Source organism: Salvelinus namaycush, chromosome 4 (genome assembly GCF_016432855.1).
Source record: "Salvelinus namaycush isolate Seneca chromosome 4, SaNama_1.0, whole genome shotgun sequence".
Lineage (NCBI taxonomy): Eukaryota > Metazoa > Chordata > Actinopteri > Salmoniformes > Salmonidae > Salvelinus > Salvelinus namaycush.
Genome location: NC_052310.1, coordinates 69,253,880 through 69,325,968, shown reverse-complemented (window position 1 = coordinate 69,325,968; position 72,089 = coordinate 69,253,880). Strand labels below are relative to the sequence as shown.

The window sequence follows — 72,089 nt, the reverse complement described above, 5'->3', positions numbered from 1 at the left end:
CGACCTCAGATCAAGCTAGACACCCCATTCCACCTTCCACTGCCTGTTGACATCTAGTGGAAGGCGTATGCAGTGCATGCATACCCATAAATATTAGGCAATTGAATAGGCAGGCCCTGGAACAGAGCATCGTTTTCAGATTTTTCACTTCCTGTCTGGAAGTTTGCTGCAAAATGAGTTCTGTTTTACTCACAGATATAATTCAAACAGTTTTAGAAACTTGAGAGTGTTTTCTATCCAATAGTAATAATAATATGCATATTGTACGATCTAGAATAGAGTACGAGGCCGTTTAAATTGGGCACGATTTTTTCCCAAAGTGAAAACAGCGCCCCCTATTCACAAGAAGTTGCAATAAGGCATGAGGGGTTGTGGTATATGGCCAATATACCACTGCTAAGGGCTGTTCTTTACACGACGCAACGTGGAGTGTCTGGATACAGCCCTTAGCCGTGGTATATTGGCCATATAACATAAACCTCTGATGTGCCTTATTGCTATTATATACTGGTTACAAATGTAATTGGGGTGGTAGGTAGCCTAGTGGTTAGAGCGTTGGGCCAGTAACCGAAAGGTTGCTAGAACAAATCCCCAAGCTGACAAGGTAAAAATCTGTTGTTCTGCCCCTGAACAAGGTAGTTTACCCACTGTTCCTAGGCTGTCATTGGAAACTAGAATTTGTTCTTAACTGACTTGCCTAGTTAAATAAAATAAAAAATTAGTGCAGTAAAAATAAATTATTTGTCATACTGGTGGTATGTCTGATAGACCATGGCTGTCAGCCAATCAGCATTCAGGGCTTGAACCACCCAGTTTATAATATGCTTTAAGACATGTGAACATTCAGATGTTTTCAGCTACAATTGTGGTCTGTACATCCCTCCCTAACTTGTAGGCTTACCCAGTATCGAAGGCTTGGCAATCTTTGAATGTCATTAAACCTTTTGGTGCTTCACAGTTTGGATTGATTAATTGAGTGATTTTATTTGTCAGTAAAAAAATACAGGGCAAAGATGATTTTTTTTTTCACAATAAAGTCAGGGACTTATTTCCATTGTGGTCCTTTTTTTTAAACATAAATACATATACAATTACATAGATACAGACACATTACAGAGATACAGACACAAAAATGTTCACCTGTTCACACATTAGCCAGCTTTTGACATCCTTTTTAAAAGTGGTTATGGTTGGTAAGGCTTTGAGTTGCTGTGGTAGTTCAATCCAACAGCCCCGGTGTATAAAAATGTGTTCTTACCAGATAGACATTTATATATAAAACAGCAAATATTAGAGTCTCTGGCTCTGGTATTATGCTGGTGGACATCTCTAACAAATTAAAAATAGTTGGATAGGTACCTGAGGGCTGAGTCAATCTTTTTCAACTTAAAATGCTCGACCTCCAGATGAGTATGAGGGGGGAGTTGAAGTACAATTCTTACAAGCTTGTTTTGACTGGTCTGTAGCTTATTCTTAGATGTTTTGGGCTGCTGATGAAGCATGATCTGCAGGCATAATCAAAGTGACACTGGACTAGCGCACTTTCCAGAGAATTTAGGGTGTCTATACCTAGGTTTCCATCCAATTGGCGACAGATTTTCATGCGAATATTCAAAAATCTGCATAAAAACAATATGAGCATTTTCCAATAAGAGTTGTGTGTCCATCAAATTGACTTGTTGGAGATAAAAGTCTGTGCGTAAATACATAGAAATTACTTTTGCGGCTAAATTCCCATGTACCGAATGAATAATCCAAGTTTAATGGGTTTCCAAAGCGTTTCCAACTCTAGGCCTACTGATGGTTTTGTCACAAAAAATCTTGTGTAGATATAGCAAATGAATATGCCCATCTGGTACAGTATTGGCAGGTGCGCTCTAAATCAAATCACATTTTATTTGTCACATGCGCCGAATACAACAGTGAAATGCTTACTTACAAGCCCTTAACCAACAATGCGGTTTTAAGGAAAATACAAAAACAAAAAAACAATAGCGAGGCTATATACAGGGGGTACCGTCAGTGGCGGATTTACAGGGGGTACCCTGGGCGGCTGCCCATGTCGCCTATACCTAAATCTGCCACTGACGGTACCCCCTGTATATAGCCTCGCTATTGTTTTTTTGTTTTTGTATTTTCCTTAAAACCGCATCACCGGACACCCGCACAAAAAAAATCGTAATGGTGACGTTTGCGCGATCGGTTTTCTATCGCTCATTTGCACGTCACGTCAATGATATCATGTCACCGTGTGGAACTGTGGGTCAATTAACCTTTTTGGAGTGGGCACCCTGATTCTAGTTTGTGAGCTAGGCAGGCTACTGCCTGGGAAGGTCTCCCAAGTACGAGATGGGGAGGGGGCGGGGGTAGGTTGACCTCAGGTCTCCCCACTGGAAGCCCGAGGTAGGGGGAGCGGGGGAATCTATCAAATAGCGCACCTCTAATTTTGTACAGTACTAATGCAATTAGTAAAATCAGTCACACTACGAAATGCTACCAAATAAACCACAATTCATTCATAATACTGTGAATGAATAGATTCACAGACATATTGTTGCATTGTTTTCTGGTTTGTGGGAAATCGTTAATAATATAAAAGCAGTCTGCACACCACCAAGGGGAATGGGCATTCGTCCAGGGAGCCATACAAGCTAGAACCGCCACTGGGTACGGGTACAGAGTCAATGTGCGGGGGCACCGGTTAGTCGAGGTAATTGAGGTAATATGTACATGTAGGTAGAGTTATTAAAGTGACTATGCATAGATAATAAACAGAGAGTAGCAGCAGCATAAAAGAGGGGGGCAATGCAAATAATCTGGGTAGCCATTTGATTAGATGTTTAGGAATCTCATGGCTTGGGGGTAGAAGCTGTTTAGAAGCCTCTTGGACCTAGACTTGGCACTCCGGTACCGCTTGCCGTGCGGTAGCAGAGAGAACAGTCTATGACTAGAGTGGCTGGAGTGTTTTACAATTTTTAGGTCCTTCCTCTGACACCGCCTGGTATAGAGGTACTGGATGGCAGGAAGTTTGGCCCCAGTGATGTATTGGGCGTACGCACTACCCTCTGTAGTGCCTTACGGTTGGAGGCCGAGCAGTTGCCATACAGGGCAGTGATGCAACCCGTCAGGATTCTCTCAATGGTGCAGCTGTAGAACCTTTTGAGGATCTGAGGACCCATGCCAAATCTTTTCAGTCTCCTGAGGAGGAATAGGTTTTGTCGTGCCCTCTTCACGAAAGTCTTGGTGTGCTTGAATATGTTAGTTTGTTGGTGATGAGGACACCAAGGAACTTGAAGCTCTCAACCTGCTCCACTACAGCACCGTCGATGAGAATGGGAGCGTGCTCAGTCCTCCTTTTCCTCTAGTCCACAATCATTTCCTTAGTCTTGATTACGTTAAGGGAGAGGTTGTTTTCTTGGCACCACACGGCCAGGTCTCTGACCTCCCTATAGGCTGTCTCATCGTTGTCGGTGATCAGGCCTACCACCATTGGGTCATCGCAAACGTAATGATGGTGTTGGAGTCGTGCCTGGCCATGCAGTCGTGGGTGAACAGGGAGTACAGGAGGGGACTGAGCACATACCCCTGAGGGGCCCCCGTGTTGAGGATCAGCGTGGCGGATGTGTTGTTACCTACCCTCACCACCTGGGGGCGGCCCGTCAGGAAGTCCAGGATCCAGTTGCAGAGGGAGGTGTTTAGTCCCAGGGTCCTTAGCTTAGTGATGAGCTTTCTGGGCACTATGGTGCTGAATGCTGAGCTGTAGTCAATTAATAGAATTCTCACGTAGGTGTTCCTTTTGTCCAGATGTGAAAGGGCAGTGTGGAGTGCAATAGAGATTGCATCATCTGTGGATCTTTTGTGGCGGTATGCAAATTGGAGTGGGTTTCTGGGATAATGGTGTTGATGTGAGCCATGACCAGCCTTTCAAAGCACTTCATGGCTACAGACGTGAGTGCTAAGGGTCTGTAGTCATTTAGGCAGATTACCTTAGTGTTCTTGGGCACAGGGAGTATTGTGGTCTGCTTGAAACATGTTGATATTACAGACTATGACAGGGAGAGTTGAAAATGTCAGTGAAGACACTTGCGAGTTGGTCAGTGCATGCTCGGAGTACACGTCCTGGGTATCCGTCTGGCCCTGCAGCCTTGTGAATGTTGACCTGTTTAAAGGTCTTACTCACATCGGCTATGGAGAGCGTGATCACACAGTCGTCCGGAACAGCTGATGCTCTCATACATGTTTCAGTGTTACTTGCCTCAAAGCGAGCATGGAAGTATTTTCGCTCGTCTTGTAGGCTCGTGTCACTGGGCAGCTCTCGGCTGTGCTTCCCTTTGTAGTCTGTAATAGTGTGCAAGCCCTGCCACATCCGACAAGCATCGGATGTGTAGTACAATTCGATTTTAGTCCTGTATTGACACTTTGCCTGTTTCATGGTTCGTCGGAGAGCATAACAGGATTTTTTATAAGCTTCCGGGTTAGAGTCCCGCTCCTTGAAAATGGCAGCTCTACCCTTTAGCCCAGTGCGGATGTTGCCTGTAATCCATGGCTTTTGGTTGGGGTATGTACGTACGGTCACTGTGGGGATGACGTACAGGGCAGTGATGCAACCCGTCAGGATTCTCTCAATGGTGCAGCTGTAGAACCTTTTGAGGATCGGTGATCAGGCCTACCACCATTGGGTCATCGCAAACGCTTATTGATGAAGCCAGTGACTGATATGGTGTACCCCTCAATACCATCGGAAGAATCCCGGAACATATTCCAGTCTGTGCTAGCAAAACAGTCCTGTAGTTTAGCATCTGCTTCATCTGATCACTTTTTTATTGACCGAGTCACTGGTGCTTTCTGCTTTAGTTTGTGCTTGTAAGCAGGTATCAGGAGGATAGATTTATGGTCAGATTTGCCAAATGGAGGGAGAGATTTGTACGCATCTCTGTGTCTGGAGTAAAGGTGGTCTAGAGTTTTTTTCCCTCCGGTTGCCAACAGCTTGCAGATACAGTGCAGGTATAGCCTAATAAACTGCATGGCGTCGTGACAGTTTTTATCCTACATGTACTTTATTCACATATAAAGGTTGGATGGCAACCTGGTTAACGTCAAGCCATTTTGAAGTTGATGAAATTATATTTTGAATGAACGTGTGCATGCCTACAGGAGACATTTGAAGTAACCTAATCAGATTAAAAGATTGTGACTGGTTGTGTTTATGCATCTGTCACAACTTCTGCCGAAGTCGTTGCCTCTCCTAGTTCGGGCGGTGTTCGGCGGTCGACGTCACCGGTCTTCTAGCCATCATCGATCCATTTTTCATTTTCCATTGGTTTTGTCTTGTCTTCCCACACACCTGTTTTCAATCCCATCCATTACCTCTTGTGTATTTAACCCTCTGTTTCCTCTCATGTCTTTGTCAGAGATTGTTTTATGTCAAGTGTTGTTTCTTGGTGTATAGGTGCGCGACGGGTCCTCGTACCCATGTTTATTTTATGTATGTACATTTTTGTGTTTGGAGCATGTTAAGTGGACATTTATTAAAAGTCTCCATTTAAACTCTGTTTAACTCTCCTGCGCCTGACTTCCCTGCCACCTATACACACGACTCTGACAGCATCTTATAAAAAGGTAATACATTTTAAAAGTTAAATGACAAATATTTTGCTTAAATGGAAGCGGTGGGTTATAGGTGTGCGAGGAATAACCGCTCGGATTGGAGAGGAGGCAGAGCCACATTATTATAGGTTGACTTGGTAGAATGATGATCCGCAACAGACAGCGCATCTAAGTCAAATATTAAATAGAAGTAAAAATACAACCAGAATGGCCTGCTTTGTGTGCCTTTCTAGACATCATAAATTGTAGAGAGTAGACCCAAAACTGATCCAACTGGAAAGAAACATTCAAATCACAGGGATTTTGTGCAGTGTCGTTATTAAAAGGACATTTTCACTGCAGCCTAGAGTAGAATTTTGTACTCCCTTAAAAACAAAAAGCATTTATTCATTGCATTGTGGTGTTTGGGTAGTCTAGGTAGGATAATTCTATAGTCCCTAAAACAAGATCCATATGGCAGCTTTTTGAGCTGCATGTCTCATGTCTTCACTGTTTTTTCATGTGCAACGATGAACCTCATTTCTCCTGCTGCCTATCAGTTATTTCTATTTGTTCTTGTGGATTCATATTGAAAATGTATCCAGCTTTGAATGCTTTTATGTGTGGTAGTTAGCCTATTGCAGATCTGGGCAAATGATCCACCTACCACTATTGTCACTATGAATAGTGGACAGAGGGCAGGATAGACCGTTAGACTATATTGACCTGTGGTATCGTAAAAGTTACCGCATGGAAAAGCGTAGGTGTAACGCCCGGGGTGTAGTGGATGAGAAGTCAGGCGCAGGAAGCAGAGTTCAGGGTAGTGCTAATATTTTAATGCACCACAATGGTGAACATACGCCAACCCAAAATAAATGCCCCAAACACGGGAGACTTAAACAGTCCAGCAAAAAAAAAAACACATGGGAAAACCGTGACACACAGACGTGTACACATGTACATCGAAACAATCCCGCACAACCAGCAGGCGGGCCTGCTGGTAAATAAAGCCCAACCAATAAGCCTAAAACAAACACAGGTGAAACCAATAAACAGAAAAGGGGAAAAAAGGATCAGTGGCAGCTAGTAGGCCGGTGACGACGACCACCGAGCACCACCCGAACAGGAAGGGGAGCCACCTTCGGTAGAAGTCGTGACAGTAGGTCATAAAGGAAGTACCAAAACACCTTGATATAGGGGAGGAACATGCAAGCAGATGAGGACATGTGGCTAGGATGGAAGACATTATATAGTAAAACTTGCAGAAGAGCGAATGTAAAACAGGGAGAAAACACACTACCCTCCCCTGTGCCCAATAATATAAAAAAACACAACCCTTCCCAATAAAATTCTAACTGTCCCTTTTCTCAATTTGATTTTGAGATAAAATAAAAAAAATACTTCTGCATTGGACCTTTTAAAGCATACTCATGACAAATTAACTATAAATATGTTTATTCCATATTCTATGCGTGTTTATGTATGATAAAATAGTCTGTTCACTAAATTTGGTCAGAATCGCTGCTTGTACATTTGAAACCCAATACTGTATCTCTGGTACAGAAAGTCACATTCTTAAAAGGTAAAGTTCTCCTGGTTTAGTGGGGTCAAATTTTTTCAAAGGGTCTACATCAGAGAAGGGTCATTTGTGATGCTACAGACCACAAATCTAGCTGAAAACATCAGAATTGTCATATTTTTTGTATATTTGAATGTCTTAAAGCATAATAACTTCACGAAAAGTAACTATTAATGCACCCATTCCATAGTCTGTGTTTGTTTGATAATCTATTCCGTTTGTGTTCAGAGTGTCAGGATTTTTGATCTAAATCTATTATCATTTCCATTATGCTAATATTCACCAATTTGACCTTTAACCCCTTGAAAATTGCCTTGAAAATCAAAATGTAACTTGTTATCCGGCCTATATTTGTGTATCACCCTATCATTGTTTGATCTAGCATGGATGACAGCCTGTAACAAGCAAGCACTTTTTCCAAGTATGCTGGTATGCTATGTCCTGCTTCACGGTGATCTCTCATTAATGCTCCCTCATCCCCCTCTATCTATGGTGTGTTTTTACATGATTACATGAGCTTAGCATGTTGACACTAACAATTAATCTCTCCATGTTATTAATTGAACTTGTAAAAATAGAAGCACGATTACAAAAACAGAAATCCAATCAAATATGTTTCTTTAATGCCGGTCCACAGAAGGTTAATTGTTCAATAATAACATACAACGCATATTTAGAATTAAATCCCTCTCACTGTTTCATGAAACAACCCCCTCAACAATGCTAATTAATAACACTATCTTTTCCCACATTGGATATATCCCCCTTAGCTTTCTCATCCCCTCTTCAATTAGATTTACCTCCATACTGCAATGTTAGTGTTTGGATTAGGTGGAATTACCCAGGAATGCTAATGTTTTAAATTCTCTTTAGCCTTTGACTCCCCGTGTATCAGCCGCTTGACACATGTTGTGTTGTGGGTTTATATGGTACTCAAATATACAGCAGATATTAGCAGGAGCTTCCCTGTTGGGTCAGAACCGTGATCAGTCTGTTCTTTATTCCGACTCAGAGCAGTGGAACGATTCCATCATTCTGGAGATTCATTCCGAGTTCCGTCAGAGGATTTTTCTATCCCTGTATGGTGTCCTTTAGAATCTTGCTCGATGGGTATTAAAACCAAAGATGAGGGGGCAGAAGTGAGATGAGGATGTCTGGGAGAGGAGAAGATGAGAGACGAGATGAAAGGGAGGGGGTGGCAGGGCCATCGTTCTCTACCTTCTCCGTCCTGTCCTACATGATTGGGCTTGATTCTCAAAAGATAGCTTTGTTAGAAAATGGGTCCACTTGGGGCCCATTGGGACCCAAGTTGAAACTTAAGTATCACATTCAACATTTTCCCAGAGCTGGTTGGTTCCTTGCGGGAGGAGAGTGACTGTGGAAATATATCTTCCCTGATACTCTCCCTGAGCGTCTTGCCTCCCCACCACACACTCTCCCTCGTTGTAATGAAGTGTAGTGTGGAAAGTGGCTCCCCTGTCTCCAAAACTTCCCACTCAGTCTCTCTCTCTCCATCCATCTGTCTGTCTCTCCATCTGTTATGGAGATTCATTTGTTTAAGGTAATGGTAAGATAATGACTAAATGATTAATACGTTCCAATTAATGTTAAGGCCATAACTAACAGTAATCCACCCTGTCACTGTATAATGCAGTAAAATGTGTTTGAATCATAAGACTAGAATTCTTATATCTATGTGCATAAAAAAGAGGAACTGTTACCAGACAAGAGACTGTGGCAGACAACTTGTGACAACTGTGAAACTGATAACAGGGAAGGAGGTCTTCCTACCCAGGGAGGGGAGAAACCGTTGGGCTTGCAGTAGATTGTGTAATATATGGCAGGATATGATAAACAATATTGACAGTATTAGGAGAAGAGGAGGGACATTTATGACCAAATGTGAAGTATAAAAGGCTATGTGCATTGTATGATTTTCAGAGCTCTCGTAAATAAACATTCTGACTATTGTAAGCTGGGACTCTGTCTGTTTCATTCAACTAGAATCTTACAAATTCTGGGTTGCAGACTGAGTAGTTTAATTGAAGTTCAGTTTATGAACATTGAGAACAAAATTCTCTTAACACCATCTCACTCTCCATCTGTCTCTCTCCATCTCTTTGTCTGTCTGTCTATCTCCCACCATCTGTATGTCTCTGTGTCTCTGTGTCTCTGTGTCTCTGTGTCTCTGTGTCTCTGTGTCTGTGTGTCTGTGTGTCTGTGTGTCTCTGTGTCTGTGTCTGTGTCTGTGTGTCTGTGTGTCTGTCTCCACCTCTCTGTGTGTCTGTGTGTCTGTCTCCACCTCTCTGTGTGTCTGTGTGTCTGTCTCCACCTCTCTGTGTGTCTGTGTGTCTGTCTCCACCTCTCTGTGTGTCTGTGTGTCTGTCTCCACCTCTCTGTGTGTCTGTGTGTCTGTCTCCACCTCTCTGTGTGTCTGTCTCCACCTCTCTGTGTGTCTGTGTGTCTGTCTCCACCTCTCTGTGTGTCTGTGTGTCTGTCTCCACCTCTCTGTGTGTCTGTCTGTGTGTCTGTCTCCACCTCTCTGTGTGTCTGTCTGTGTGTCTGTCTCCACCTCTCTGTGTGTCTGTCTGTGTGTCTGTCTCCACCTCTCTGTGTGTCTGTCTGTGTGTCTGTCTGTCTCCACCTCTCTGTGTGTCTGTCTGTCTCCACCTCTCTGTGTGTCTGTCTGTGTGTCTGTCTGTCTCCACCTCTCTGTGTGTCTGTCTGTGTGTCTGTCTGTCTCCACCTCTCTGTGTGTCTGTCTGTGTGTCTGTCTGTCTCCACCTCTCTGTGTGTCTGTCTGTGTGTCTGTCTGTCTCCACCTCTCTGTGTGTCTGTCTGTCTGTCTGTCTGTCTCCACCTCGCTGTGTGTCTGTCTGTCTGTCTGTCTCCACCTCGCTGTGTGTCTGTCTGTCTGTCTCCACCTCTCTGTGTGTCTGTCTGTCTCCTAGCTGGCAACCCTTAACTGAATCCAATATGCTTTCTGACGAGTCCGTCACTGCAGTATTTCAACACTCACTATTTGTATATTTTTCTTTTTTCTATCCATTTTTCTTTCTCTCCCCTATGCTATGCCTCCAAACACCATATTTCCTTCTCCTTTTATTGCCATTCACTGTCACACTGATTTGCTAAACTGAATGTGACAGGCAGAGAATCTTGTTCATGCCTCTTATAAAAGCTATACATTTTGTTTCTCTCTCTCTGGTTTTCATGCATTTGTCTTGACCATGAGGTTGCTTCTTTTCTTAAGATGTTTTATTTTAGTTTGTCACAGGGAGATATGCAAATTGGAGCCCTTGAAAAGTAGGTCTCTTGTTTTTTGATAATCAGCTCCTGGTTACGTAAACAAGTGTGTGTCGTTGCTTCCCAGCAGCTACTCTCAGGCTGCCTGACTTGTTTGAGCAACCTAACTCTCTGCCAATACGCTTTTCTCCTCATCTATATTTTAGTGTACAGAGAAAACAATACACTCAATGAATGAATTAAAAGGGGACTCATTTTTGGTTTGTAGGCAACAATGGTTGGACCAGAAAGGTAGAGGCATTGTGCTTGATATGGTATATCCCTTTGCCCTGAAAGTGGGCTGCTTAAAAATTCTAAATCTTCTGTCCTATTTTCTTTTTGAGCTCTCTTCTTCTCTCTAACTCCTTCTCTCTACATAAAACATGTACTATAATTAGCCCAGTATATTTTGGTTCCTTCATTTAACAATGCTCTGCTACTATTCAAGCCCTGCACATCTGTCCTCTGTCGCTCTTATACATCAGATTCCTCTTACTTCCTCCTCCAGCCTGCCTTATATTTCAAGCTGTTCACACAATCCTTAATGATGTCAGGAAACTGCAAGGTACGAGCTGACAAATAGTAATTTTTTTACTCATCTTATAGGGAGAAAAAGATGAGTGGAAAATGGATGCGATGCATGCATTTCAACATGTGGGTCCTCCATGTGACCAAGGGACCTATATGGTCATAAATACCATGTTAATGGATCATTTTATCCCACTTCATGTAACAGGAAGGGAACCCAGATACGATCAGCTGACTAGTTTACCCTAGTCTTTCCTTCTTTTAGAGAGGTTCAGACTGTGAACATCAGATGAGTTCTACAGTACACTGTGGAACAGAGCAGTATAATAGAGAACTATGTTGAGTAGCAGTGAGACAGTGCTGTAGTGCTCTCTAAAGGCCATTCTGGAACAGGGCATGACTTCTCTTACTTATGATTTCTATACATTCTATACACATTGCTTATATTTCCTGCTGCAAGTAGCCTAGCGATTAGAACATTGGGCCAGTAGCCAAAAGGTTGCTGGTTCAAATACTTGAACCAACAAGGTGAAAAATCTGATGTGTCCTTGAGCAAGGCACTTAGCCTTAATTTGCTCCAGGGGCGCTGTACTACCATGACTGACCCTGTAAAACAACACATTTCCCTGCACTTATCTGGTGTATGTGACAATAAAACACATATTTTTTGTATAGCCTGGAATCCACTCTGAATAATGGTGAAATTGAGCAATATTCAGTTTAGATTCCAGGCTGCTGAAATAAAACAAGTGTTTTTTTTTGCATTAATAATTGAATTAACTCAGGGAGTGAGTTGACTGAAGTTCAGTAATGTCATGCTAGAGGAGGATTCCTGCTAGAAGAGTGATGTAACAGACAATGAGACTGATGTTACCTGGTGCGGCAAGTAGCTTAGTGGTTAGAGCATTGGGCCTGTAGTAAAAGGTTGCTAGATCAAATCCCCAAGCTGACAAGGTAAAAATCTGTAGTTCTTCCCCTGAACAAGGTGGTTAACCCACTGTTCCTAGGCCGTCATTTTAAATAAGAATTTGTTCTTAACTGACTTGCCTAGTTAAATAAAGGTAAAAATAAATAGAAAATGTAACAGACAACAACAGTGATGTAACAGACTTTTAGGATGCAGCCACTCAGCAGATAGTTTTGGAGATGAACCTATTGAAACATTGATGCCTGTCTTTCATTCTGGTTTTCCACAAGCACGGTTAAAGCCTCACAACCTACCTAAGTTTCGGCTCTGTGGATAACCAGGCTGCGTCCCTAGGCTATTGGACAGAAGTGTTGGCTACTCTGTGGCTGACCCTGTGCTGTGTCCACAGGCTATTGGACAGAAGTGTTGGCTACTCTGTGGCTGACCCTGTGCTGTGTCCACAGGCTATTGGACAGAAGTGTTGGCTACTCTGTGGCTGACCCTGTGCTGTGTCCCCAGGCTATTGGACAGAAGTGTAGGCTACTCTGTGGCTAACCAGGCTGCGTCTCCAGGCTATCGGACAGAAGTGTTGGCTACTCTGTGGCTAACCAGGCTGCGTCTCTAGGCTATTGGACAAAAGTGTGGGCTACTCTGTGGCTGACCCTGTGCTGCGTCCAGTCTATCTTGTGGGAATTAAGAATAGCCTAACATAAGACAGCAGAAGATACATCTTCATTTCACAATGGGCAATAAAGTGATGCTGCACGATAACTCCTCCTCAACATCATTAATTCATTGTCATGTTTTTTGGTGGAAACACTTCTGTGTCCTCTGTACGCCCAGGGATGGTCTCCCTCAAGCTCCACTTCACTTTAATAACAGCAAGAGAAAGGAACTATCTTTCTGTGTTGTGTTTAGTGGAAGTGCTTCACAGCTATTTTCCCATTTTTTATGGTGACGGTGAAACAAGCAGATTATTCTGTAGATAAATCCTTCTTTGTAAGTCTTATAGTATGCATGGCTCTGGATTGGAAATGCATCAAAATGTGAATACCGGTACGAATGTAAACATTAAAGCATGTAAATGCTGGTCACAGTGTTAAATAGCTACTGAGGTGAGTCATGTCAACAACTTCTCCATCTGACGAGGAGTGCCAGGGTTGGAGGAGTGGGAGCTGTGTGTGTGTGTCTGTGCTGTCAAAAGCAGACAGACACCCCCCTCCTCCAGTGCCATTCACAAGCCTGTTCTATTCTGAGCTACGATTACACACTGCCTCTTCACTGATTATGGAAAAATGTGGGTTGACAGGACATAGCCCAGCTGTGTACACTTTAGCTGGGCTATGTGTGTGTGTATGTACCCAGTTGGGCTATGTTTTGGGCTACTGTAGGTCCTGGGCTATGTTCTGGAGGTTGGTGGTACCTTAATTGGTGAGGACAGCTCATGGTAATGGCTGGAGCAGAATCACTGGAATAGTATCAAACACAATGGATTCAGGGGTTCAGGTATGATGGACCCCCTTGGTTGCAGACCTTTGTTAATCAAACTCTAAAGTTTGTGCATGTCCTTCTATGTATAAAGTTTGTAACAGTAACCAATAACCCATGTTCCTATGTGTGCTCCAATTTCCTCTCCTATAGGAGTACTTGACAGAGGAGCTGCGAGCTGAGGGAGTGAGCCACCTGCCCCAGCCAGTGACCAGTGATGTCCAGAGCACATAGCGCTACAAAGTGTACACACAGGGAGGGGTCCTGTTCGTCACCAGACATATCCTAGTGGTGGACTTCCTCACTGACAGGATACCTGCACACTTCATTTTGGGTCAGTGTATAGCCTCAACCTTCCTCATAACTCTCAGTTCCATTACATTACACAAAAGAGTCATTGGAAGAAGGCGTCTTCTGTATGGGGGAGTTTTGTTAAGAGCCCCGACACTCGGTCTTTATATTAACACACATCGCTTGCGGTACGGTTTTGGAAGCATGAGGACCTTCTCTTTCATATCGGCGAGAAATAATTTTCAAAAAACAAAATGTTAAATTAATACACGTTTTTATAGGGTTCGTATACCCCCACGGCAATATTTCCGTGTTACAGTGCGCTCATTCTTTTTTTCTTTCTTTTTATCCATATTTCTATTTTTCTTTTTCTCTGCCTTTTTATCTATTTTTCCTCCTTTTTTACTTAATTTATCTCTATCTTTTTTACCTTTTTCTTTTTTATTTCTTATTTTCTTTTTTTCCATCTTTCTTTTTTTCTTTTTATCTGCCTTTTTATCTTTTAATCTATATTTTTTTCTATATTTCTATTTATTTCTCTTTTTTTCTTTCTTTTATCATTTTTTACTTTCTTTTTTCCTTTTTACTTTCTATTTTCCTTTTTTTCGATCTTTTTCTCCTTTTCTTTTTTTTCTTTCTTTTTTTATTTCTTTCTTTCTCTTTTTCTTTCTTTATTTCTTTTTTTCTTTCTTTTGTGCTATCTTTCCTTTTTTTTTTTTTCTTTTTTTTTTTTTCTTTCTTTTTTTCTTTCTTTTTTTCTTTTCTTTTCTTTTCTTTTCTTTGTACTCTCTCTCTCTGGTTCCAGGCATCTGTGAACTCTGTTTTGGACAGAGTTCACAGATGTTGTGAGGGCCATCCAGAGCTCTGGACATCATGAACGCCTGTCTGAAGGAGCTGAAGTGATACAACCCCACAATGGTGACAGGAGGAGCTCTCCCTGGAGAACAGCCTTGTGAATGCCTTCAAAAAGGTCAGACTTTTTAGTTACTTAGGAATTAAGCATCAATACCCACTGGAGAAAAATAGCTAGAACTTCACGCAGTTCAGCAATAGCCATTGCATACATAACACTATTCAATATGATTGTAAATGTAGTGTTCTTTAGATTAGCCTTAGTGATATAAAAATACAACTGCAAGCTGCTTGTCTCCAGTGATCTCCACACTTTACACCAAGGTATCCACTGTACTCTATTGACCACTTACAGACTTTCTCTCATATTCTTGCTTGTTGTACCTGTTTGACCCCCAGACCATCCGTCACTACCTGGACCTTGTGTGGCACCAGCTGGGAGCCAAAACCAAGTCTCTGGTCCAGGACCTGATGATCCTACGTACTCTGCTGCTGTACCTCATCCACTATGACTGTGTCACCTTCCTCAGTCTCCTCGAGTCACTCCGTTCCAGCCAGAAAACTTTGGAAGTAACTCTGGTAAGAAGTTGGAAGAACTGTCCTTGGAGAGTGAGATAATAGTAATATTCATTTTACATGATCTTGTCGATTACATATTTGGTTTTCAGATGAAGTCTCTCATGAAGCATTTCCTTCTCCTCTGTCAGGGTGTACTTCCTGATTTTATGGCGGCTCCACAGAGGAACAGAGGTACTTGACTGGTCTTGCTAAAGAGAAACAAGCCTTCGAACAACTCATCAGGTCAGACATCTGCTGCATTACATTATGACCATCCTATAGTTTCCATACCATGTGTTGGTTTGTGAATAGAGCAGACAGACTGGGTGTCTGTGTGTGTGAATACAGGGAGAAGGCCACTATTTTGGTTCCTGTAGAGAAAGGGAAGAGAAGACACCAACCTGGATCTGCTCAGGAGTCAGGAGTCAGCAGTCAGGAGCCTGCTAACACTACCACCAACACATGCTAAGCAGGTAAGTGATGTGATGACAGGCCATACGACTTCCTGCTTCAGATGCCATGGCTCAATGCTAAGAACTACAAGGCTCTGGTTAAACACGAAGATAGCCTGGCACACCTAGCCAAACTGAGCCAGGAGAAGCTAGCACTGATTCTGGAGCATGCTGGCAATGGAAAGTTGTTCTATGACTTCCTGTATAATACTGTGGATTTCCCTGCCCCTGCACAGAAATGTAAGCAGTCATACACTTAAAAGGAACTTAGGCGGACATGTAATCAGCTATGCTCTGGTTTCACATTCATAGAGACTATGGAATGAACTGTGCCTTGTGTGTGTGGACTGAACTCAATTATATTCTGTCATTGTACGTGTTTCTGAATTGACTATTTTTGCAATCCAACTTTGACTTTGTAAATCTTTGAATATGTAAATGTATGTTTTGCTTACACGAGCTGAATTATTTTTAGGTACCAAAGGCTTCATACTGTCGTGCTGCTGTTGGATTTGGTACTTGCGGTACTGCAGTGAAAAACTGCTGACACAGGGAAGTCAGTGAGCAGGACATTTTTTCAAAGTTTATTTGTTGTGTGTACAGGATACACCAGGTGTAAAAACAGTCAATGAAAATGTGTACTTACAAGCGCTTTGTTAACAATGCAGTGTTCAAATACTAGGTTTTATAATGATGAATGAATTGTCTGATAATGTTGGTAACAAAAATATATATATATAAAAAAGTTTGAAACTGTTTGTCAACTAGACTAGAGCTTTATTGAAAGATTTGAGGGTTGAACAATGGCTCTAGATGAGGCCTCATCGTTTGGTCTTATCTCTTGCAAAACATTTTTGTCAGAAAGTGCTTAATGGTTTTGAATTCTTTGTATTCTCGGAGCTATTCAGAGATAAAATTGTTTATTTATGTTCCGTGCTATCCGGGATCTTTGGGACGTGTCTACCCCATTGAAGTTTAAATATTAAATGGTAGGGACGACCCAAGGACACCGGATAGCACTGATAATTTCTTTATACATTTATTTGGAGTGTAGAATGTTTTGCTGTCGAAATTGAAGACTCAAGAGCGCCCTCTGTGTCTCCTTGAATGCAAGTGAGGCAACGCAAAGCTTCTGCTTGACTATTTCTATTACGTCACCAACTTAATCGGAACATATCAGCAGGAGCCATTTTATTCAGCGAATCAAAACTTCGACCCCCTTAAAAAGACAGAAGACATTCTCCTCAACATCAATGGCAGTGTGTCCTACTGCAAGGCGAAGGAATTGGGTAAGGTCTTTGAACTGCGCAGAGCACGTTAAAAACAAGACTGCCATCAGAACTAGCAGCATGGCTAGCTGAGTAAAGTTAATGTGTGCAATTGTTGTTGATGCGGTCATGTTATGTGCAGAATACACCAATAATAGACTGTTTAACTGATTTAAATTACAAGATTACAGATTTGTCCATATTTTATCACCCCCGTTTAATCGGTTTGCCAGCTATCTTGCCTGTCAGATAACCGCAGACCTGCCAACTACAGTGACACTGTCTCTGTGTAGCCTAGGCAGCCGATTGTGCAGATCTAGCGCAGTTTAAGCTAGTGTGTGATGCTAACTAGTTTCTCACAAACGAAAACCAATGTATTGCAGTTAACTGTAGTGCCTGCTAGTGAACTGAACTCGAGGTTTTTATTGTGTTGTCTCTAGACCAGGGTTTTCCAACCCTCTCCTTGGCCCTCCCAGACATTTCGCATTTTTAATTTGACCCTAAACTGGCACACATTTACATTTACATTTAAGTCATTTAGCAGACGCTCTTATCCAGAGCGACTTACAAATTGGTGCATTCACCTTATGATATCCAGTGGAACAACCACTTTACAATAGTGCATCTAACTCTTTTAAGGGGGAGGGGGGGGTTAGAAGGATTACTTTATCCTATCCTAGGTATTCCTTAAAGAGGTGGGGTTTCAGGTGTCTCCGGAAGGTGGTGATTGACTCCGCTGACCTGGCGTCGTGAGGGAGTTTGTTCCACCATTGGGGTGCCAGAGCAGCGAACAGTTTTGACTGGGCTGAGCGGGAACTGTACTTCCTCAGAGGTAGGGAGGCGAGCAGGCCAGAGGTGGATGAACGCAGTGCCCTTGTTTGGGTGTAGGGCCTGATCAGAGCCTGAAGGTACGGAGGTGCCGTTCCCCTCACAGCTCCGTAGGCAAGCACCATGGTCTTGTAGCGGATGCGAGCTTCAACTGGAAGCCAGTGGAGAGAGCGGAGGAGCGGGGTGACGTGAGAGAACTTGGGAAGGTTGAACACCAGACGGGCTGCGGCGTTCTGGATGAGTTGTAGGGGTTTAATAGCACAGGCAGGGAGCCCAGCCAACAGCGAGTTGCAGTAATCCAGACGGGAGATGACAAGTGCCTGGATTAGGACCTGCGCCGCTTCCTGTGTGAGGCAGGGTCGTACTCTGCGAATGTTGTAGAGCATGAACCTACAGGAACGGGTCACCGCCTTGATGTGAGTTGAGAACGACAGGGTGTTGTCCAGGATCACGCCAAGGTTCTTAGCACTCTGGGAGGAGGACACAATGGAGTTGTCAACCGTGATGGCGAGATCATGGAACGGGCAGTCCTTCCCCGGGAGGAAGAGCAGCTCCGTCTTGCCGAGGTTCAGCTTGAGGTGGTGATCCGTCATCCACACTGATATGTCTGCCAGACATGCAGAGATGCGATTCGCCACCTGGTTATCAGAGGGGGGAAAGGAGAAGATTAATTGTGTGTCGTCTGCATAGCAATGATAGGAGAGACCATGTGAGGATATGACAGAGCCAAGTGACTTGGTGTATAGCGAGAATAGGAGAGGGCCTAGAACAGAGCCCTGGGGGACACCAGTGGTGAGAGCACGTGGTGCGGAGACAGATTCTCGCCACGCCACCTGGTAGGAGCGACCTGTCAGGTAGGACGCAATCCAAGCGTGGGCCGCGCCGGAGATGCCCAGCTCGGAGAGGGTGGAGAGGAGGATCTGATGGTTCACAGTATCAAAGGCAGCCGATAGGTCTAGAAGGATGAGAGCAGAGGAGAGAGAGTTAGCTTTAGCAGTGCGGAGCGCCTCCGTGACACAGAGAAGAGCAGTCTCAGTTGAATGACTAGTCTTGAAACCTGACTGATTTGGATCAAGAAGGTCATTCTGAGAGATAGCAGGAGAGCTGGCCAAGGACGGCACGTTCAAGAGTTTTGGAGAGAAAAGAAAGAAGGGATACTGGTCTGTAGTTGTTGACATCGGAGGGATCGAGTGTAGGTTTTTTCAGAAGGGGTGCAACTCTCGCTCTCTTGAAGACGGAAGGGACGTAGCCAGCGGTCAAGGATGAGTTGATGAGCGAGGTGAGGTAAGGGAGAAGGTCTCCGGAAATGGTCTGGAGAAGAGAGGAGGGGATAGGGTCAAGCGGGCAGGTTGTTGGGCGGCCGGCCGTCACAAGACGCGAGATTTCATCTGGAGAGAGAGGGGAGAAAGAGGTCAAAGCACAGGGTAGGGCAGTGTGAGCAGAACCAGCGGTGTCGTTTGACTTAGCAAACGAGGATCGGATGTCGTCGACCTTTTTTTCAAAATGGTTGACGAAGTTTTCCTCCATTTCCGCTCGGCTGCCCGGAGCCCTGTTCGGGCAAGTTCAATTAGTCCTGGTTCAATTAGTCAATTCATCATCAAGCGACAGGTGTATATATATATATATATATATATATTTTTTTTTTTTGCTTTGGGGAAGGTTGTGTTTATTTATTGGGCACAGGGGAGTGAAGTGCCGGTTTATGTTCGCCCTTTTGCAGGGTTTTACTACACTGAACAAAAAATGTAAACGCAACAGGTAAAAGTGTTGGTCCCATGTTTCATGAGCTGAAATAAAAGATCCCAGACATTTTCCATACACACAAAAAGCTTATTCTCTCATTTTGTGCACACATTTGTTTATATCCCTGTTAATGAGCATTTCTCCTTTGACAAGATAATCCATCCACCTGACAGGTGTGGCATATCAATAAATTGATTACACAGCATGATCATTACACAGGTGTAGCTTGTGTTGGGGACAATAAAAGACCACTCTAAAATGGGTGGTGTTGTCACAACACGATGCCATATTGACTTTTTCCACATTTTGTTACAGCCTTATTCTAAATTGTATTAAATTACTTTTTTCCCCCTCGTCAATCTACACGCAATACCCCATAATGACAAAGCGAAAACAGGTTTAGACTTTCGCAAATGTATTATAAGTAGTCAGACCCTTTGCAATGAGGCTTGAAATTGAACTCAGGTGCATCCTGTTTCCATTGATCATCCTTGAGATGTTTCTACAACTTGATTAGAGTCCACCTATGGTAAATTCAGTTGATTGGACATGATTTGGAAAGGCACACACCTGTTTTGGAAAGGCACACCTGACAGTGCATGTCAGAACAAAAACCAAGCCATGAGGTCGAAGGAATTGTCCGTAGAGCCCCGAGACACAGATCTGGGGATTTCTGCAGCATTGAAGGTCGCCAAGAACACATTGACTGCCATCGTTCTTAAATGGAAGTTTGGAGTCACCAAGACTTCTCAGAGCTGGTCGACCCCGCCCAAACTGAGTAATGAACATAATAAATGGCTCTCTATCCACCGGATGTGTACCAAACTCACTAAAAGTGGCAGTAATAAAGCCTCTTGAAAAAGCCAAACCTTGACCCAGAAAATATTTAAAAAACTATCGGCCTATATCAAATCTTCCATTCCTCTCAAATGTTTTTGAAAAAGCTGTTGCGCAGCAACTCACTGCCTTCCTGAAGACAAACAATGTATACGAAATGCTTCAGTCTGGTTTTAGACCCCATCATAGCACTGAGACTGCACTTGTGAAGGTGGTAAATGACCCGTTAATGGCGTCAGACCGAGGCTCTGCATCTGTCCTCGTGCTCCTAGACCTTAGTGCTGCCTTTGATACCATCGATCACCACATTCTTTTGGAGAGATTGGAAACCCAAATTGGTCTACACGGACAAGTTCTGGCCTGGTTTAGATCTTACCTGTCGGAAAGATATCAGTTTGTCCTCTGACAAATCAACTGTACATTTCGGTGTTCCTTAAGGTTCCGTTTTAGGACCACTATTGTTTTCACTATATATTTTACCTCTTGGGGATGTCATTCGAAAACATAATGTTAACTTTCACTGCTATGCGGATGACACACAGCTGTACATTTCAATGAAACATGGTGAAGCCCCAAAATTGCCCTCGCTAGAAGCCTGTGTTTCAGACATAAGGAAGTGGATGGCTGAAAACGTTCTACTTTTAAACCTGGACAAAACAGAGATGCTTGTTCTAGGTCCCAAGAAACAAAGAGATCTTCTGTTGAATCTGACAATTAATCTTGATGGTTGTAAAGTCGTCTCAAATAAAACTGTGAAGGACCTCGGTGTTACTCTGGACCCTGATCTCTCTTTTGACGAACATATCAAGACTGTTTCAAGGACAGCTTTTTTCCATCTACGTAACATTGCAAAAATCTGAAACTTTCTGTCCAAAAATGATGCAGAAAAATTAATCCATGCTTTTGTTACTTCTAGGTTAGACTACTGCAATGCTCTACCTTCTGGCTACCCGGATAAAGCACTAAATAAACTTCAGTTAGTGCTAAATACGGCTGCTAGAATCCTGACTAGAACCAAAAAAAATGGCTTCCTGTTAAGGCAAGGGCTGATTTCAAGGTTTTACTGCTAACCTACAAAGCATTACATGGGCTTGCTCCGACCTATCTTTCCGATTTGGTCCTGCCGTACATACCTACACGTACGCTACGGTCACAAAACGCAGGCCTCCTAATTGTCCCTAGAATTTCTAAGCAAACAGCTGGAGGCAGGGCTTTCTCCTATAGATCTCCATTTTTATGGAATGGTCTGCCTACCCATGTGAGAGACGCAGACTCGGTCTCAACTTTTAAGTCTTTACTGAAGACTCATCTCTTCAGTGGGTCATATGATTGAGTGTAGTCTGGCCCAGGAGTGTGAAGGTGAACGGAAAGGCTCTGGAGCAACGAACCGCCCTTGCTGTCTCTGCCTGGCCGGTTCCCCTCTCTCCACTGGGATTCTCTGCCTCTAACCCAATTACAGGGGCTGAGTCACTGGCTTACTGGTGCTCTTTCATGCCGTCCCTAGGAGGGGTGCGTCACTTGAGTGGGTTGAGTCACTGACGTGATCTTCCTGTCTGGGTTGGCGTCCCCCCCTTGGGTTGTGCCGTGGCGGAGATCTTTGTGGGCTATACTCGGCCTTGTCTCAGGATGGTAAGTTGGTGGTTGAAGTTATCCCTCGTGGTGTGGGGGCTGTGCTTTGGCAAAGTGGGTGGGGTTATATCCTTCCTGTTTGGCCCTGTCCGGGGGTATCATCGGATGGGGCCACAGTGTCTCCTGACCCCTCCTGTCTCAGCCTCCAGTATTTATGCTGCAGTAGTTTATGTGTCGGGGGGCTAGGGTCAGTTTGTTATATCTGGAGTACTTCTCCTGTCTTATCCGGTGTCCTGTGTGAATTTAAGTATGCTCTCTAATTCTCTCTTTCTCTCTTTCTTTCTCTCTCTCTGAGGACCTGAGCCCTAGGACCATGCCTCAGGACTACCTGGCATGATGACTCCTTGCTGTCCCCAGTCCACCTGGCCGTGCTGCTGCTCCAGTTTCAACTGTTCTGCCTGCGGCTATGGAACCCTGACCTGTTCACCGGACGTGCTACCTGTCCCAGACCTGCTGTTTTCAACTCTCGAGAGACCGCAGAAGCGGTAGAGATACTCTTAATGATCGGCTATGAAAAGCCAACTGACATTTACTCCTGAGGTGCTGACTTGCTGCACCCTCGACAACTACTGTGATTATTATTATTTGACCATGCTGGTCATTTATGAACATTTTAACATCATGGCCATGTTCTGTTATAATCTCCAGCCGGCACAGCCAGAAGAGGACTGGCCATCCCTCATAGCCTGGTTCCTCTCTAGGTTTCTTCCTAGGTTTTGACCTTTCTAGGGAGTTTTTCCTAGCCACCGTGCTTCTACACCTGCATTATTTGCTGTTTGGGGTTTTAGGCTGGGTTTCTGTACAGCACTTTGAGATATCAGCTGATGTACGAAGGGCTATATAAATTGATTTGATTTGATTTTGATAATCGTGGGGAGAAGGGCCTTGGTCAGGGAGGTGACCAAGAACCCGAAGGTCACTCTCTAGAGGTCCTTTGTGGAGATGGTTGTCCTTCTGGAAGTTTCTCCCATCTCTGCAGCACTCTACAAATCAGGCCTTTATGATAGAGCTCTGATGAAACCAAGATTGAACTCTTTGGCCTGAATGCCAAGTGTCACGTCTGGAGGAAACCTGGCACCATCCCTACGGTGAGGCATGGTGATGGCAGCATCATGCTGTGGGGATGTTTTTCAGTGGCAGGGACTGGGAGACAGGATCGAGGGAAAGATGAACAGTGCAAAGTACAGAGAGATCCTTGATGCAAACCTGGTCCAGCCCGGACTCGAATCCAATTGAATGTCTCTGGAGAGACCTGAAAATGGCTGTGCAACGACACTCTACATCCAAGCTGACAGCGCTTGAGAGGATCTGCAGAGAAGAATGGGAGAAACTCCCCAAATACAGGTGTGCCAAGCTTGTAGTGCTTATTTCCAAGATGGCATAGCAGTCGGACGTCTGTTTTGTCTTGTCCCGTCCCATGTATATATCGCTTTCTTCGTATATATTTTTAATCTCAATTTCCATCTACGGACTGAACATACTCTCCTGCAACCCACCTCACCCAATGTGGTACTGATCTGCTATTTTTTTTATACATTAGAACCGGAATCCCCATCAGAAGCTAGCCAGCTAACTAGCTAATAGTCAGTTAGCCACTGCTAGCGGTCATCACTGTTAACTCGGACATCAGCCAGCCAGCCTCAGCCCGGTCAATTCCTGCCAGTCTGCACAGCGCGATATCCATCCAAAACATATCGGACAGCTTTTTCTCTACCACATGTCCGGATTCCTACCTCAAGCTCTAAACCTTTTACACACCGGATCATCGCAGCTAGCTAGCTTCTATCCGAGTGGCTACTCCTGCCTAACGTCTCTGTCCCGAAGCAAGCGCCAGTTAGCCTGGAGCTATCCTCGAGCTAGGCCCATCTCCCAGCTAGCCAAAGAGGTCCATCAACCAATTCTTGGGCTACAATACCTCTTTTGCCAATTGGCCTGGACTCTTTACTGCCAACACGGCGCCCCGACGATCCATCACGACTGGTCTGCCGACGTAACTGTCCAAGGGGGTTTCAACAGGCTCTTCTTCCGTTGCGATGTCCCCCGGAGGCCCATCTGCTAGCCTGCTTGCCCCAGCCCGCTAGTTGTCTGAACCACCGTGTCTCCAGCCCGCCTAACTACTCATTGTACCCTATGAACATTCGGCTACACATGCCTCTCCCTAATGTCAATATGCCTTGTCTATTGCTGTTTTGGTTAGTGATTTGTCGTATTTCACTGTGGAAAATGCCTGTATCGCAAGAATCGAGGTTCTGTTATGTTGTAACGTTTTACAAATGCAGCATCTCACTGTCTCTTCTCTGTCAGCCCAATGTCGAATCATGTCCCAATTGCGTGCCAACACGTGCACAGAGGTTATCCACCAATCACAACCCTAGTCAGCCTCTCACAAATTGTAACCACTCCGGAGAAGTGTAACGGCGGTAAGAGTTCCACCAAAATGGAAAGTGAGGAAACCAGCTCAAATCAAGTCAAACTTTATTGGTCACATACACATGGTTAGCAGATGTTAATGCGAGTGTAGCGAAATGCTTGCAGCTCAGCCTCTCGTGAGGATGAAATCACCCCCAAAAAGGGCAGCAATGTTTTTTCAGTAATATGAAAGTGGTTCAGGTTTAAGTGGTCTGATGTTCAGCAAACGAATGTCTTGTGCAAAATGTGCCGAAAGAATTGCTACGAAAAGCAGCAGCACAACCAACCTCTTCCATCACCTGCAACTGAAACAAGCGGTGGAATGGGAGGAATGCGTGAGACTACGCAACGCCGATTCCAGTCGCCGATTCCCAAAACGTCTGCTAGAAGACAAACTACCAGAGCCGCATCCTTTTCAAACGTAATCCCTTATGACAAGAAAAGTTTGAGGTGGAAGGAGATAACGGATGCAGTGACCTATTACATAGCGAAAGATATGGTCCCAATCTTTACAGTAGAAAAGCCAGGCTTTAAAAAGCTTCTAGGTACAGTTGACCACATATCAGCTGCCAAGCTGCAAGTATTTCATGGAAGAAGCCCTGTCGCGATTATACACTGCTACCTGCAAAAGAGTCGCAGAGAAGCTGGCTAGTGTTTTCTTATTTTTCCACAACAGCCGATCTATGGTCGAGCAGAATGGCAGGGCCATACCTAAGTTTGACAGTCCACTACATAAATGAAGACTGGAAATTGCTAAATGTCTGCCTCCAGACGTCTTACTTCCCCAATGATCATACGGGTGAAGTAATAGCTCAGGGTCTCAATGACTCTCTGGCATCATGGAAGATGAGTGAAGACCGACAGGTGTGCATGACAACTGACAGCAGGAGCAACATGATAAAAGCATTGCGCTTGAACAACTGGACCCGCCTGCAGTGCTTTGGGCACAGGCTTCACCTCACCATCGGTAAGTGTGATGTTGGATAATTAAAGTGCATTCAAAAAAGTTATGTTCAGGCCAGCTGTAGGCTAATGTGTTAGTAGTTGTGTCATTCTTCCAATCTAATAGCAAATAACCATAGGCTGTTTTAATTAATTAACAAATTAACTAAATTAATACATTTTCAATCAAAACGATTATTTAAATTTCATATTCAAACAGCTAGTGGTCAAACATTCCCAAACAATAGAATAGACGTGTGTGTGTTTTGTGTTTTTCATTTGTTTTGCACAAATAGGCCTCTAGGCCTTGTATATTTTTTATTTTAACACAAATTCAATTAAGAATTATTTCTTGGCCTTTTTAAAAATTTGTTTAGAGAAAAACAAGAAATTGATATATATATATCATGAATCATCCAAACCTAAAAATGTAGATATTACTTTTAGGCCATAACGCCCAGCCCTACCTTGAGTCATACTAAATCTCTACTCCGACTATTAACACTAGAAAAGCTGGGCATCTAGCAATCCAGCTCTGAGACAATGCATTCTAACAGTCTAATAAATACATTTAATATATGCTATTTAGGGTTTAATACCGGTGACCGGTATCCCGGGACTTCTTGACCAAGCTCCTTAATAATGATGGGTCCAGTGAACCAATAATATAGCCTACCAGTTTGCCACACTAAAGTAAAGTACTAAATATGCACGTGGGAATAGCTGCATGAAATGGACATATCCACTCTCTGACTTCATTCATACATTAGACCAGTCATCACAATGCTAGTAGCCTACCATATTTGGCCTACTCAACCTTAATGTCCTCAATAGAAACCATCACTTAATTGCATAATTTCTATAAATTGCATTGATGACTATCATGTGTAGGCTAGGCTACATATGCGACCTCTCGACTGAAGGCAATCTCCATTTCATGTTCACAAATCTCCAAACTAGCTTTGTGGACTTGGCAGAGGCTCCAAACTGCAGCTACTTACTCACTGTTAACAAAATGGCTGGTACATTGAGTCTACAAACACGCTTGAGGAAATAGACATTTACAACATTGTTCCATGATATTACTATAACGAAAGCGAGTGCACTGGTTTGACCTAGTCCGATTGGCAGGGATTTGATCAACCACGGCGCTACCCATGGTTCTGAGTCTCCGCTACTAGGTTTATTTGCTTGTCTGTTCAGGGGAGATGTTTCCTGTGACAGTCACCACAATAAGCAGGTTCAGAAAGTAAGAACAGCCACAACCTTCTGAAATTCCCCTGATAGCCAGATACAAGGGGTGAGAAAAGGGCCAACAAGCTGGCTGACATCTTTCAGTCAAAGGTAATCTAAAACAAATGTAATTTTCACTAGGCTGTACGCTAATAACCACATTTTAGTCCTACATTTAGGCTTCATCAATGAAATAGTGTGGTGACTTTGACAGAACATTGAGTTGATTTTAAATTGTGACAAATAAAACAAGCACTTTAGATTCCTGTTCATATTCATCAATTTACAGTGGTATGATCATGTCAGATTGTTTTTGATGGCATTATATGCTTTTTAAATAGCATTTTCATTTTAGTTGTGAATTCCAGGATTTTACCGGTATGGTTGCATTTTTTTCTGTAAGGAAAATGTGTCGATTTTTGGGACATTTTTAAAACCTGATGCTGTTAAAAATAATCATTTGGTTGTGTTTATGAAGATTTTAGGTAGGCCTACCATTACAATAGCAAAAAAAGTAAATTCCTTACTGTAGGCTACATGTAAAAATGAAAAACCACAACATCACAATTCAAGTGTTATGCACTATCACAAAGAAATACATTCATATTTTAAGGCAGGTCTTTAGAAAACAATAAAAAATGAATTGTATTTCAAAAGAACAGAATCTCATATTTTAGTTCTATTAAGTTACTAGTCTGTGCTTAGAGCCTATGGCTATGCTGCCGCAAGTGCTCACATGTAGAGCGCATCGAATAGCGACTGGAATATTCTACAAAAAAGCGATTTTGAAATGGGGCCCATGCCTTCATTTGAAGTTGTTTGGCAAATGTACACTACCGTTCAAAAGTTCGATGTCACTTAGAAATGTCCTTGTTTTTGAAAGAAAAGCATGTGTTTTTTTGTCCATTTTTTAAAATAACATCACATTGATCAGAAATACAGTGTAGACATTGTTAATGTTGTAAATGACTATTGCAGCTGAAAACGCCTTTCTTTAAAAAAAAATGTTTTGGAATGGAATATCTACATAGGCGTAGAGGCCCATTATCAGAAACCATCACTCCTGTGTTCCAATGACACGTTGTGTTAGCTAATCCAAGTTTAGAATTTTAAAAGGCTAATTGATCATTAGAAAACCCTTTTGCAATGAAGTTAGCACAGCTGATAATGGTTGGACAGTTTTATTGCTTCTTTAAATCAGCACCTCTTTAGACTAGTTGAGTATCTGGAGCATCACCATTTGTGGGTTCGATTACAGGCTTAAAATGGCCAGAAACAAAGAACTTTCTGAAACTCGTCAGTCTATTCTTGTTCTGAGAAATTAAGGCTATTCCATGTGAGAAATTGCCAAGAAACTGAAGACCTCGTACAACGCTGTGTACTACTCCCTTCACAGAACAGCGCTAACTGGCTCTAACCAGAATAGAAAGAGTGGGAGGCCCCAGTGCACAACTGAGCAAGAGGACAAGTACATTAGAGTGTCTAGTTTGAGAAACAGATGCCTCAAGTCCTCAACTGGCAGCTTCATTAAATAGTACCCACAAAACACCAGTCTCAACGTCAACAGTGAACAGGCGACTCCGGGATGCTGGCCTTCTAGGCAGAGTTCCTTTGTCCAGTGTCTGTGCCCATCTTAATCTTTTCTTTTTATTGGCCAGTTTAAGATATGGCTTTTTTTTGCAACTCTGCCTAGAAGGCCAGCATCCTGGAGTCGCCTCTTCACTGTTGACGTTGAGACTGATGTTTTGCGGGTACTATTTAATGGATGCATTTACATTTCTGATACTTATTCTGCACTGTCTGTTGCAGATCATTATTCACCCATGTCATCCTATAATAATGTATTCAGGAAAACTTAAAGCGATCCGAGCGGCTATTCCTCACGCACCTAGGACCCATAATGCTTCAATAGCCTAAATATTTAACTTTTAAAATGTATTACCTTTTTATGTGTGGCATAAACACAACCAGTCACAATGTTTTCATCTGATTAGGCTACTTAAAAAATCTCCTTTAGCCTACCTGCGCACGTTCGTCCAAAATATAATTCCAGCATCCAAACTTGTGGAGTTGAAAATGAAAATCATTATACTGAAGTGCCCAACATCAGGCACTTTATTGATTGTGGTGCATTGGCACAGCAACCTGTTGATGGAAAATGCGTTGCATACATTTTATATTATTATAAATATAGCATCAATGTTGAAAAATGTATTTCCACCTAGCTGATCATTGTCTGCAGCCGGCTCTGCTCGTAATGTAGGTCTATTGAAACCGTCAGGGAGAGCTGTTAGCTCGTCCGTGGTGGTCAGTGAACCCTCAACCTTCTGGTCGGTAGCCCTGCGTCGGACAGAGGTACAGCGCATTTGGAAAGTATTCTGACCCCTTGACCTTTTACACATTTTGTTACATTACAGCCTTATTCTAAAATAATCCATAATCACAAAGCAAAAACAGGGTTTTAAAAATGTTAGCAAATTTATAAGAAATAAAAAAAAACTGAAAAGAACTCTACTCAGTACTTTTTTGAAGCAACTTTGGCAGCGATTACAGCCTCGAGTCTTGACGCTACAAGCTTGGCACACCTGTATTTGGGGAGTTTCTGCGGATCCTCTCAAGCTCTGTCAGGTTGGATGGGGAGCGCTGCTGCACAGCTATTTTCAGGTCTCTCCAGAGATGTTCGATCGGGTTCAAGTCTGGGCTTTGGCTGGGCCACTCCAGGACATTCAGAGACTTGTCCCAGAGCCTCTCCTGCGTTTTCTTGGCTGTGTGCTTAGGGTCGTTGTCCTTCTGGAAGGTTCTCACATCTCCACAGAGGAACTCTGGAGCTCTGTCAGAGTGACCATCGAGTTCTTCGTCTCCTCCCTGACCAAGGCCCTTCACCCTCCCATTGCTCAGGTGGACAGCTCAAGGAAGAGTCTTGGTGGTTCCAAACTTTTTCCATTTAAGAAAGATGGAGACTACTGTTCTTGGGGACCTTCAATGCTGCAGGAATGTTTTGGGACCCTTCCCCAGATCTGTGCCTTGACACAATCCTGTCTCGAAGCTCTACGGACAATTCCTTTGACCTCATTGCTTGGTTTCTGCTCTGTGGGACCTTATATAGACAGGTGTGTGCCTTTCCAAATCATGTCCAATTAATTGAATTTACCGCAGGTGGACTCCAAGTTATTGAAACATCTCAAGGATGATCAATGGAAACAGGATGCACCTGAGCTCAATTTTGAGTCTATTGCGAAGGGTCTGACTACTTACGTTTTTTCTGTTTTAAATGTACAAAAAATTATACAAACCCGTTTTTCCACTTTGTCATTATGGGATATTGTGTGTAGATTTGAGGAAAACAACTTAAAATATATATATATTTTAGAATAAGGCTGTGAAGGGGTCTGAATACTTTCCGAATGCACTGTCACTCACTGAGGTCAACTTAGGTCTCAGTCATAAATGAGTGAATAAGGATGATAGAACCAGACCCTTGGGATGCATGCTTGAGATGACTAACACCACAGAGACAGCCAAAGAAGATACTTGACAGATCAAAGAAGGTAGAGATGAAAGTGAGATGAGAGTGAAGTGGTTCTGCCTGCGACACATCAAACAGGTCACTGGATGATGACACACGCACACACATACACACACGTGTCACCTGACAACAGTCTTGTTAGAAATAGGATAAGCTAGATTTGAGATTTTACATAATACTTCGTCAGAGCCTGAGGAAGCTAATATGGTTAGGAAAACAATAGTGAATTGTTTTTGCATAATGTGTTGTGATGATGATCTATTTAGCCAAACTTTTTAAAGCTCCTCTCCTCATCCCAAAAATGTGTCCTGCAATTTAGATTTTGAATGGCCATTTATCTCATTAAAACTTCTTCAGGATTGGTGGGTCCCCTGCGGGATGGTTGAGGTAATGTAGGCTAATGCGATTTAGCATGAGGTTGTAGGTAACAAGAACATTTCCCAGGACATAGACATCTGATATTGGCAGAAAGCTTAAATTCTTGTTAATCTAACTGCTCTGTCCGATTTACAGTAGCTATTACAGTGAAATAATACCATGCTATTGTTTGAGGAGAGTGCAAAGTTTTGAACATGAAAAAGTTATTAATAAACAAATTAGGCACATTTGGGCAGTCTTGATGATACAAATGTTTGAACAGAAATGCAATGGTTAATTGGATCAGCCTAAAACCTTGCACACTGATGCCATCTAGTGGCCAATATCTAAATTGCACCTGTGCTGGATAAATACATTATGGCCTTTCTCTTGCATTTCAAAGATGATGGTACAAAAAAACGTTTGTTTTTTTCTTTGTATTATCTTTTACCAGATCTAATGTGTTATATTCTCCTACATTCCTTTAATTTCCACAAACTTCAAAGTGTTTCCTTTCAAATGGTACCAAAAAAATGCATATCCTTGCTTCAGGGCCTGAGCTACAGGCAGTTAGATTTGGGTATGTCATTTTATGTCAACACAGACTGCTGTGTTTATTATGGAGGGAAGCGGTTATCAGATGTTGATTTCTTAGTCCTGGCAAAACAGGTTCTGCACCAATCATCCGATTCTAACCTCCACATCAGTAATCTGAACCACCCAGCCCATTTTTAAATAACCTCTTAAACTTAGTGTCAATGAACTGTAACCTGTAGACCCCAGTCTTTGTATTGCTAGATGCCATCACCTCTTCAGTTCTGCCTTCTATTTTCTCCGTTATTATGACATGGCCTCATGGGTCACAGACTAGGGTAGGTTTGTTGTGACATGGCCTCTTGGGTCACGGACAAGGGTAGGTTTGTTGTGACGTTGCCTCATGGGTCACGGTCAAGGGTAGGTTTGTTGTGACATGGCCTCATGGGTCACGGCCGAGGGTAGGTTTGTTGTGACATGGCCTCATGGGTCACGGACGAGGGTAGGTTTGTTGTGACATGGCCTCATGGGTCACGGCCGAGGGTAGGTTTGTTGTGACATGGCCTCATGGGTCACGGACGAGGGTAGGTTTGTTGTGACATGGCCTCATGGGTCACGGACGAGGGTAGGTTTGTTGTGACATGGCCTCATGGGTCACGGACGAGGGTAGGTTTGTTGGGACATGGCCTCATGAGTCACGGACGAGGGTAGGTTTGTTGTGACATGGCCTCATGGGTCACGGACGAGGGTAGGTTTGTTGTGACATGGCCTCATGGGTCACGGACGAGGGTAGGTTTGTTGTGACATGGCCTCATGGGTCACGGACGAGGGTAGGTTTGTTGTGACATGGCCTCATGGGTCACGGACGAGGGTAGGTTTGTTGTGACATGGCCTCATGGGTCACGGACGAGGGTAGGTTTGTTGGGACATGGCCTCATGGGTCACGGACGAGGGTAGGTTTGTTGTGACATGGCCTCATGGGTCACAGACGAGGGTAGGCTTGTTGTGCCTACCTGTCTCTCGAAAATAGAAGTGCCACTAACAACAGCCACTTTCAAGGCAAAAGCCTAGCTTGTTTGCTCTTAACAAAATTGCTTCAAGTAGGAGCGTGCTTACTGCTTTGGATTGGATTGAATAGATTTTTTAAAAATGCTGCAGCTGTATGGCAGGAAACAGCCAATCTGGCCAGCTGGCTGAGGGAGTGGAGCCAAACCGAGCAGACCCTGACTATAGTGAACTCTATGACATAAGCCATAATAACGTCAGCTGGCATTGGCCTTGTCTCCGGTCATTTTTGTTGGCCTATTTACATCACAGAGAAGCCAACTGCAGTAGCTTGGATTGGGAATGAGGGTCAATACTGTCCACAGCACAATATACTGTGACTGGGCTGTGACTTGATGCAAAGGGACTGGATATATTTCTGGGTATTTACCCTGACTGAACAGAGGGGAGAGGACTGGGTATTTACCCTGACTGAACAGAGAGGAGAGGACTGGGTATTTACCCTGACTGAACAGAGAGGAGAGGACTGGGTATTTACCCTGACTGAACAGAGGGGAGAGGACTGGGTATTTACCCTGACTGAACAGAGAGGAGAGGACTGGGTATTTACCCTGACTGAACAGAGAGGAGAGGACTGGGTATTTACCCTGACTGAACAGAGGGGAGAGGACTGGGTATTTACCCTGACTGAACTGGGTATTTACCCCGACTGAACGGAGGGGAGAGGACTGGGTATTTACCCCGACTGAACGGAGGGGAGAGGACTGGGTATTTACCCTGACTGAACGGAGGGGAGAGGACTGGGTATTGACTTGTGTTTTTAGATACTTAGCTGATCTATGACCTCCTCTGTGTAATGAGGAAGGGGCTGTGTGTGTGTGTGTGTGTGTGTGTGTGTGTGTGTGTGTGTGTGTGTGTGTGTGTGTGTGTGTGTGTGTGTGTGTGTGTGTGTGTGTGTGTGTGTGCTTGCTGTGCTCTTGACATACAGGCCTGTCATATTGTTTCTTTGAGTATTCTGGAGAACTATGGTTTTGTTAACTAAGGCTGTAGAGATTGTGATATTATGAGATATTACAATATATTATTTGCTAAGTTATGTTAACTGTTAGGCCATATGTCTCCATCCTGCGTCTGTATGCCCATAGTTGGTGATATGGACCTGATCGTTCCTTTACGGTAATCTGTTTTACACACCCTCATGCATTATCATGCACAGTACACTTAAACCATTCTTGACTTTGCACCCAACAACCTTCAGCCTTGTGAAAACACAAAACAACAGCTTAAAGCTGAATTGTGAACACCAAACACATTTCTATACACGCTATGCCTATAATCTCCATAGCCATCTACCATTAGGCGTAGCTAGGTTTCGTGTGGGTTTCCCTTTGATGAACACATGGTACTCGTTGTTAATGCCTGTAGCAGAGTAGAACAGCATACACGCAGGGCCTGCCTGACCATCTGCAGGCGGGTAGGAGCACGGTTGACATTTACCACAGTGTCTAGTCATGCATGACGTTTGTTTTCTCTCTGCGAGAACCAGGTACATCCCTCTGTTTTGAATGTAAACAAACCTGTTGACCTCAATCTACAGTGGTCGCTGTGGTCAGTCACCAACTGTGCTCCTGCAGTGCAAAAGGTTTTGTGCATGCTTACTGTTTTATTACAGCCCAACACTAAAACACCTCCTGATTCAATGATCACCAATACCTTGAGTTGAGTCAGGTGTTTTAGCATGACTTGCGCGCACACACACTCTGTCCAGGCTTGTTGCCATTGGCAACCTATGATTTGAGGAGAGTGCACTAGAAGCTCTGTAGCTTAGAAACTGAGTCCTGCAGTGTTTTTGTGTCTTGTTTGAACTGGTTGGTGCTGCTGTCACAGGGTTGCCCTTCCGTGAAAATCCCCTCGTGTCTGAGAGCTTTACCCGCTATCGTCTTTCCTTCTCTCTCTCTTCTCACCTCCGGAACATCCCATCGCCACAGAGACCACAACCTGTTGTTGCTATAGCAACCGCCGCTTGCCGCCACAGCACAGTCCCTGTTTCCTTGCAGAGCCTTCCTTAAGCCTCTGTTTTTGGCCCCATATAGCCTACAGTGTTCATGATTTTCTGATTGATACAAATCTTACGAAGGTTTGTGGTAAAGATCTTCAACATATTCAGATTTGCGCAGAAGGCTTTCTTTGTTCTCATTGAGCGTTAGCGTTAGTTGTAGTTCGTTGCAGAATTACATTTTAAATGATCTGTCTTCTCTCCCCAGGTCTGTCTCCATGGCTTAGTGTGCTGTACCAGCTGGACCCAGATAGAAGTCTCTCTTCCTCTCCTCCTTCAGCCCTTCTTCCAGTGGTGGTAAGGAATAGCATTATGACATAACGTTGCCGTAACAAATGGAACTAAATTGACATTGTGACTTGGCAATATTTTTACTAGATAATTATTTAAAAGCTTGTCAAGACTCCTCTTAGGCTATATAAGAACCTTTATCTGAACTGTGTCTGTATAACTGTATTCCGTTGTCTAGCAAGTAGTAAAGTTAACAACCCATGGTAGAAAATTCCCCTACTACCATTCAAATAGAACGATTACATCAACCTACATGAGTCGGTTCCATTGATATCAAGCCTAAGTCGGATATGAATGGCCAACTACTTGAATCTGGAGGATAGGTTTGTTTTCCTCCCCATGTGTTTCATGGACTCATTTGTGTTTCTTTTTCTTTTTTTTCACCCCTTTTTTTCTCCACAATTTCGTGGTATCCAATTCTTAGTAGTTACAGTCTTGTCTCATCGTTGCAACTCCCGCACGGACTCGGGAGAGGCGAAGGTCGAGAGCCATGCGTCCTCTGAAACACAACCCAACCAAGCCGCACTGCTTCTTGACACAATGCACATCCAATCCGGAAGCCAGCCGCACCAATGTGTCGGAGGAAACACCGTACACCTTGCGACCTGGTCAGCGTGCACTGCGCCCTGCGCGATGAGACAAGGATATCCCTGCCGGCCAAACCCTCCCTAACCCGGACAACGCTGGGCCAATTGTGCGCCACCCCATGGGCCTCCCGGTCCCGGCCGGCTGCGACAGAGCCTGGGCTCGAACCCAGAATCTCTGGTGGCACAGCTAGCACTGTGATGCAGTGCCTTAAACCACTGCGCCACCCGGGAGGCCCTCATTCGTGTTTCTTACTAAAAGAAACAGAAGTTCAAGTGAAAACTAGGAGCTGAATCTGACACTCAACAGCCTTTTTTGAAATGTTCTTCCTCAAACTCAAAACCAGCTGTGGGCTGCACTCACTCCTCTCTGTATGGCACCACACTGGAACGTTCACAATTTGTTCTATTGTGTAGAATAGGCACAATTCTCTATGGAGGAAGACGTAATGTGGAGTTGGGGATCATGTCAGCTCTTCATTAAATTGATCTGATTCTTCTACAGTCAGAACATTGCACCCCGTGACCCTAATATGTTTCCAGTCCCCCTGCACCTGCCCCGGTGACATAACACCTTGAATAACCAGGGCCTCAGTATAGAGTAACATTTAATTTGAACTGAACTGTGTTTTAACTGGCTCCGGTGGTGAGTTTGACTACCTCTTACAGTTTGGCTGAGGAGAGGTGGAAGACGAGTGCTGACGAACCAGATTATATGAATGATCTTGTCTGTTGGATATCAGTGTGACGTCAACTTACCAACATTACGACCAGGAATACGACTTTCCCGACGAGGATCCATTGTTCGCACCACCACCCAGGACATTGGATCTGATTCCAGAGGCCGACCCAAAACAATGTCGCTGCAGAAGAGGTAGACGGAGCGGCCTCCTGGTCAAACTTCGAAGGCGTGCACACCACCCACCGCTTCCAAGTATATTACTCGCTAATGTCTAGCCTCTAGATAGCAAGTTAGATGAAATTAGGGCAAGGGTTGCCTTCCAGAGAGATATCCGGGATTGTAACATTCTCTGTTTCACGGAAACATGGCTCTCTCGGGATATGTTGTCGGAGTCGGTACAGCCACCGGGATTCTTTATGCATCACGCCGACAGAAATAAACATCTCTCTGGGAAGAAGGGCGGGGGTGTATGCTTCATGATTAACGACTCATGGTGTAATTGTAACAACATACAGGAACTCAAGTCCTTTTGTTCATCTGAACAAGAATTCCTTAAAATCAAATGCCGACCATATTATCTCCCAAGAGAATTCTCGTCGGTTATTATCACAGCTGTGTATATCCCTCCTCAAGCCGATACCACGACGGCCCTCAAGGAACTTCACTGGACTCAATGCAAACTGGAAACCATATATCCAGAGACTGCATTTATTGTAGCTGGGGATTTTAATAAAGCAAATTTGAGAACAAGGCTACCTACATTCTATCAGTGTATTGATTGTAGCACTTGTGCGGGCAATACACTGGATCACTGCTGCTCTAACTTCTGGTCTGACCAATCGGAATCCATGCTTCAAGATTGTTTTGATCACGCGGACTGGGAAATGTTCTGGGCAGCCTCAGAGAATAACATCGATTTATACGCTGACTCAGTGAGTGAGTTTATAAGGAAGTGCTTTGGCGATGTTGTACCCACTGTGACTATTAAAACCTACCCTAACCAGAAACCGTGGATAGATGGTGCAAAACTGAAAGCGGTAACCATTGCATTTAACCATGGAAAGATGACTGGGAATATGGCAGAATATAGACGGTGTAGTTATTTCCTCCGCAAGGCAATCAAACAAGCGAAATGTCGGTATAGGGACAAAGTGGAGTCGCAATTCAACGGTTCAGACACGATACGTATGTGGCAGAGTCTACAGGCAATTACAAACTACAAAAAGAAAACCAGCCACGTCACAGACACCAACGTCTTGCTTCCAGACAAACTAAACACCTTCTTTGCCCGCTTTGAGGAAAGTACAGTGCCACCGACGTGGACCGCTACCAAGGACTGCAGGCCCCCCCTCTCCTTCGCCGTAGCCGACTTGAGTAAGACATTTAAACGTGTTAACCCTCGCAAGGCTACCGGCCACGACGGCATCACTAGCTGTGTTGACCAGCTGGCTGGTGTGTTTACGGACAAATTCAATCTCTCCCAGTCTGCTGTCCCCACATGCTTCAAGATGGCCACCGTTGTTCCTGTATCCAAGAAGGCAAAGATAACTGAATAAATGACTATCGCCCCGTAGCACTCACTTCTTTCATCATGAAGTGCTTTGAGAGACTAGTCAAGGATCATATCACCTCCACCTTACCTGCCACCGTAGACCCACTTTGATTTGCATACCGCCCCAATAGGTCCACAGACGATGCAATCACCTGCACACTGCCCTATCCCATCTGGACAAGAGGAATACCTATGTAAGAATGCTGTTCATCGACTACAGCTCAGCATTAAACACCATAGTACCCTCCAAAGCTTATCATTAAGCTTGAGGCCTTGGGTCTCAACCCCGCCCGGTGCAATTGGGTCCTAGACTTTCTGACGGGCCGCCACCAGGTGGTGAAGGTAGGAAACATCTCCACTTCGCTGATCCTCAACACTGGGGCCCCACAAGGGTGTGTGCTCAGCCCCCTCCTGTACTCCCTGTTCACCCATGACTGCGTGGCCATGCACGCTTCCAACTCAATCATCAAGTTTGCAGACGACACGACAGCAGTGGTAGGCTTGATTACCAACAATGACGAGACAGCCTACAGGGAGGAGGTGAGGGCACTCGGAGTGTTCTGGCAGGAAAACAACCTCTCATTCAACATCAACAAAACAAAGGAGATGATCGTAGACTTCAGGATACCGCAGTGGGAGCACCCCCCTATCGACAGGACAGCAGTGGAGAAGTTGTAAGTTCCTCACCGTACACATCACTGACAAACTGAAATGGTCCACCCACACAGACAGTGTGATGAAGAAGGCGCAACAGTGCCTCTTCAACCTCAGGAGGCTGAAGAAATTTGGCTTGTCACCTAAAACCCTCAAAGTTCTACAGGTGCACAATTGATAGCATCCTGTTGGGCTGTATCACCGCCTGGTACGGAAACTGCACCGCCCACAACCGCAAGGCTCTTCAGAGGGTGGTGTCGTCTGCACAACGCATCACCGGGGGTGAACTACCTGCTTTCCAGGACACCTACAGCACCCAATATCACAAGAAGGCCAATAAGATCATCAATAACAACAACCACCTGAGCCACTGGCTGTTCACTCCGCTATCATCCAGAAGGCAAGGTCAGTACAGGTGTATCAAAGCTGGGGCCGAGAGACTAGAAAAACAGCTTCTATCTCAAGGCCATCAGGCTGTTAAACAGCCATCACTGACACAGAGAGGCTGTTGCCAATTTAATAATATTTACATATCTTGCATTACTCATCTCATGTGTATATACTGTATTCTATACCATCTATTGCATCTTGCCTAAGCTTCTCGGTTATCGCTCATCCATATATTTATATGTACATATTCTTATTCCATCCCTTTACTTAGATTCATGTGTATCAGGTAGTTGTTGTGGAATTGTTAGATATTACTGCACTGTCGGAACTAGAAGCACAAGCATTTCGCTACACTCGCATTAACATCTGCTAACCATGTGTATGTGACCAATAAAATTTGAGTATAGTGCAGTGTGTGTGACTGTGCATATTAGACGTACTTGTGGGGATACCTTTTGGTCAGCACATATGATTTAAAACAGGGTTGGGGAACTGTGATGGGGTGGGGGGCACAAACAAACAGAACTCATCATGAGGGGCCGCAGTGGCTCCACTGACTCTTGTGTGGGTGAGACTGCTGGGTCTCTTAGCAACAGTGGCTACGTTCAAGTCACTACTGTGGATCAATGTTCCCGCTTATTTTTTTCAGGCACTGAGCAAATTTTAGTTCTTGTGAGCGAAATGTTTTGTGCAACTTCCGGTGAGCATTCACAGTGAACACTGAGGCTGTACCCTTAGTTTCAGACAGTAGTCAATAGGCCATTGTGGCTATTTGAGCATAATGAAGGCCTACCAACAAAACCAATGGAGCAAATCCCATAACATTTTCACATGGAAATAGCTTTTGATGCAGGCCTACATTGCACAAGACTTTTAAAAACGTTTTTACATTATGAAGGGCTTGACGTTAATTCATGATTTTTTTACTTGGATTTTTTACATGGGCAAATTAGGTGACTGTAAATTGCATTGCGTTGTATTGTGTCGTATGATGTAATCCCAGACTCAATCTTGCAAAGTTAGTTGTGTTTTGGTTTGTTGCATTGAAAAGGGATTGATATCATGTTGATTAGATCACAGAAGAAACGTTGATCTATATAGTGCAAACTAATGGGGTGAACTCAGTGAAGTTCAGCCTCTTGCGTCTGCGCGGCCTGGCATTACTTCCGGAGGAGGTGCACGGCCGCGCATTACTTCCGGAGGAGGTGCGCGGCCGCGCATTACTTCCGGAGGAGGTGCGCGGCCGCGCATTACTTCCGGAGGAGGTGCGCGGCCGCGCATTACTTCCGGAGGAGGTGCGCGGCCGCGCATTACTTCCGGAGGAGGTGCGCGGCCGCGCATTACTTCCGGAGGAGGTGCGCGGCCGCGCATTACTTCCGGAGGAGGTGCGCGGCCGCGCATTACTTCCGGAGGAGGTGCGCGGCCGCGCATTACTTCCGGAGGAGGTGCGCGGCCGCGCATTACTTCTGGGGGAGGTGCGAGGCCTGGCATTACTTCTGGAGGAGGTGCGAGGCCTGGCATTACTTCTGGAGGAGGTGCGCGGCCTGGCATTACTTCTGGAGGAGGTGCGCGGCCTGGCATTACTTCTGGAGGAGGTGCGCGGCCTGGCATTACTTCTGGAGGAGGTGCGCGGCCTGGCATTACTTCTGGAGGAGGTGCGCGGCCTGGCATTACTTCTGGAGGAGGTGCGCGGCCTGGCATTACTTCTGGAGGAGGTGCGCGGCCTGGCATTACTTCTGGAGGAGGTGCGCGGCCTGGCATTACTTCTGGAGGAGGTGCGCGGCCTGGCATTACTTCTGGAGGAGGTGCGCGGCCTGGCATTACTTCTGGAGGAGGTGCGCGGCCTGGCATTACTTCTGGAGGAGGTGCGCGGCCGCGCATTACTTCTGGAGGAGGTGCGCGGCCGCGCATTACTTCTGGAGGAGGTGCGCGGCCGCGCATTACTTCTGGAGGAGGTGCGCGGCCGCGCATTACTTCTGGAGGAGGTGCGCGGCCGCGCATTACTTCTGGAGGAGGTGCGCGGCCGCGCATTACTTCTGGAGGAGGTGCGCGGCCGCGCATTACTTCTGGAGGAGGTGCGCGGCCGCGCATTACTTCTGGAGGAGGTGCGCGGCCGCGCATTACTTCTGGAGGAGGTGCGCGGCCGCGCATTACTTCTGGAGGAGGTGCGCGGCCTGGCATTACTTCTGGGGGAGGTGCGCGGCCTGGCATTACTTCTGGGGGAGGTGCGCGGCCTGGCATTACTTCTGGGGGAGGTGCGCGGCCTGGCATTACTTCTGGAGGAGGTGCGCGGCCGCGCATTACTTCTGGGGGAGGTGCACGGCCGCGCATTACTTCTGGATGAGGTGCACGGCCGCGCACGCAGCTTACAGGGAACATTTGCTCTAGACCATGTATGATCATGTTTACTATTATCCAGCAGATGTAAACAATAAAGATATTCAATTATTTAAATGATTGCACTGAAGGAACTGACTGCAAAGGAATGAAGAGAGACATTTTTCTATCCATGTAGAGCATCAACAAGCCTCGAGATTCACAGAAAACCCCAGATATGGTCAGCAGTATGGTGTTGGTTACAGATAACTTTTTGTTTTCACAACAACCAAAAAAATGGAGTGTGAGAGTCCATGTATAGCCATGTACCCCACTTTACCGATACGCTCGTAAAATCTTTGTCCTTTAAGTTGGTACATTGGTTGGTATGTTGGTGCTGGTTCTGAGTCCAGAGGCGAGGCAGAGAAAGGATGTTGCTGCATAGTGCCATGCCAATACCAACATGTCAGGGTTGTTCCACTTAGCTGTAGATGGATGTGGTTTGAAATGGCTGAATGGAGCTGATGGTGGAACGGGAGCCATCCGTCACACTGGTTATGAGGTTATTGGGAGCTATGGTTACCCAACTGTTTGTTTTGCTCCCCCTAAAGCAGTTCCATTCCCACTGTTTCAAACCACCATCATGACGTGATTTCCAGATTATAAGGCAGTAGGGGAACTCTGGATTTGATGCATTCAGCTTCTTTCTTATTATGACTGTTGTTTAAAACAATTATTTCACTCACACACATGCATCACTAGCTCCTAAATGAATAACATGGGTAGAGAGCTCTTCCAGATGGTAGATTCTATATTAGACCTTCCATACCACCACGCCCAGTAGGTTGAAGAGTCATACCATTGATGCCAACCTGGTAATCATGTTGAGTTGAGAAGAACACTGTTATCCCAGGGCATGTTGTAACATTCTTCACTGATTTTAAAATGCAGTAGTAAAAGTTGATTCAGCCTTTTTCATCGCTTCCCTGTTCTTTGTGTCTTGTTCAAATAAACCTGGATCCTCTTCTCTCTTCCCATGCAGATATCACGTGACATCACCGTGGGACGATAACTGCTCCTGCTGGTTGCCAGGGAGACTCCTGACCCCCAGCCCCCCTGTGGAGATGGAGCACCAGGGGCTGCTCGGAGCAGAGGGGGATTGTGGGATGTTGGGTCTGCTGGTGCCCAGTCCCCAGAGTGAGGCGGTTACCCATGAGCTGGAGGAGCTGTCCCTACAGCCCAGTAACAACCTGCCCCCCCTCAATGAACGCAAGAATGGTGAGTGGGGAGGAAAGACACACACATACACACATACACACACACACACACACACACACACACACACACACACACACACACACACACACACACACACAGTGAAACAGACTCAGTGGTTATAGTCAGTCATTATAAGGAATCGGCTGTCTAGCATGCATTGCAGGCTAACCATTACTCACACAGCCCAGTTGTTGTTCTGGCAGCTCTATGGGTCTGGCTAAGGCACTGATGAATGAACACATGATTACTAGGTTGAACAGGGCTTTAGAAACGCCATTCTGTTTGCCAGGTCCTAATGACAGCTTAGATGGCTTAAATGAGAATTCCACCCCAAAACGATCTCTCATTAGTCCATTGTTGATATAGTCCCACATTTTTTTTGCATGTCAGCAATAGATGATATATATAAACTCAGCAAAAAAAGAAACGTCTTCTCACTGTCAACTGCGTTTATTTTCAGCAAACTTGACATGTGTAAATATTTGTATGAACATAACAAGATTCAACTGCTGAGACATAAACTGAACAAGTTCCACAGACATGTGACTAATAGAAATGGAATAATGTGTCCCTGACCAAAGGGAGGGGGGTCAAAAACAAAAGTAACAGTCAGTATCTGGTGTGGCCACCAGCTGCATTAAGTACTGCAGTGCATCTCCTCCTCATGGACTGCACCAGATTTGCCAGTTCTTGCTGTAAGATGTTACCCCACTCTTCTACCAAGGCACCTGCAAGTTTCCGGACATTTCTGGGGGGTATGGCCCTAGCCCTCACCCTCCGATCCAACAGGTCCCAGACGTGCTCAATGGAAGATCCGGGCTCTTCGCTGGCCATGGCAGACCACTGACATTCCTGTCTTGCAGGAAATCACGCACAGAACGAGCAGCATGGCTGATGGCATTGTCATGCTGGAGGGTCATGTCAGTATGAGCCTGCAGGAAGGGTACCACATGAGGGAGGAGGATGTCTTCCCTGTAACGTACAGCATTGAGATAGCCTGCAATGACAACAAGCTCAGTCCGATGATGCTGTGACACACCGCCCCAGACCATGACGGACCCTACACCTCCAAATTGATCCCGCTCCAGAGTACAGGCCTCGGTGTAACGCTCATTCCTTCGACGATAAACGCGAATCAGACCATCACCCCTGGTGAGACAAAACCATGACTCGTCAGTGAAGAGCACTTTTTGCCAGTCCTGTCTGGTCCAGCGACGGTGGGTTTGTGCCCATAGGCGACATTGTTGTCGGTGATGTCTGGTGAGGACCTGCCTTACAACAGGCCTACAAGCCCTCAGTCCAGCCTCTTTCAGCCTATTGCGGCCTGCTGGAGGTCATTTTGCAGGGCTCTGGCAGTGCACCTCCTTGCACAAAGGCGGAGGTAGCGGTCCTGCTGCTGGGTTGTTGCCCTCCTACGGCCTCCTAAACGTCTCCTGATGTACTGGCCTGTCTCCTGGTAGCGCCTCCATGCTCTGGACACTACGCTGACAGACACAGCAAACCTTTTTGCCACAGCTCGCATTGATGTGCCATCCTGGATGAACTGCACTACCTGAGCCACTTGTGTGGGTTGTAGACTCCGTCTCATGCTACCACTAGAGTGAAAGCACCGCCAGCATTCAAAAGTGACCAAAACATCAGCCAGGAAGCATAGGAACTGAGAAGTGGTCTGTGGTCACCACCTGCAGAACCATTTCTTTATTGGGGGTGTCTTGCTAATTGCCTATAATTTCCACCTTTTGTCTATTCCATTTGCACAACAGCATGTGAAATTTATTGTCAATCAGTGTTGCTTCCTTAGTGGACAGTTTGATTTCACAGAAGTGTGATTGACTTGGAGTTACATTGTGTTGTTTAAGTGTTCCCTTTATTTTTTTGAGCAGTGTATAATATATAACAGAAATACTGCCGGTATGACTCATTTTGCATCATGTAATGCTACATTTAGAAAATGTAATTGCTCAACCGTCGTATGCTTACATTCGCATCTCTCCCTTCTCCCAGAATGCATCGCTCCCTTTGTGACACAGGGACAAGGCAGATATAGGACATGACAATGACATTAATACATGCTGTTACCTAAATAGTTAACTATCGAGATAACTAGGCTATATGTTTTGAATTTGCTATCTAGTTAGTCTGTTGTCTGTCATTATTTATTTTATAGGCTAGCCTACCTGCTGCCGCAATGCCTCCACCTTTTCATAAACATATGAACCCTGTTCGCTGACCAAAAATGTGCTATAAATCGGCAAATGACTCACTAACTAACAAGGATTATCAACAAATGTGGCTGCACGCGGCTCCGTGATTGAAAGACTGCCAATGCCTCTCAATGCAATAATTCTATTCCGATGAGCTCTTCAGAGATTGAGAGAACAGTGTGCAACACATCACATCCAGAGGGTTTTGATCCAATTCTGATAGACTAATTGTTTGATATTGTGATTTTGTTTTTTTTACTTGTCCATTCCGGACAACTTCAGACTATATGCTGCTTGCCAGACGTATTATTACTATTATTTTGACTTGTCCCGGACAAGGGCATAAGCATTAATGGCAAGCCCTGATACACCTCTTCCCACACATCACATGCACTTCAGACATTGAGCAACTGGAGAAACTACATACTGTTAAAAGATTAACCACAAGGGAGTTGTGAAAGTGTCAGACTCCTTGGAATCCTGGTCAGAATCCCTTACCCTCATAGCTGACCTGGCCTGAGTTCACTGAGCTGACCCACAGCTTAGGAAACATTGCTGAGACTGTCTGTGTTTGCATGTAAACTGGCTGTGTGTGTGTGTGTGTGTGTGTGTGTGTGTGTGTGTGTGTGTGGTGTCACATAACACTGTGACTGACAGTCTGGTCAGGGTGTTCCCCAGAGGTCAGTGTTGTTACCCCATTGAAATGTGAATCAGCCAGACAGACCCTAGTGTCACTTAGCTACTATTGTTATGACTTTCTGTTCTCCTAAAAGATGCTGTAAGGGGTGATGGGCGATCACTCACTGCAAGGGTTAACTTGAACCGATCCTGTTCTGCCTCTTGTTTCTCACTGATGGGTTGATTGCTACTGACTGATGAGGACAGGTACAATCCATCAACTGAAGCATACCAACAGAAACAGTCAGAGAGCGAGAAAGCGAGTGAAAGAGGGAGGGGGTAGTGGTTGATCTGCCTACAAGAGAGAAAAATTGTGAGAGAGAGAGAGAGAGGAGTATTTGAGTAGCGCATTGAGAGAATATCAAGGCATGCATATCCTGGCAGACTTTGAGTCTGGTGGTTCATCTCTCCTGTAGCTCTCTGTGAACTAACAGACTGACATATGGGACGGCAGTTAGTCTGTAGCATTCAGACCTTGCAGAGCTCCCTCAGCTCTGTCCTGCGTGGCTGATATTAACTATGGCTTGTCTGAATGTGGAGACCCCCTCCGTCTGCAGGGACCGATTCAGATCAGGTGACTCTCTCGCTCGCTCACTCAGCACCCTCTTCTTACTTTTGCTTGTTTGTGGTTCTGGAGTATCAATTTGTTGAGACATAGCGCTTTGGGTAGGGTGTGGTTTAGACCCCTGTATAGGCCAACTGAGTGTATAGGCCAGATACCTTAGGAGATTCTCTACTTATTCTGTTTCTTCGGTTGTGGCTTTTTTGGCAGTGGCGCATTCAGTGAGACTTGTGATTCAGTGAGCGAGGGGCATTTCCATGTAAAAAGCTCCAATAGCACTAATATGTGAAGTTTATCAAATTTGGTGTCAAATGAAAGCTAAGAGTCTATATTTTGGAGAAATTAATCCCTATATACAGTACCAGTCAAAGGTTTGGACACACCTACTCATTCAAGGGTTTTTCTTTATTTTTACTATTTTCTACATTGTAGAATAATAGTGAAGACATCGAAACTATTAAATAACACATATGGAATCATGTAGTAACCAAAAAAGTGTTAAACAAATCAAAATATATTTGAGATTCTTCAAAAAGTAGCTAACCTTTGCCTTGATGACAGCTTTGCACACTCTTGGCATTCTCTCAACCAGCTTCAATGCTTTTCCAACAGTCTTGAAGGAGTTCCCACATATGCTGAGCACTTGTTGCCTGCCTTTCCTTCACTCTGCGGTCCAACTCATCCCAAACCAGCTCAATTGGGTTGAGGTCAGGTGATTGTGGAGGCCAGGTCATCTGATGCAGCACTCCATCACTCTCCTTCTTGGTCAAATAGCCTTTACACAACCTGGAGGTGTGTTGGGTCATTGTTCTGTTGAAAAACAAAATGATAGTCCCACTAAGCGCAAACCAGATGGGATGGTGTATCGCTGCAGAATGCTGTGGTTGCCATGCTGGTTAAGTGTGCCTTGGGAACCACACATGCGGAGATCATCCGTTCACCTACTCTGCGTTTCACAAAGACAGAGATTGGAACCAAAAATAAAACATTTGGACTCATCAGACCAAAGGACAGATTTCCACCGGTCTAATGTTCATTGCTCGTTTCTTGGCCCAAGCAAGTCTCTTCTTCCTATTGGTGTCCTTTCGTAGTGGTTTCTTTGCAGCAATTTGTCCATGAAGGCCTGATTCACGCAGTCTCCCCTGAACAGTTGATGTGTCTGTTACTTGAACTCTGAAGCATTTATTTAGGGGCGGCAGGTAGCCTAGTGGTTAGAGCGTTGGACTAGTAACCGAAAGGTTGCTAGATCAAATCCCTGAGCTGACAAGGTAAAAACCTGTCATTCTGCCCCTGAACAAGGCAGTTAATCCACTGTTCCTAGGCCGTCATTGAAAATATGAATTTGTTCTTAACTGACTTGCCTAGTTAAATAAATAAATAGATAAAAAATAATAAAGAAAATTTGGGCTGCAATTTCTGAGGCTGATAACGCAAATGAACTCATCCTCTGCAGCAGAGGTAACTGAGTCTTTCTTTCCTGTGGCGGTCTTCATGAGAGCCAGTTTCATCATAGCGCTTGATGGTTTTTGCAACTGCACTTGAAGAAACTTTCAAAGTTCTTGACATGTTCCGCATTGACTGACCTTCATGTCTTAAAGTAATGATGGACTGTAATTTTTCTTTGCTTATTTTAACTGTTCTTGCCATAATATGGACTTGGTCTTTTACCAAATAGGGCTATCATCTGTATACCACCCCTACCTTTTCACAACACAACTGATTGGCTGAAACGCATTAAGAAATTCCACAAATTAACTTTTAACAAGGCAAACGTGTTAATTGAAATGCATTCCAGGTGACTACCTCATGTAGCTGGTTGAGAGAATGCCAAGAATGTGCAAGGGTGTCTACTTTTTGAAGACTCAAATATAAAATATATTTTGATTTGTTTAACACTTTTCTGGTTATTACATGATACCATGTGTGTTATTGCATAGTTGTGATGTCTTCACTATTATTCTACAATGTAGAAAATAGTAAAAATAAAGAAAAAACAGTGAATGAATAGGTGTGTCCAAATTTTTGACTGGTACATTTTTCAACTAACAAAGTAGGAATAAGCAAAGGTTTAGATTTCTGATCAAACAGATGGAAAAGGGGTCTCAGACAACATCTAGCAGAAAAGTATTTTGAAATACATCAATACACATTAATGTTGAACTAATATCAACACTTAAATTTAGTTTTGGAGCATTTTTGTGTGCCTTCTGTAACTTTAAGAAACATTGCCTTGGGCCTTGTAATTCTGCCCCAATATCTTTAAGATATTTTCTAATCTCTCCCTCATGAGGAGGGAGGAAAATGAAAGTTCACAGAAGTAACAAGCAAAGGTAGACCTACCAATTAGGTTTGTTTTTACTAATAAAACAATTTGGTTTATGATTTATTAAGTGATTATAACATGAAATTCTGTTACCAAATCGGTAACAGAATGACCAAAAAAACATTTAACAGAATGACTGCAATTGAATTGGCTACAATGGGAATTCATAGTAGTCACAAACCCACAGTTGGGTCACCTGCTACTGTCCTCCCTTCCACTGGCATACTGTTGTGTTCAGCTCATAATTGTTTTATTTCTGTCACATGGTGGTCAAACCAAGACTAGTAAACCTCTCCCTCTCTCTCTCCAGTTAATGTCACCTCTCCCAGCTCTTACTGACACCTAACCATGCTCGTACTAACCGGCTCTTACTAACCGGCTCTTACTAACCGACTCTTACTAACCGACTCTTACTAACCGGCTCTTACTAACCTGACACTGAGTAATGCAAAACACTCACCAGAAAACATTTTTGTAACAGAATCCGTTCTATAATGGCGAAAATCAAACTTCTCTTTCGGTGTTGCTGTTAGCCAAACTACCGGTGAAAAGCAGCATTTATTTTGACTATCCGGATATACAAAAAATGTCATTATTTGAATAGTAAAATATTTTTAAAATCCCATCCCTACTATACAGTAGAGTACAGTAAAGCACACGAGTACAGTATCATTTACTGTATTGTACTGAACAATACTCTGTTTTACTGTACTGTGATGTCCAAACTTATGAAACCTAGACGTCTATGATTGGTTCAGATTTGGTCCGGACCAAATTTGGTCTTGTTTGGGGGCAGAGCTCATTAGAATAAAAGCCAGTGTGTAGAATTATACCCAGATATGCAAAGGAGGATATTGCATATTTTTACCTTTTTGTGTACCTATTCAAGATACATCACCATGAAGAGAATAACATTCACATTTATAAATGTATTACAGATCAGGCAACCTTGATGTCATTCTGTTAATGTAATTTTCTTAACGGGTGTTAATCCACTTCACTTACTGTAGTTCGATAACCAAAAGAGATGTTTTGAAACACGTTGTCATGTCATAGCTGACACTCCATTCTTTCTGCAGACATCTTCGAAAATTAATTCGGAGTAGATATTTAAGAGTTTTTGGAAAATGTGGTCACATAAAAATACTGAGGTGGACTTTACGGTCATTCTGTTACCAAACATTATACTTCCACTGTACTTTGAGTAAATGTGTTTTTGTAACATTTTCAGTGTAAATTGTTAAAAGTAGTCCTTGTGCATAGACTTGTACAGTTGAAGTCAGAAGTTTACATACACTTAGGTTGGAGTCATTAAAACACGTTTTTCTCCACACATTTCTTGTTAACAAACTACAGTTTTGGAAAGTAGGTTAGGACATCTACATTGTGCATGACACAAGTAATTTTTCCAACAATTGTTTACAGACAGATTATTTCACACATAATTCACTGTATCACAATTCCAGTGGGTCAGAAGTTTACATACACTAAGTTGACTGTGCCTTTAAACAGCTTGGAAAATTCCAGAAAATGATGTCATAGCTTTAGAAGCTTCTGATAGGCTAATTGACATAATTTGAGTCAATTGGAGGTCTACCTGTGTATGTATTTCAAGGCCTACCTTCAAACTCAGTGCCTCTTTGCCTGACAGCATGGGAAAATCAAAAGAAATCAGCCAAAAATTCAAAAAATAATTTGTAGACCTCCACAAGTCTGGTTCATCCTTGGGAGCAATTTCCAAACGCCTGAAGGTACCAGGTTCATCTGTACAAAGAATAGTACGCAAGTATAAACACCATGGGACCATGCAGCCGTCATACCGCTCAGGAAGGAGACGCGTTCTGTCTCCTGGAGATGAACGTACTTTGGTGCAAAAAGTGCAAATCAATTCCAGAACAACAGCAAAGGACCTTGTGAAGATGCTGGAGGAAACAGGTACAAACGTATCTATATCCACAGTAAAACGAGTCCTATATCGACATAACTTGAAAGGCTGCTCAGCAAGGAAGAAGCCACTGCTCCAAAACCGCCATAAAAAAAAGCCAGACTATGGTTTGCAACTGCACATGGGGACAAAGATCGTACTTTTGAAGAAATGTCCTCTGGTCTGATGAAACAAAAATAGAACTGTTTGGCCATAATGACCATCGTTATGTTTGGAGGAAAAAGGGGGGGGGGGGGCTTGCAAGCCGAAGAACACCATCCCAACCGTGAAGCACGGAGGTGGCAGCATCGTGTTGTGGGGGTGCTTTGCTGCAGGAGGGACTGGTGCACTTCACAAACTAGATGGCATCATGAGGAGGGAAAATTATGTGGATATATTGAAGCAACATCTCAAGACATCAGTCAGGAAGTTAAAGCTTGGTCACAAATGGGTCTTCCAAATGAACAATAACCCCAAGCATACTTCCAAAGTTGTGGCAAGATGGCTTAAGGACAACAAAGTCAAGGTATTGGAGTGGCCATCACAAAGCCCTGAACTCAATCCTATAGAAAATGTGTGGGCAGAACTGAAAAAGCGTGTGCGAGCAAGGAGGCCTACAAACCTGACTCAGTTACACCAGCTCTGTCAGGAGGAATGGGCCAAAATTCACCCAACTTATTGTGAGAAGCTTGTGGAAGGCTACCCCAAACGTTTGACCCAAGTTAAACAATTTAAAGGCAATGCTATCAAATACTAATTGAGTGTATGTACACTTCTGACCCACTGGGAATGTGATGAAAGAAATAAAAGCTGAAATATATCATTCTCGCTACGATTATTCTGACATTTCACATTCTTAAAATAAAGTGCTGATCCTAACTGACCTAAGACAGAACATTTTTACTAGGATTAAATGTCAGGAATTGTGAAAAACTGAGTTTAAATGTATTTGGCTATGGTGTATGTAAAATTCGGACTTCAACTGTATGGTTTGTTAAACTTTGCAATTATTGGTTTTGTTTTTATTGGTCAATTATTGGTCTTTTAAAGTGAAAAATCGTGGTCCATGACATTCTGTTACTGTGGAATTGCCCAGAGTGAATGGGAGGTTGTTTCTCGGTCAGATGAGGTGTCGGTCTGTTTGCTCAGAATGACTCCGAGGTCACAGGCTACTCAGTTAATCCAATGTCACATTGGGAGGTTTCGCCACTCTAAATTGTACAACTCAATGCATGTTCTGTATTAAGGTAGTAGGGTTGTTTTTTATCTGGGTAATCAATTTGGTTTCTTGGTTGCAGTAATGTTGTTTGTTGTAACAGGAAGGAAACACAGAGCTGCTATGGTAATCAATGTAGTCAAGTACATTTGAGCTTATTTCGCTGTTAAAAAAAAAAAATTCTCGCATGTTTAGCCATTTGAGATAAAATCGCAATTCCCCCTGATTTCTGTTCCTGTACAATTTTCCAAGGACCAAAGAATGAAACAGTTTTAAGGAATGACATTATTGTTCAGATAAGGGATTAAAGTGAGATCAGTCACGTTCTTAATGAATGGACGGACTGGGTTAGCGGAGGACATTCCATTGGTCAGTGTTATGTGGTCACACTGCTGGCTAGAGTGGAAACGAGTAGTAGTTGTTGGTGGCCGTGGGGGTCCTAACTGCCCTGGTATGTGTCTAGCGGTCTATCAGAACCACATCCTGCTCCAAAACCTCAGTTACTCATGATAACTTCAGACCCTCCGATGCAGGCCGTCTCTGGTTGTTTACTGAAGGGTCTACCCTTCTCTCTCTCTTCTCCAACAGTCCTTCAGCTGAGGCTACAGCAGAGACGTACCCGTGAGCAGCTGGTAGACCAGGGCATAATGCCACGTGAGTATGGGTACTGCCACTTCATAAAGTCATAATGTAATTATCTGTCTGTTGATGAAGCTGACATGTGTTTCTGTCCATGCAGCTCTAAAGAGCCCAGCTGCATTCCATGAGCAGATACGCAGCCTGGAGAGAGCCCGGGTAAGAGCTCATTCTTGCAAATACATTCCTTTAATATATTCAGTAACTTCTTGCATTGAAATTACTTGTCAATGCCCTGACCCCCTGTTCCCTTCCCCAGACTGAGAACTTCCTGAAGCACAAGATCCACAGCCGACCAGAGAGATCTGAGCTGGTCAGAATGCACATCCTCAAGGAGACTGGGGCAGAGCCCTCCCTGCAGGCCACCCAGATGAAGCTGAAGAGGGCCAGGCTGGCTGACGACCTGAATGAGAAGCTGGCTCAGCGCCCCGGTCCCATGGAACTGGTAGAAAAGAACATTCTGCCTGTAGAACCCAGCGTCAAGGAGGCCATCATTGGTGAGGGAGAGGAGAGGAGAGAGAGAGGGGTTGAGAGGAAGATGGTGATATGGAGCCGTATGTATCAAGTCTTAGTGTAGGAGTGCTGATTTTATGATCAGTTTTGTCTTTCTAGCTCACAATGAATAAGATTAGATGGACAGTCGAAATCTGATCCTAGATCAGCTCTAAACGGGCCCAGATCACACACTTCTTAGGCCTTTTCATTCACCTTTCTCTCTTTTTAACGTGGCCCTTAGTTAGTGTTCTGTATTAATGTTGACTGTGTTGGTCCCTCAGTAAACTACCCCAAAGCACTGGACGCCTACGGGTTTGAGGAGGACAGCGGGGATGTCCTGTCTCCAGAGCAGCCGGCCAGCCACGAGTCCCAGGCCGCCGCACCCTCCCCTGGGGAACCCCGCGCCCTGGAGACCCCCTGTCCACCACCGCTGCCCACCATAACCACCAACCATACCATCCTACAGGTAGGGACTAGGGAGGATCTTTATCAACTCAAATATCCTCTTGAAGGACAATACATATGCTTCATCATACCTAGTGTTGCAAAGGGAGGGTATATTACTGGAAACGTTCTAAGTTTACCAGTAAACTACCAGAATTTTGGTAGCTTTCAAGGTTTTTGGGGCATTGTAAAAGATGACGTCTAGTGGCTTTTTAGGTGTCTGTAATTAAAATAATCAAATAGCATGATAAAAAAAAAAATGATGACAAAGCTGTAAAACATAAATATAAACCAGTAACTTATTCAATACCATTGGTGTCCCGTGTAGCTCAGTGGGTAGAGCATGGCAACACTGTGGGTTTGATTCCCATGGGGGACCAGTATGAAAATGTATGCACTCACTACTGTAAGTTGCTCTGGATAAGAGCGTCTGCTCAATTACTAAAATGTAAATGTAATAATGTGTTTTAATATGAGGGTTTCAGCATGGAACATCCTTTATAATTTTTATACACTTATTTATTTGACTTTGTCAATATGTCTTTGTTGTAAATGTTTTGGCGCCAAACTAGCAGTTGTGAAAAAAGTTAGTTGAAACATTGCAGAATTAATAGAAAAATAATGCCATTCTTGATTAGATGCTTTTTTCATTAATTAGGCAATTTTCTCTTGAACCATATGGTCTAGCCACTAGAAATGCCTGGACAATATGGACACAGGTATAAAATATGAATATTATAAATTACTGAATATTCCGGTAACTTTGGTAAATTACTGGTAGCTTTCCGTCCCAATTATATATATTTTTATTTATTTTACCTTTATTTAACTAGGCAAGTCAGTTAAGAACAAATTCTTATTTTCAATGACAGCCTAGGAACAGTGGGTAAACTACCTTGTTCAGGGGCAGAACGATAATGATAATACCCCTCGTTCTTTGTCTACCCCTGAAGGATTGTAATAATTAAGAATTGAGGTAAATAAAATTAACATGAAACATAGGCTTACCTGTTATGACTGAAATGTTAATGTTTTCCTCTCTTCTTTTTCTGTCCCAGCCCTTCCCTGTTGTCAGCCAGGCAACAGCAGACTTCCTCAAAGCTCTCTCCACCAATGAGCCACCAGTTAGTCGCCCAGCTCCCGCACCTCAGCCAATAACCACTGTTGCTTCTCAAAAGCCAGGGCCCACCCTAGTGAAAGTAAGCAGGCACGTTATTCTGTCTACTGTTTAGTGAAGTAGACTTTCCAAAAATCTAAGTTCACATTGAAACAAAAGCTCAGTCTTTGAACTAGCATTGAATCCAAATCGCTGAATAAATAAAGGTGTTTTACATTTTTTAAATCTTTCTGTACTCAAATCTGAATTCAATCATCTTCCAGTTATTGAAAAATACCGTGTTTGAGTCACTTCTAAACACATATTGTCAGAGTTGACCCTGTTCATTAAAACAAGTCTAAAACTAACCAAACTACTATAACCTGTGAAATGGGAGACAACACACAGCCAATCAGTTGCACTAAAAGACACCAACTGACCTTTCTGCCTAGAGCGTACAGACTTACCCTGTAGTCTACCAGGGTTCATTTCTTCACTTCTTAACTGGAATGTGCCCACTGGTAAAAACATAACTTTTAACCCAAAAACGAAATCCCTTTTTAGATGACAGTTGTTTTTATGTCAATGTATTTTATTTTTTATTTTGTGGAGAGCATCTCGTGTCATATTGTTATGCAATTATGTTTTATATAAAGAACTTGTAGCTTTGAAGCATGTGCGTCTTCTTTATCTTGGCGTTTCTCCTCTTCTCATCCCACAGCAGAGCCAGCCCAGGCAGCCGGGGGAGAGGAATCGCAGTAAGAAGGGCAAGGAGCCCAAGCCCCGGATCAAGAAGTTAAAGTACCACCAGTACGTCCCCCAGGACCAGAAACAGGAGGCCAGCGAAGCCCCCATGGACTCATCCTACGCCAAGATCCTCCACCAGCAGCAGCTTTTCCTCCAGCTGCAGATCCTCCACCAGCAGCAGCAGCACTATAACTACCACACCATCCTCCCAGCACCCTTAAAGTAGGATATTACTGTCATTTCAGGGACAAAGTATGTTCATAATCACTTCTGACACTCCTAGGGGCAAATCCTAAGTTCTACTTTGTCAATGGGAGACCAAGTGAAAATGTTATTTAAATGGACCGGATCCGTCTACCTGTTGTTCAAACTAAGGTTTACAGGAGAACATTATGTTAGCTGGAAAGTACCTAAAAAGCAACCCAGCTGTTGATGTTTCCAATGTCCCAAATAGCAAATGGACAATTAGCTAGTTTCCAATAACAAATCCTCTGTAATGATATTAATAACCTGCAGGATGTTGTCTTAGTGGGAGTCCAAGGCCCATTAGAACTGTGTATGTCAGTTATTGTTGGAACTCTGCATTGTTCCATTGACTGACTGTGTACTGAGGCACCAGGCAGAGGAACCTCCTTAGTTCCCTTCATATTGCCAACACTCTTTCTCTCTCTCTCTCCCACATTTCCCTTCTCCCTCCTTCGTCATCTCTCACTCCACCATCTTTACTCTCCCTCCTTCCCCTTGTTTTGCTTCCTCTCTTCCTTCAGGCCTGTAGCTGAGGGTCAGAGCAGCGCTGTGAACGGTCTGCCAACCTCTATAGTGGTGTCCCTGCCGCCTGCCGTCACTGTCCCGCCTCCCACCCCTGTCCGCCCCAACAGCATATCCAACCGCAAGCCTGGCCACCTGTCCCCCAACCTGGAGGACATGAAGGTGGCCGAGTTGAAACTGGAGCTGAAGTTGCGAAGTCTCCCTGTGTCAGGGACCAAGACTGATCTCATTGAGAGGCTGAAGCCTTACCAGGAGAGCCCCAGCACCCCAGCTCTGACCCCCGGCCCGAACACCCTCCCATCCTCAGTCCCCATGGAGGTCAGCTCATCCCCCGCACTTCTCCTAGCTGCCCATCAGTTGGCACCAGAGAGCATGAGCTCCACACCCCCAGTATCCCCAATCCCCACAGACCTCTCCACCGTTAGAGACAACAGAGGGGTGTCCGAGCTATTTTGCGACCCCCAGAGGGTTAGTCCCGGTCGTGCAGGCGTGGGGATGTCCCCCCTGAGGCCGGGTGTCCCGGAGGAGAAGGATTCGCGGCTCCATGAGAAGGAGCGTCAGATCGAGGAGCTGATGAGGAAGCTGGAGCAGGAGCAGAGGCTGGTGGAGGAGCTGAAGATGCAGCTGGAGGTGGAGAAGACCCAGCCTCTACAGGGACCCTCCACAGACTCTGTCCCCGTGATCCAGACCTCCAACAAGGTCAAACTGGAAGACAGGGTCCTCCCTAACTGCTCAGCAATGGGTACTGCAAACATGGCTCCCCAGACTCACCCTCACTCTCTTCCCACTGTGGTGAAGCTGGAGGATGTGCTCTGCAACTCCCAGCCCCCGCACCAGCCCTACCTCACCCCCACCCTGCCCCAGTTCTTCATCAGCCACCAGGTTGTAGGCCAGCCTGGCACCCAGACCCTGCTTGCAGCCCAGGATGGCACTACCCAGATCCTCCTGCCTGTCCTCCAGGCTACGATATCAAATCAAGCCCCAGGCCTGATCCAGGCCTCAGTGCCCCAGGTACACACCACCAAGATGGAGACTCGGCAGGCCTCAACTCAACAGCAGATACTTAATCATAACCACATGCTGCAGGTAAGTCATACCACACCAGGACCAGTTCGTGGAAAATATGGATCTGAAACCTGCTTGAAATGAGATCTAGTAGAATTGGTGATGAAGTTAAGGTTAACCCCTTATTGTGTGTCTCTCTTCTACAGACTTTCACAGCGTGCAACGGCCCTGGCTCTGGGATGGTGGAGAACCAGACAGGGCCTGACATGCATCCCCAGTGTTTCCTGAGAAGCTCCCCAGATAACAGGCTCTCTCCCCGGGGGGCTTCACCCAACCACACCCTCTCCAATGGGCCTGTCAACAAGGTACACTTAGGTGTATTATTAGGAAAACATCATCCTCTAGGCTAAATGTGATGCAAAATACACATTGTAAACCGTCAACCTTTCCAGTTCCACTTTCTCCCTCAAATACTGTTAAATCTTACATTGGTTATATGAGTCGTTGTTATAGACAAGGTAGGTTGTGTTGTTATAGACAAGGTAGGTTGTGTTGTTATAGACAAGGTAGGTTGTGTTGTTATAGACAAGGCAGGCTGTGGTGGTTATAGACAAGGCAGGCTGTGGTGGCTATAGACAAGGCAGGCTGTGGTGGCTATAGACAAGGCAGGCTGTGGTGGCTATAGACAAGGCAGGCTGTGGTGGCTATAGACAAGGCAGGCTGTGGTGGCTATAGACAAGGCAGGCTGTGGTGGCTATAGACAAGGCAGGCTGTGGTGGTTATAGACAAGGCAGGCTGTGGTGGCTATAGACAAGGCAGGCTGTGGTGGCTATAGACAAGGCAGGCTGTGGTGGCTATAGACAAGGCAGGCTGTGGTGGTTATAGACAAGGCAGGCTGTGGTGGCTATAGACAAGGCAGGCTGTGGTGGTTATAGACAAGGCAGGCTGTGGTGGCTATAGACAAGGCAGGCTGTGGTGGCTATAGACAAGGCAGTCTGTGGTGGCTATAGACAAGGCAGTCTGTGGTGGCTATAGACAAGGCAGTCTGTGGTGGCTATAGACAAGGCAGTCTGTGGTGGCTATAGACAAGGCAGGCTGTGGTGGCTATAGACAAGGCAGGCTGTGGTGGCTATAGACAAGGCAGGCTGTGGTGGCTATAGACAAGGCAGGCTGTGGTGGCTATAGACAAGGCAGGCTGTGGTGGCTATAGACAAGGCAGGCTGTGGTGGCTATAGACAAGGCAGGCTGTGGTGGCTATAGACAAGGCAGGCTGTGGTGGCTATAGACAAGGCAGGCTGTGGTGGCTATAGACAAGGCAGGCTGTGGTGGCTATAGACAAGGCAGGCTGTGGTGGCTATAGACAAGGCAGGCTGTGGTGGCTATAGACAAGGCAGGCTGTGGTGGCTATAGACAAGGCAGGCTGTGGTGGTTATAGACAAGGCAGGCTGTGGTGGTTATAGACAAGGCAGGCTGTGGTGGTTATAGACAAGGCAGGCTGTGGTGGCTATAGACAAGGCAGGCTGTGGTGGCTATAGACAAGGCAGGCTGTGGTGGCTATAGACAAGGCAGGCTGTGGTGGCTATAGACAAGGCAGGCTGTGGTGGCTATAGACAAGGCAGGCTGTGTTTGTTCAATGTTTTTATCTTCCTTCTCTTCCTCCAGTCCCCCTCTCCATCTCCATCCCAGCCCACCTTCATCCTCCAACCCTCCTCCCTCGTGACCCAGCCCCCCATGGCCAGGCAGCCCCCTCGCTACGAGGATGCAGTCAAACAGACACGCAACCTGAAGCAGGCCAACAACCTCACACAGGTGAACACACACACTCAACAGTGGTGTAAAGTACTTAAGTAAAAATACTTTCAAGTAGTTTTTGGGGGTATCTGTACTTTACTATTTATATTTTTGACAACTTTTACTTCACTACTTTCCTAAAGAAAATATTGTACTTTTTACTCCATACATTTTCCCTGACAACCAAAAGTACTCGTTACGTTTTGAATGCTTAGAAGGACAGGAAAATGGTCCAATTCACAGACTTATCAAGAGATCTGGCGGACTCACTAAACACACATGCGTTTGTAAATGATGTCTGAGTGTTGTAGTGTTCCCCTGTCTAAAAACAAAAAGAAAGAAAATGGTGCCATCTGGTTTACTTTGTGAGGAATTCGGCCACCAGCTGCATCGAGTACTGCAGTGCATCTCCTCCTCATGGACTGCACCATATTTGCCAGTTCTTGCTGTGAGATGTTACCCCACTCTTCCTGCAAGTTCCCGGACATTTCTGGGGGGAATGGCCCTAGCCCTTACCCTCCGATCCAACAGGTCCCAGACGTGCTCAATGGGATTGAGATCCAGGCTCTTCGCTGGCCATGGCAGAACATTGACATTACTGTCTTGCAGGAAATCACGCACAGAACGAGCAGTATGGCTGCTGTATAGGCGACGTTGTTGGCAGTGATGTCTGGTGAGGACCTGCCTTACAACAGGCCTACAAGCCCTCAGTCCAGTCTCTCTCAGCCTATTGCGGACAGTCTGAGCACTGATGGAGGGATTGTGCGTTCCTGGTGTAACTCGGGCAGTTGTTGTTGCCATCCTGTACCTGTCCCGCAGGTGTGATGTTCGCATGTACCGATCCTGTGCATGTGTTGTTACGCGTGGTCTGCCACTGTCCGTCCTGTCTCCCTGTAGCGCTGTCTTAGGGATCTCACAGTACGGACATTGCAATTTATTGCCCTGGCCACATCTGTAGTCCTCATGCCTCCTTGCAGCATGCCTAAGGCACGTTCACGCAGATGAGCAGGGACCCTGGGCATCTTTCTTTTTACTAAGTTTTCAGAACTGTGACCTTAAATGCCTACCGTCTGTAAGCTGTTAGTGTCTTAACAACCGTTCCACAGGTGCATGTTCATTAATTGTTTATGGTTCATTGAACAAGCATTGGAAACAGTGTTTAAACCCTTTACAATAAAGATGTGTGAAGATATTTGGATTTTTACGAATTATCTTTGAAAGACAGGGTCCTGAAAAAGGGATGTTTCTTTTTTTGATGAGTTTAGTATTTTACTGGGTGAATTTCACTTTTACTTGAGTCATTTTCTATTAAGGTATTTTTTACTTTAGTATGATATTTGGGTACTTTTTCCACCACTGCACTCATACAATAACACACACACATTCATAAATATATGAGGTGCTCTCCGAAGTCCTGAGGAAATGTATTGCTATTGGTCACACCTCAAAGACTGTAATGCTATTGGTCATGCATCTCCACCCCCTTACCTTATTGTCTCTTTCTCAGGTTTCCACGGCAACCAGCCAGGAGATGGACGACCTATTTGACATCCTGATTCAGAGTGGAGGTGAGAGTTCACAGCATCAGGAAAGGTTTACACCTTTAGCTCCTTGTCCTAACCCTGAAGGGACTGACTTAGTCATGACTATCTGGTCTTTTCATCTCTGTAAACAGTAATAAGGCTGCACTTTCTTATTCGACATTAACATTAAAGAAGCCTGTGTTTTAATATAACTGATTAATTTCTCCCCATCTTCTGTTTCGTCCAGAGATCACTCCTTTCATCCAGCAGCCGGACCTTCTGTCTCTCGGCACCAAGACTGTTCCTATCACAGCCAACATCACTACCCTCCCTGTCAACACCGCCCTGTCCAGGCCCCCTCCACAGATCCAGGTAGCTCCCCCCCCCATCTCGCCCGTCGACCCACTCCATCTCCCAAGCCTGGCCTCCATGACCTCAGACAAGCAGTTGGAGGCCTTCCTGGAGGGAACCCTGAACGATCCGTCCCCAACCACGGACCTCCGCACCCTGGGTCTGATCGAGGAGCTGCAGTCCCAGCTTCTGGATCAACCCTACTCCCCCATGGACACCTCGGAGCTGTCCTTCTGCGACTCCACGTCTCCCCCCTCCTCCCTCAATATGGGCATGTCTGACACAGCCCTGGACAACATGGAGTGGCTGGACCTAACCATGCCGCCCGGCCCCGCGGGGGGGCTTACACCACTGGGGATTCCTTCAGACTTCCTGGATACACACGACCTGCAGCTGCACTGGGACTGATGGAGAGATGGATGAGGACAAGGATGGAGGGGAAAGGAGGAAAAGGATGGAGGGACCGAGAGAAGAGGAGGAGAGGAGTGTTTGAGGAAATGAAAAGGGATAGAGGCACTCAACATAAGAAATCCAGACTTGGTTAGTCAGGTTATAGTCCTGGTGCATTTTAAAACTTTATTTTTAACACAAAATTGTCTCGTTTATTTTTTGCCTAGGATGTCCTAGGATTGGCCAGCCGGTGATGGGGGCATTGGGTGTTGCTTATTAGAGTAGTGGGGCCAGAGCCAAATGAACAAGGATGCAGACATTATGGAAATATCCTGTAAATGATGGCGATATTTCAACCAGAACAAGGTTAGATGTTCCCTCAGCCCTCCTGGAGTTTTCATTGGGTTGTGCAAAGCTTTCACCATACAACTCCTGACAGTCAGCCTGTACGGTGGTCAGCTTGGCTTGCGGTGAACACATGGATGTGTTAACTTAGCATGCGTTTCACATCAGTCGTATGACAGGGTCTTCATCTACAGCCATTTCTCTGTGGACGCTGCTTGGTTATTACAGATCTGTTGTACACAAGCCACAACAGACAGCATAACTGACAGATGTAAACCTGACAAGAGTACAAGGCTGTGTTTAACACTGGTCTTTTATTGCGACATACCTATATTTGTGTTTTCTGACCCTTTTGATACATATTGTATTGGTTGAGACAGTTGGACTATTTAAGTAATGAACTGAACTGACGCCGAGAACAGACTCATTCCTATTGGACAAGGAGGAGTAGTCTCCTCCCACTATGAGCTATGCACTAAGGAGGCGGGCCTTACACCTCCTTCATCTCACAAGGAAATGTGAATCACAGATAATGATTTTGTAGATTTAATGGTTTATTGAAACAATGTTGATCCACTTGTTGGTTATCTCAGTGTACTATCGCCTTCAGTTCAAGTCTAAGTTGATCCGTCTGAATGTAAATGGAGACTTTACATTGTTGGCAGCTTTATCTTCTGAAAGACAACTGACGTATCAGTGGGGAGGGACCAAATATGGTATCACACAGGTACACTACATACAGGTTAATGTGTGTACTTACTGTATGCTAGCCTGCTTCCATCTCTGTTTGTGCTCTTGCCAACTCTGTTACTCATTGTCAAGCCAGATATGTTTGGCATAGCAATGAGTGACAAGAAGGTGGCATGATGGCACAAAAAGACTGGCACTCAGGCTAACTGTATTCTTCAGTGTTTGACATGTTTTAATGTGGCTGCATGACCTCTGGAGAACAGAGGTGTTATACTTTTCTGTCTGTCCTGAATTCTGTCTGTCAACTCTCTGCACTTTGTCTCTGTGTGTCAGTGGTTCTGTCTCTGTGTGAGAAAGTATGCACGTGCCTAGAGCTGGGCGAAATGGCCTAAAACCAGGGGCGCAACTTTGGTTTTAGAAGTGGGGGGGACATAATAATTACTATTATTATATCATTTTTTAATCCTGTCGAATAAACACTCCAGCCTACCCGATCGCTCGGAGGCGACCGCATGGTCCCAAAGCATGCCATTGCCTTGTTTTGTATCACATTGAAATGATAAAACGGGGGGACAAAAATGCAATTTCAGAATGTGGGGTAGACATGTCTCCCCCGTCCCCAGTGAAAGTTGCGCCCCTGCCTGAAACTCATTTCTATTTTTTTCAAACTTATGCGATTCCCAATATATATCAAAACACATTTTTTTGTTTTCTCTAAGCTTTGTTGTACAATTAAAGGTCAAATACACTACATTTAAAACAGTCACCAATAGTCTAATCAATTCAGAGCTTGGTAAATTATACAGAAGCTGAATATATGCCTTCCACAAACATGAGACCCACTAATATTTACATTATTTTATGAAAATAGTTGTACTTGCTTTTATTGCAATTATCACTGATCTGGCTTTCAGGTCTGTCTATAAAAAGGCCCTTTTTGTTACAAATTTAACCATAACCATGCATAATGCACGTTCACTAATCATGTAGCAGGCATTATAGAAAATGAACACGGGTCTCATAAACAGTCTCTCAAACACAAGCCCACGTGCTCGTGAGTAGTCAGCTAATATTTCTATTTCAAAAAAATAAAAACTAAGGTGTCATTGTACGCTGATGATTCATGTTTTCTTTTAAAACCACAACTAGAGTCTCTCCACGGCCTCATAGAGGATCTAGATACCTTTGCTATCCTCTCTGGATTAAAACCAAATTATGATAAATGTACCATATTACGTATTGGATCACTAAAAAATACACATTTTATATTGCCATGTAGTTTACCAATTAAATGGTCTGACGGAGATGTGGATATACTCGGTATAAAAATCCCAAAAGAAAGAAATGATCTCACTCCAATAAATTTTTATAGAAAGTTAGCAAAAATAGATAAGATCTTGCTACCATGGAAAGGAAAATACTTGTCTATTTGTGGAAAAATCACCCTGATTAACTCTTTAGTCATATCACAGTTTACCTATTTGCTTATGGTTTTGCCTACACCTAGTGACCTGCTTTTTAAATTATATGAACAAAAAATATTCCATTTTATTTGGAACGGCAAGCCAGATAAAATTAAAAGGGCCTATTTATATAACGAATATGAATTCGGAGGGCAGAAATTATTAAATATTAAAGCATTAGACCTCTCACTAAAGGCATCAGTCATACAAAAGTTATACTTAAATCCAAACTGGTTCTCTAGTAAATTGGTACGAATGTCTCATCCTATGTTCAAGAAGGGCCTTTTTCCCTTTATTCAGATTACACCTGCTCACTTTCGGTTGTTTGAAAAGGAAATAATCTCCAAAATATCCTTATTTTTTAAACAAGCCTTAGAAAGTTGGTTGCAATTTCAGTTTAATCCACCTGAAAGGACGGAACAAATAGTACAACAAATATTGTGGTTAAATTCAAATATAGTAATTGATAAAAAAACTGTATTTATCGAAGAAATGTTTAAAAAAGGTATAATTTTTGTGAATGATATCATAAATAGGACTGGTGGAGTTATGTCACACATGCAGCTCACACAGACATATGGAAATGTCTGCTCTACCCAAAATTACAACCAATTAATTGCAGCATTACCACAAAAATGGAAGAGGCAAGTAGAAGGGGAAAAAAGTAAGGAACTTGTATGTCGGCCCTGTATTAAAGAACATAAATGGTTAAAGAAAAGTGTGATAAATAAAAACATATACCAATTTCATTTAAGGACCAAAAAACTGACAGCTGTGCCATATAAATTGCAAAATAGTTGGGAAGAGATGTTCGATGTACCCATTCCATGGCACATGGTTTATGAATTGATACGCAAAACAACGCCGGATTCAAAACTTCGAATTTTTCAATTTAAATTATTGTACAAAATTCTTGCAACTAATAGAATGTTATATATATGGGGTATACAATCTTCCCAGCTCTGTAGATTCTGCTGTGAGGAGGCAGAGTCATTAGACCATTTATTTTGGTATTGTCCATATGTAGCTCGCTTTTGGTCACAGGTCCAGGAATGGCTGAAGAATTGCAACATTTGCCTAGAACTAACGCTACAGATAGCAATACTGGGGGATTTGAAAAGCCATAGTCAATCAATCAATAATATAATAATTATTTTAGCAAAAATGTTTATTTTTAATTTACAATCTGTAGAAGCTATGAGAATAGGAAGGTTCAAATCTTTTGTGAAGCATCACAGCACAGTTGAAAAATATATGGCAAATAAAAATCCGAAATGGATGATGTTGGAAGATAGATGGGAAGGGTTGAGTAGAACTGAAGGGTGGGACTAATAACAAGATAAACAATGTAGGGCATACGGGATCTGTGAAATGTGTATAGGTGCGGAGCTTTTGTGAAATAGCACAGTTACAAGTGGAAATAAAATTGGATGGACAACAGAAATAGAGGAAGGACTAAGAACAAACAAGAGAGAACTATTATAAAGTAGTCTGTGTCTGTAAAATAGGTATAAGATGTATAAATTGAAGGTAAAAGCAGAAGTGTTTATTAGTTTACTCCAATTGGGGGAGCGGTGGTAGGGTTGCGGGGAATAATAATAAAGGTATATTCTTTAAAAAAGTATGTATGTCTATATAGGTATGTGTATGTATATATGTATATATGTATGCATGCGTGTATGGATATATATATTTACCCAAAAAAATATGGGGGATTGGAAATGATGCAGACAATTACATTGGAAGCAACATTCTTTCCGCAATATTAAGCTGATCCACCCCAAAAAAAAAAAAAAAAAAAAAAAAAAAAAAAAAAAAAAAAAAAAAAAAAAATTCTATTTCAGGTTTAGCCAACTTAGATCTACTTATAGTTTGACAAGTTCTGAATTCAGCTAACAAGTCAAAACAGTTGTAATTGTTATAAACACAACCTTCTGTCCGTCTCCAACTGTTTGAACAGCATAGTAAGTAGCCTGTCCACTTTGTTCAGATGTTGAAATCAAGTGGCCTACCTTATTTCGCAGAATGAGAATGAGTTGCCAAATCCTTATATAATTGTTTTATGTGTATTGCATATTTATAAAACACAGACTAAACAGCTAGTATAGCAATCTTTATTTGACTAAAATGCTGCTAGCGGTACCGTAATGCGTGCGACAAACTGAGCATTCATTTTCCAGAATGAATGTTTATTGGTACATCCGTTTTAGTAGTGTCTTTGCACGAAATTTGAAGAGTTGAAACGGTTCGAAAGGTTTACAACTTCTTTATTACAGTAAAATAGTGTCTCCGTGTGTTTCGTTGTCCATATGACCGATTTATGTTGTACCAAACCTCTAATGCAAATAACGAGTTGAAACCATTTGACAGAGATGAAGAAGTGATATCTCATCTTTGTTGTTGTGAGTGGTGGGGGGAGGTGCTTGGGAGAAAGAGGTGAAGCGAGAGGCTTCACTCTCGCCAAAATCTATCCAAAATCAGCCCAATGCGTTTCTATGCGCTTATTTTGAACCTGAGGATGTCGCCTGCCTTCCCGCTTTTGCGACAATGACTCCCATTGTTAGGGCGCAGACATGATGATCTCGTCATTATACACAGATCTCTGGTGTAAATGGGAAGGAGCGAACGAGACGAGATCAAAAAGATAACATGAGAGCAAGCGGACATAAATGCTCATAAAAATGGGAAAAAAAACTTGATTTACCTCAAATTAATGTTAAAAACATGAATTCGATATATCGCCCAGCCCTACATGTCTGTCTGTAAGTAAGAGTCCCTTATGTCTGTGTGTCTGCATGTGTGTCAGGGTTTCTTCTTGAATGCACGTTTTAATAAGTGTCTGATATCGGGCTATATTTGTCTCTGTCACTGAGTTGGCTGCAACTCATTTGAGTCCTCTTCATTTTTATGAAGTTGGACGTTCATCAGACAGCACTATCTTTGCCAAGTGAACACATTTTACAGGCTGAGTTTTTAAAAGGTTTGGCTCACAGAACAGCTTTTCTCTGACTGTTCCATCTGTCCTGTTTGGTTATATGGTCAAAACGCACACAGACACCCCCAGTGGTGTGCCCAGCATACAGGGTAAACTACAAGGGACTACACCGTAGCTTCTGGCATAGCTACCATTTTGTGGATGAATTCGACCATGATGATGATTATATGTATGATACATTGAAACTAGGGTTGTGTAGTTCTACGTGGCATATCATGCCAAACGAGTTACTAATATTCAGTATCTCAACCCAAATATTATTCTGATCAATATTGTATAGAATGAATACGGTCGTACTGTACAGCACTTTAGAATACCATGGATTTTATTTTTCTGTCATTGTTTGAACAATCATTCTTATCCAACAAGTCAAACACTAATAATAACCTGTCGTCAGGTAATAATGCCAAATACTGTACACACGGTCTCTGACCATTGGGAACCAAATGTTTGTAACTGTGGTTTAGGGCTAGTAAGGATATATTTGTTCTTCAATTGTTGCCTAATAAGGCAGTGAAACATCAGTTAATATCTACTGTTGACCAACAAAAATGATCGTATTTCTAAAATGTTACAAAATCATAGTTTTTTTCTGTATATACGCAAGAGGAAGATTACTGTATATTGTTTTTACCATCCATATCAGAATTATATGACCAAGTGCATCAATGGACAAAATGTACATAGGTATGCTGTAAATGTGACAGTTGGATTCAAAACCATTTTGATTCTGAATCATGTCAAACCTGTGTACAGTCGGTTAGTCTTAATAGAATGTTAATGAAGCAATAAGGCCATGGCCTTACTCTTTTTATTGAACCTTAATTTAACTAGGCAAGTCAGTTAACAAATTCTTACAATGACGGCCTACCCCACCGGCCTAACCCTCCCCTAACCCAGATGACGCTGGGCCAATTGTGCGCCGCCCTTTGGGACTCCCGATCACGGCCGGTTGTGACACAGCCTGGGAACGAACCAGGGTCTGTAGTGACGCCTCTAGCACTGAGATGCAGTGCCTTTGACCAGTTGGTGCATTTTTTTATTTTGTCAGTACTTTATAACGAGATGTCACAGTACAGCAGATTCATCTTCAGCACTTGCCATATCAACATGTTGATCATTGCAAGCAAATATTGATTTGGGCCTACCTAATTCTGTGTTTTCTGTACTGTACTGTCTCGCACTCAACCGCTGTTCTTTGTCTGAATTGTTGCAACTAGTAAGACGTCTGCCAAGTCTCTGTCATCCTCTGTATGCCATACATACATTTTGCACGTTGTGTACATATTTATTTAGATGTCATGCATATTTTTATACATGTGTAGCACAGCCATGATCTTTATTTTGTAAATAATATGAAAAAATATGTATATATGTACTGTATGCTTTTAGGTGTCAATAAAACGTGGTTTATTGTGAAAGTTTCCTAGCATCTGTGGCTGGAGTCTCACGTGTGATTTGGATCTGGGCTGCTGAGATTATTGTGACCGTACATTTTTACTGTGAATATCTTTTGAACTGTTCAGCTGTCAAAGCAAACAGCATCATACTCTATTGTATTATTATGTAAAAATAGTAAAACCTTTGAGGAATTATTACATTTAGAAGTGATAACATGTAGTTCCACAAGATTAATCAAAACACTTGAAGGAGAATAGAACATTTTTGTATATAATCCAGTCTGTCGGTCTGTCAGCAACATTTGTCAGGTTAATTCGGGGATGTTGACCTTTTTCACAGTAAAGAAAGGGGGAAGTAGAATATACAGGCCATTTGCATGACCAATACGTTGATTAGGCTTCAATAGTACCATTCTTATACGCTCTCTGGGAAGTACCAACATATATTCTCTCAAGAATATGCATTAACTGAGTTTACAAGCACCGATGAAGCGCTGAACAGGCTGCAGGAAACCTTCCCACTTGAAACAGAGCCCAGTACCCTGAGGGGAAGCAGACAAGCACACTAGGCTACGTACAGTGATGCCCAAGACCAGCTGATTGTAAATTGAGACAATATTCCTTCCACCTCCCCCCAAAACAATCTAGATTCTATTGTCCCCAAGTAACTGTTCTTCTCTAGGAAGTAAGGATAGAATTAGCCAATGGTAAATAAGTTACATGGACAATGAAATGCCAATATAAAAGAGGAAATACAGTGTCAATAACTGTCAGTAATTGTTCTATGGGTGTGTGTAGGTGAGAGGGTGTGAGTGGGTATATGTGTGTGGGTGTCTGTCACAGAAGGTTGGTGGCACCTTAATTGGGGAGAACAGGCTTGTGTTAATGATGAGTGGAATGATATCAAACATGGTTTGCAGGTGCTTGATGGCATTCCATTTGCTCTGTTCTGGCCATTATTATGAGCCGTTCTCCCCTCAGCAGCCTCCTGTGGTGTGTGTGGATATGAAGAGGAGAGGGAGGGTGAATATGTGTAGGAGGGCGGAAGAGTGATGCATAGAGGGGTGTTGGTCAGTCTGAGAAGAGGGGAGGAGGAAAAGATGGAGGTTGGGATAAACTTGGCCTGGGAGGGTAAGGGAGGGCAAGGAGGAGAGGTGGTGAAAGGCCTGGCTTGGGGGAGGTAAGGTGGAGTAAGGATGGGAGGTGGGGATATGCTTGGCTTGGGGGGGTAAGGGGGAGTAAGGATAGGAGGTGGGGACAAGCTTGGCTTGGGGGGGTAAGGGAGGGCAAGGATGGGAGGTGGGGATAAGCTTGGCTTGGGGGGGTAAGGGAGGGCAAGGATGGGAGGTGGGGATAAGCTTGGCTTGGGGGGGTAAGGGAGGGCAAGGATGGGAGGTGGGGATAAGCTTGGCTTGGGGGGGTAAGGGAGGGCAAGGATGGGAGGTGGGGATAAGCTTGGCTTGGGGGGGTAAGGGGGAGTAAGGATGGGAGGAGAACAGGGAGGGGGTGGTGGAGAGGGATCAATTTGGTTTGGGAGAGAGAGGAAGGAAGGACTTCAATATACTACAATGTAATTCAATTTTTTATTTTCATGACTTGTAAATCCGTTGTAAAATGAATAAGGATGTTGAATTATTGTTGTTCCTTGTTTGTCATTACAACTAAGATTCAATGCTGATTATTGGTGAGAATGGAGTGGGACTATATCTGGGGGGATTGTAATGGGGTGACTGGGAGGGCATCGGACACTGCTCTGAGGTGAGAGGGGCTATATCCAGGGGATTGGGATGGGGTGACTCACTCCAAGTCAGTGGTGGGCCGTCAGGGCCAGCAAGGCCTTCTCTGCTGGCCTAAACATCATCAGAATATAATTTTTTTTTTAAATATATTTTCCCACAAATATGTATTAAATTATTCCACAGAGTAAGAGTTATACTCTTCATTTCATAGCTTTCCTCTTGGTTGCACTGCTTCCATCCCCAGGTTGAGATTTGGAGGGCTGGTCTTTATGTTAGATCTTTTATCCAATCATATTCAGCCATCATGTGTTGCCAGGGGTCTAAAATCTGCCCTCAGGCCTTCAGAATCAACAGTGCGGGCGCTTGTAGCTTAAAGTGAATAGAAATGAAAATTTAGTGTCAACCAATCAGCTTTAGAGTTGGCTATTGTACGCCTGCTGGCTGGCTCCAGTGTTACACAGGAGCCAGCTAGCAGGCGTAGTGCGTGCACGTCTTTTGATTGGATTACCAATATTGAGAGGCAGGTCCTATGGGCAGGTCTATGCGGAACCTCAGAACTAGGAAACTGAATTTGATAAACGAATTAATTTGCGTACTACTAAGCTGTTTTTTCAACCCACAATGGCGGAAGGAGGAGAAGATATCGATTTGGTCGAGGATATAATTATAACGCCATTCTCAAGATGAACTTTTCAAGAAAAGTTAGACATTGTAAGGAGAGGTCGCCCGACGCCGACGCTACAAAGCCTGTCACAGGTGGGAAAGGGGTTCGTTCGCCACTTTCAAAGTTCCAACTACGAGCGCTATCAATGGCTCACAGGCTCCGAGAAGCACTGCAAACTGTACTGCTGGGAATGCCTATTATTTGCAAGTGATCGATTTGGTGTTTGGAGCCACACTGGCTTTGCAAACTTGAGTTGTCTAACCAAGGCAGCAACGAGACACCAAAGTACGGCTGGGCACTTACAAGCAATGGTGCTTTTGAAAACTTTTGGGGACACCTTTTGGGGACACCCGAGTGGATCTACAGCTCAACGAACAAGCGCGCAGGGCAACGGAGCTGCACAATGAAAAGGTGAAGAAAAATAGGGAAATATTGAAAAGACTCATTGATTGTGTCATGTTTTTGGGTAAACACTGTTTACACAAAAATGTCAATTTTTGTCAATTTCAAGGTGACGCAACGCCTGGTTATACTGCGTTTCTGTCTAAATGTATAGTGTCTAGAGCCATGGCATCATAATGATGGTAATAAGAGGTGGATTAATTCGGGTGGGACTGTGTAGGACCTCACTGAAGGCCCAGGCCCCAGGCCCACGGCACGCCACTGCTCCAAGTAGACCCTCACCAGCCACTATACTTTAATTTAACTTATAAGGTAATACAAACCAACCACAGTACTTAAGTGGCAGTCTTTCTTCAAATGTATATATCCTCTTTTATTTGAGTTAGGAGAGGAGGTGGAGCTTAAAAGCCCTAAAAAGGCATAGCGCCTCAAGTATAAAGAAAGTGGAAAGTGTACATCTTCTGTATTTAAAATGAACACCAAAAACAAAAGATCAACGAACGTAAAGTTCTGCAGGGCTACACAGCTACTATGCAAAAAACAACATCCCACAAACTAGGGTGGAAAAACAGGCTGCCTAAGTATGATTCCCTATCAGAGATAACGACAGACAGCTGCCTCTGATTGGGAACCATACCCGGCCAACAAAGAAATAGAAAACTAGAATGCCCACCCAAATCACACCTTGACCTAACCAAATAGAGAAATAAAAAGGCTCTCTAAGGTCAGGGCGTGACAGGACCGAGAAGGCCGTTTTCTAATGTTGAATTGTACCTTACATGGTGAAAAATATACATTGATTTCATTGTATATCCCACCAGGGGCAAATCTGGTGTTTTTAGATATAATTCAAGCTATAGATCAAATCCAGACAGAAACCATTATTTTAGCAGGTGACCTAAATCAAACATTCGATAAGATTGACAGATGTAGTAATAAAAGGCAAATTTAGGGAGCATCCAAAGAGGCTGAAAAATGTAATCTCTGCAAATAATTTACAGGACACCTGGAGATTACTATTCTCAATTACAAAAGACTATTCCTTTTTTTCTCAAAGTAAGAAAAGTTATTCAAAAATGGACTACATTTTTATCTCCAAAAATGCACTCAACAATTTACTGGATTCAAAAATGTATGATATAGTGATATCGGATCATTCACCGGTATCATGTGTAATTACACCTATTACACCTATACACTTATTACACTTACACCTATCACACTTAGTGACAGAATTTGGAGAATTAACAGAGCGCATCTTCTCGACCCAAAATGTATTAAATACATGAATGAAAAAATGTAAACCTTTACCACTACAAATGTAGACAGAGGATAGAGAAAAACCGACCCCCTATATAGTATGTGATGCCTTTAAGTCGTACATTAGGGGAAGGATAATCTCATACTCTGAAAAAGCTCAATCTGATTTAGAAAAATAACAAATAACAAAAAAATCTTTATGGGTAAAACATACTGTAACATTTCTAAACTTAAGCAGGAATACAATCTTTAACTTTTGAAGAGAGCCAACAAGGTTAAACTCAAATAAGGTATATTACTTAATGGTAAATAAACCTGGTAAATATCTCGCAGCTGTAACAAAACAAATACACGCTGAACCAGTTATAATTTTAAAAGATAAAGATACAAATGCGATAATTAGAAATAACAATTTTAAAAGCTTCTATGAAAATGTATATAAATCAGAATTAAACAACAGTTGGACAGATCCTATTGCCTTCTCAGACTCATCAACCTTAAAGCAATTATCAGCAGAATATATATATATATTAAAAATAGAGATCACCCAAAAATCTATATTATATACTGTTAAAACATTCACACGGAGAAAATCACCAGGAATGGAGTGCTTTTCCATAGAATTCAATGAACCATTTTGGGACAAAGTAGCTCCCCTATTTACACAAATGACAACACGCACGTAACTCAATTCAGCACTTCCAAGTTCCATGTATCAAACAGTTATATTAATACCAGGAACATCTGGAGAGTCCCCTATTGATTATAGACCCATAAGTTTAATAAACTGTGACAATAAAATAATAACAAAGCAATATAAGCAATAGAATGGTAAAAGTATTACCAGACTTGATAGATATCAATCAAACAGGGTTTATTAAAAATAGACACAAACAAATATAAGAACATGTTTCAGTTTAATACAATATGCAAAAAAACAAGATATAGATTTAACAATAAAGGCGGTTGATGCAGAAAAGTCTTTTGACTGTGTTGAACATTATCTGATTCAATTGCTTTAGAAAAGGGGCACAAGACAGGGATGTCCCCTCTCTCCCCTCCCCCTCTCTCCCCTCCTGTTTGCACTGGAAATTGAACAGCTTGCAGAAAAAAATTGAAAGGACCCCAACGTAGCAGGTATCAGTACTGGTAAACAGGAATATAAACTAAACTTATTTGCAAACGATCTCCTTATATACCTGACCAATACTGTAAACTCACTGCCCCCTTTGTTATTTTTTTTTCAGAATACAGACTAATTTCAGTAATTGTGTGCAGATCCTTGTGACATGAGGCAGGAGGTGATGGCGGCGGATGAATGGCACGACAATGGGACTT

The 72,089-nt window shown here is 43.7% G+C and overlaps 1 protein-coding gene across 1 annotated transcript; it reads left to right on the top strand.

Annotated features, from left to right (window-relative positions):
* The first annotated feature begins 51,179 nt into the window (after nt 1-51,179).
* LOC120045982 (myocardin-related transcription factor B-like) lies at nt 51,180-59,811 on the top strand. The gene is made up of 11 exons (XM_038990902.1): nt 51,180-51,201; nt 51,287-51,342; nt 51,443-51,680; nt 51,960-52,144; nt 53,181-53,321; nt 53,940-54,187; nt 54,733-55,819; nt 55,945-56,103; nt 57,401-57,547; nt 59,037-59,097; nt 59,300-59,811. The coding sequence occupies exons 1-11, from the start codon at nt 51,195-51,197 to the stop codon at nt 59,809-59,811; spliced, it is 2,841 nt and encodes a 946-aa protein (XP_038846830.1). The 5' UTR covers nt 51,180-51,194.
* The last annotated feature ends 12,278 nt before the right edge of the window (nt 59,812-72,089 follow it).

What these genes read in the sequence shown, in the direction of transcription:
- LOC120045982 (XM_038990902.1), top strand. An exon ending in ATCCTCCCAGCACCCTTAAA is followed by an intron (nt 54,188 to 54,732) that starts GTAGGATATTAC and finishes CTCTTCCTTCAG; the next exon opens with GCCTGTAGCTGAGGGTCAGA. An exon ending in CCAATGGGCCTGTCAACAAG is followed by an intron (nt 56,104 to 57,400) that starts GTACACTTAGGT and finishes CTCTTCCTCCAG; the next exon opens with TCCCCCTCTCCATCTCCATC.